General features: G+C 38.6%; 4 protein-coding genes and 1 long non-coding RNA gene across 7 annotated transcripts; 3 read left to right on the forward strand and 2 right to left on the reverse strand.

Annotated features, from left to right (window-relative positions):
• Positions 1 to 15701: 15701 nt before the first annotated feature.
• LOC143610438 (uncharacterized) lies at positions 15702 to 20085 on the reverse strand. Of its 3 annotated transcripts, none has more exons than XM_077084921.1 (13): positions 20002 to 20085; positions 19540 to 19775; positions 19333 to 19459; positions 18696 to 18823; positions 18544 to 18613; positions 18325 to 18427; positions 17547 to 17664; positions 17370 to 17451; positions 17238 to 17299; positions 17056 to 17128; positions 16886 to 16969; positions 16714 to 16794; positions 15702 to 16036 (listed from the first exon to the last, which is right to left on the reverse strand). In XM_077084921.1, the coding sequence occupies exons 2-13, from the start codon at positions 19746 to 19748 to the stop codon at positions 15863 to 15865; spliced, it is 1311 nt and encodes a 436-aa protein (XP_076941036.1). In that variant the 5' UTR covers positions 19749 to 19775; positions 20002 to 20085; the 3' UTR covers positions 15702 to 15862. The 3 variants fall into 3 exon arrangements, with proteins under 3 accessions (XP_076941036.1, XP_076941035.1, XP_076941034.1); XM_077084920.1 differs by having other exon boundaries at positions 15702 to 16026; positions 16701 to 16794; positions 20002 to 20068; XM_077084919.1 differs by lacking the exon at positions 20002 to 20085 and having other exon boundaries at positions 15702 to 16026; positions 16701 to 16794; positions 19540 to 19907.
• Positions 20086 to 27866: 7781 nt separating this feature from the next.
• Positions 27867 to 31508, forward strand: LOC143610444 (protein LATERAL BRANCHING OXIDOREDUCTASE 1-like). Its single transcript, XM_077084926.1, has 5 exons — positions 27867 to 27917; positions 28010 to 28351; positions 29535 to 29803; positions 30741 to 31065; positions 31142 to 31508. The coding sequence occupies exons 1-5, from the start codon at positions 27867 to 27869 to the stop codon at positions 31391 to 31393; spliced, it is 1239 nt and encodes a 412-aa protein (XP_076941041.1). The 3' UTR covers positions 31394 to 31508.
• A 7360-nt stretch (positions 31509 to 38868) lies between these two features.
• LOC143610437 (uncharacterized) lies at positions 38869 to 40504 on the forward strand. Its single transcript, XR_013149587.1, has 2 exons — positions 38869 to 38959; positions 40175 to 40504. It is a non-coding gene; the product is annotated as an uncharacterized LOC143610437 (long non-coding RNA).
• Positions 40505 to 40984: 480 nt separating this feature from the next.
• LOC143610450 (disease resistance protein RML1B-like) lies at positions 40985 to 45979 on the forward strand. The gene is made up of 5 exons (XM_077084933.1): positions 40985 to 41570; positions 42612 to 43746; positions 43970 to 44290; positions 44372 to 45250; positions 45335 to 45979. The coding sequence occupies exons 1-5, from the start codon at positions 41032 to 41034 to the stop codon at positions 45977 to 45979; spliced, it is 3519 nt and encodes a 1172-aa protein (XP_076941048.1). The 5' UTR covers positions 40985 to 41031.
• A 2733-nt stretch (positions 45980 to 48712) lies between these two features.
• Positions 48713 to 56889, reverse strand: LOC143610436 (DNA topoisomerase 2-like). Its single transcript, XM_077084918.1, has 17 exons — positions 56166 to 56889; positions 54900 to 55177; positions 54465 to 54531; positions 54104 to 54374; positions 53825 to 54021; positions 53310 to 53519; positions 53011 to 53238; positions 52757 to 52921; positions 52324 to 52665; positions 52114 to 52247; positions 51126 to 51477; positions 50857 to 51043; positions 50722 to 50771; positions 50152 to 50619; positions 49807 to 50076; positions 49550 to 49709; positions 48713 to 49458 (listed from the first exon to the last, which is right to left on the reverse strand). The coding sequence occupies exons 1-17, from the start codon at positions 56745 to 56747 to the stop codon at positions 48896 to 48898; spliced, it is 4524 nt and encodes a 1507-aa protein (XP_076941033.1). The 5' UTR covers positions 56748 to 56889; the 3' UTR covers positions 48713 to 48895.
• Between the last annotated feature and the right edge of the window lie 15200 nt (positions 56890 to 72089).

Here is a 72089-nt window from a genome sequence, read left to right on the forward strand (position 1 = left end):
CCCATGTGCTACCACGTGATTATAACCAATGAGAAAGCACCAGGTGTCCCAGAGGACACGTGGCGCAGAGCAATTGGAGGAGGCCAACAAGGCTGAGCCCAATCAGTGGAAACCCTAGCACTATAAATACAGCATCAACTCCACAAGGAGAAGGATCATCTTATCACATTCACTCATTCATTCACATTCAATCATATTCAATTACATTCAATCAGACAGTTACATCCAGTAACACTATCACACAGAGTATTCAGCTATTAAGCAATACTCTTCAGATTTCCTTAATCTGACATTATTATCTTCTTCCACAAAATACTTATTCTCACACCGGAGGGTTACCCCAAAGAGGACCCCTCTGTCCCTTTCTGAGGGGTAAGTTTACGGTGCTGTTCGTTTTGTAGGTGGAAGAACCCAGATCCAAGAGAAACCATCGGTGGAATAGCATAATCACACCCGAGGAAAGTAAATCGTCTACCAGTGAGTCGATCCACGTTTCTTCATTGGCGCCATCCACTGTTACAACGGCAACAAGATCTACTCAGATCTATATAAAAACCAATTTTCACCATGGTTTCTGGCGTTCGTAACGTTGATCAAGCTCTGGAGGATATTGAACGTGAGGATGTTAATGAGGGACAACAGTTTCTGAGGGCGCAGCGTGATTCTACGCGCGCCACCAGTAACCGTCCTTTCATCACAACTCCTCATGGACAGACTGAAACTCCTCCAGACGATCTTACGTTACAAAATCTTGCCGGCGCGAAACAAAAAGGACCAATGGGTCCAGAAGATGAAACAAATGATCCTAAAGAATGGCTCATAAACGAGCAGCGGCGTTTAATGGACAAGTACAATGAGATGGTCAAACAGAAAAAGCTAGCCGACTTAACACAAAGGCAAGCGTTTGATAAGCAAACTGTTCATGGAACAAAAAGGCCGCGCGCGCCGGAAGAAGGACATTTTGTTCACACTGCACACACTGAGTTCAGTGATGAAGAAGTGCACAGCATGAGGAAGACGCGAGATACTCATGCAGGAGGCTCACAGCTCCGCGCGCCTGTGAACATGGCGCCTGGAGCCAGAGCCGATCTGGATCTGCACATACCGTACAGCCCACCAGTTAGAGGGCAAGTGGACGTAACCACACCGTACAGACCAGCCATCTTGGTGAAACATTCAAAGTTCACTGAGCGCATCGCGAAGGCTCCCATCCAGCACAAAACCAAGATGCCAAGTGGTTTGGGCAAATATGACGGCACAACAGATCCAGATGATTTCTTGCAAGGTTTTTACAACACGGGAAACCTAGAGAGCTGGACGATGCCAACATGGTGTCACATGTTTCCTCGCTGCCTCACGGGCGCGGCGCGTGTCTGGTTCGAGAGCTTGCCGACTGGGCAAATCGATGGGTTCGAGGAACTATTGGAAAAGTTCCAAGCCCACTTCGTACAGCAGCGCAGACACACGCGCGACCCTGATGACATCATGCACTGCGTGCGCAGGAATGATGAAACGATTGAAGACTACATCACTCGTTTCAATCAGGAGTCTCTGGCAATCGGAGGTATAACTGAGCAACTCCTGCGCGTGGCCTTTATACAAGGCGCGCGCAGTGATCAACTCCGCCGAGCTCTCGTAAGCAGAGATGGCATGCCCACCACGTGGGCCAAGTTAATGGAAGCATCGCGAGTCTTCGCGAGAAATGAAAAACAAATTGCCCAAGATAGGGCAAGAGAAAGAGCGCATCAAGCTGAGTCACCGCGCAGCAAAGAAAAAAGGGGCAAACAGAACTCTGTATGGTCCAGGTTGCAACCAACCAGTTTTTCTTCCGCAGAAAAGCAGGCGCAACCAAGCTCACCCCAGCCCCAAAAAGATGTTCGTAATCGCGGGGAGGGTGACAAGAGGGAAGGCGGCAGAGATCCTAGCAGACCTCTGCCAAGAATATGGACTCCCCTCACTAAAACGCCTTCACAGGTGTTAAGCTCTGAGAATGTCCAGTTCAAAAGCCCCAAGCCACTCCACTACAAGGGACCATCAGACAGTGGCAAGTACTGTGAGTTTCACAAGTCTACAGGACATAACACTGATGCATGCCACCACTTGAAGGATGCAATTGAAAAGGATGTGAAATCAGGCAAGCTGGCTCACCTGGTAAAAAACTCAAGACCAGAAAACGAACAACCAGGAGCCTCAGCCACCAAAAAGTACAAAAGAATTTGTGTAGCCGAGGGAGGAAGGCAAGGGCAAGTATCAAGAAAGAGAAGCGCGCAAATCCAAGGAGATTGGCGCGAGCAACAAGTCATCTTCCCAAGAATCAGGGGAGGCCCTTCCATCAGCATTCCTCTGGTCATCACTACACACATTGCTCATTATGAAGTGTCAAAAGTCCTGGTGGACACTGGCAGCGAATCAGACATCATGTATGAGCAATGTTTCAGGAAACTGGATCCGGCAGACCAAGCAAGGCTTGAAATTGTGAATGCACCGATCTCTGGTGTTTCCAATGAAATCATTCATCCCCTAGGTCAAATACAATTTGAACTAACCATGGGGGATGAAAAACACAAGCGAGCCGAAGTTGTCAACTTCTTGGTCTTGCCCACCACTTCATGCCACAATATGATCTTGGGTAGGGAAACGATTGCCCAATTCAACGCCATACCGTCGCCAGCGCACAGCGCATTGGGGTTCCCAACACCAACAGGTGTAACTTTTGTATACCGAGATCATTTGTGCGCAGTGACAAGTACTCCGCGGGAGGGGAGAATGAAACTTCCAATGGCAGACAACGCGCCAGAGGAATGGATTCTCAACCCGAAATTCCAGGAGCAAAAAATCACAATTGGCGCAACAATATCAGACGACACAAGGTTGAGAATGAAAAGACTGCTCACAGCATATATGTCGGTCTTCGCGTGGCAGCACTCTGATATGACTGGGGTTCCGCGAGACCTGACGCAGCATTCTCTCAACACCTTCAAGTCTGTAGAGCCAATTGCTCAAAAGAAGAGAGTCATGGGGGATGAAAAGGCGAGGGCCATGAATGAGCAGGTTGAGGATCTATTGTTCGCAAACATCATCCGACCGATACGATACCAGACATGGGTAGCCAATCCTGTGATGGTAAAGAAAAGTAACGGGTCGTGGAGGAAGTGCATTGACTTCAAGGACCTCAACAAAGCGTGCCCAAAGGATTGTTACCCCCTCCCAAACATCGACGCAAAGGTGGACTCCGTGGCGCCATTCAAACTTAAATGTTTCCTGGATGCCTACAAGGGCTATCACCAGATTCAAATGGCACCACAAGATGAGGACAAGACCGCCTTCAGAACCGACAAGGGTGTTTTTTGTTACACAAAAATGCCCTTTGGTTTGAAGAATGCGGGCGCAACCTACCAAAGACTTATGGATGCCGTTTTCAACGAGCAAATCGGAAGAAACCTAGAAGTCTATGTGGATGATTTGGTGATCAAGAGCAGGGAGGAAAACCAAATGCTCAAAGACATCGAAGAAACCCTTGGGCGCCTAAAGGAAGTTAACATGAAGCTCAATCCGAGTAAATGTACTTTCGGCGTACTAGAGGGAAAATTTCTAGGTGTAATGGTCACCAAGGATGGTTTCAAGGTGAACCTTGAGAAGGTGGAGGCCATCCTTGACATGCCCTCGCCATCCACCATGAAAGAAGTCCAGAAGCTGAATGGTAGATTGGTTTCAATCAACAGGTTCCTAGCGAACCATGCAAGCAAATCTACCCCATTTGTCAACACATTGAGGAATTGCTTAAAGAAAAGCCAATTCAAATGGACTCCTGAGGCCGAGCAGGCTTTCAGTGAGATAAAAGAAAGTTTGATAAATTTGCCCGCGCTCACAGCTCCACTTCCTGGTGAAACTTTGACATTGTACCTATCAGCAGGAGAGCGCGCCATCGGCGCAGTATTATTGGTGGATCGCAAGGGAATCCAAACGCCAATATACTATGTGAGTCGGGTGCTGACAGATCCTGAGACGCGCTACTCCATCATGGAAAAGTTAGTTTTGTCACTAACACACGCGTCGCGCAAGCTTCATAGATATTTCAATGGTCATCCCATTGAAGTTCTGACTGGTTACAACATCCAGCAAGTCTTGCGCCGTCCCGCGCTATCAGGAAGGCTGACAAAGTGGGCGCTGGAGTTAGGAGAGCACACGATCTCCTATAAGCCCCGTCCAGCAATAAAGGGACAAGTCTTGGCTGATTTCATTGCCGAGGTCCCCGAAGGAAAAATTGAAGAGGCTCAGCGCGAGGTAGACCCTCCGCGAGCCAATGATGAAGAAAATGTGTGGAGATTATTCACCGACGGAGCTTCAAACAACGAAGGATCCGGCGCATGCCTCAAGCTGGTGGATCCAGAGAATCAGGAATATACTTACGCCATCAGGTTGGACTTCAAAAGCACCAACAATGAGGCTGAGTATGAAGCCCTGCTGGCTGGCCTGCGCATCGCGCAAAAATTCGGAGTTAAAAATCTAGAGGCCCATGTTGATTCATACTTGGTAGCAGCACAGGTCAATGGCCTTTATGATGCCAAGGAGAACACCATGCCTCTGTATCTAGAGCAGGCGAAAAAGCTCATCGAGCAATTTGACTGCTTCAGAATCATTCATATTCCGCGCAGTGAAAACAAATCTGCAGACGCGCTGAGTAAGATGGCATCAACCAGTTTCGATCACTTTGGCAAAGATGTCAGGGTAGAAGTAATGAGCAACCCGTCGGTGGGAGCGAAGTCTGTCCTTGTAACTCATACAACCCCTTCATCATGGATAACTCCAATAATGGAATTCTTGAAGGAGGGAAAAGTACCGGACAATCGCGCACAGGCGAGGAAGATAAGACACAAGTCGCAGAACTATGAACTGCTTGATGGTACATTATATCGACGCTCTTATCTGGGACCGCTCATGAAATGCCTAGATGCTGAGGAAGCAAGCTATGTGATCAGAGAGATACACGAAGGAATCTGTGGAATACATGCTGGCCCGCGCATGGTGGTTGCCAAGGCAATGAGCGCAGGTTACTATTGGCCAGGCATGTACTTGGACGCTCTAAAGGAGATCCAAAAATGCAAAGCATGTCAGAGCTATGCGCCAAACACCATGCGGCCAAAGAACAACTTGATTCCAGTAACCTCAGCATGGCCTTTCCACAAATGGGCAATCGACATTGTGGGTCCCCTACCGCAAGCGCCTGGGCGAGTAAAATTTTTGGTAGTGGCAGTAGATTATTTTACAAAATGGGTTGAAGCCAAGCCACTAGCAAAAATAACAGCCGAAGCGATGAAGCAGTTTATCTGGAGCCACATCATATGCCGTTTTGGCTTGCCCATGGAAATTGTGAGCGATAATGGCAAGCAATTCACTGACAAGAAGATATCCAGCTGGCTCAAGGAATTGCGCATCAACCAAATTTTCACTTCAGTTTATCACCCTCAGGGGAATGGACAAGTGGAACGCGCGAACCAAAGCTTGTTAAATGGGCTGAAGAAAAGGCTGGAGGGAGAATCCCATTCTTGGGTCGAAGAGCTACCTAATGTCTTGTGGGCACACAGGACATTAAGCAAAACCAGCAATGGCGAATCCCCGTTCAGCCTAACCTATGGAACAGAGGCAATGATTCCAACAGAAGTTGGATGCCCATCCCATAGAGTGCTCATGATGAGCAAGATTGATAACGAGCGCGAAAGAAGGTTGGATCTCAACTTACTTGAAGGGCGCAGAGAGGCGGCTATCATCAGTGAAGCCAAGTACAAGAAAAAGCTGGAAAAATATTACAACCAGCGCGTGAAAGAATGCCACTTTAAGAAAAATGATTTTGTCCTTCGAAACAATGAAGCTAGCCGCGCGATACCCCCGGGAAAAATGTCCCCCAATTGGGAGGGACCTTATCAAGTCTCGGAAGAATTGGGAAAAGGCGCATACGCTTTAAAAGATTTGAATGGAAAGAAGATCCCGCGCGCATGGAACGCGGCACAGCTTAGAAATGTTTCATGTAAAAATGTCAAGTTTGTAATCAAGGCTTTTTAAGCCATTATGAATAATGATACGCGCTATCTTCTCTTAATGTGGATTCTATTACCTTTTGCATACATGTTTCACACTTCCCTTTATTAGTTTTGAGCAATATGACAACATTGTATTGACATCAAAACGAAATAAAAACGAAGTAAAACATACATGCGCGAGCTTCAAGCTCAAACGCGTTAACGAGTCTTAACTCTAAAACGTCAGGGCCTTAGCCCAATTCTATTACCTTATGCATACATGTTTCACACTTCCCTTTATTAATTTTGAGCAATATGACAACATTGTATTGACATCAAAACGAAATAAAACGAAGTAAAACATACATGCGCGAGCTTCAAGCTCAAACGCGTTAACGAGTCTTAACTCTAAAACGCCAGGGCCTTAGCCCAATAATGTGAGCCTTAGCTCAAATCACTCACAACATCCATCCTACATACTGCGCAGCCTGACCATAAAACACCTAAACACAACTAAGGCAAAGCAAACGCCAAAACATAGTTGTTAAGGTCTCAGGTTGGGGTCGCGCATGAAATTGTAGTGGATATCTGAGTAACACATTGACGCGTAAAGGCTAAAAAACTCATAATTCAATAAACGCGCGATAACGTCGCGCAAAAGAGGAATAATGAAAGCGCCAACACACGTGTCAACATAATTAAGATATGGCAAAATCACTTACAATATGACAAGGGTTAAGTATAATAAATTCCTTACAACCTTGTTCTTATTCCAACGTGCAACCATATCTTCTATTCAACAAGCAAACATTCAATATAAAGAGATGAATGGGGAATGCGCAAGATGCGAAGAAGGGAAAAACATAATTTCATTCCAAAGCATTGAAATTTACAAGTTTACAAGATGAGATACAAACTACAAATAAAAATAAAAAACATGAAGGGCTTCTCAAGTCTCCACGTTGACATCAGCCTCTTCATCATCCTCATCACCGCCCTCAGCATCTGGCGCAGCCTGCTCCTCGTCATCTCCAAACTGACCATAGTCAAGTTCTTCATCTTGAATGGAGTCTTCTATCACAGTAGTGTCAGGAGCGGATCCTTTGGCCACGCCAGAGCCGCTAGCAACGCCAGCATTCCCCGCGCCATCAGCGCCGCCACCAGCCCCTTCGCACTCGTCAAGTAATTTCTTTAGCGCGCCGAGGTCGGGCTGGTCAGCAAGCGCGGATATCTGCAAATCAAAAGCAAAAATATGAGTACAAAAAGACTTAGAAAATAAGTCAAGGTAATCTCATTAAGGTTAAAAGACCTGCGCAAGGATGGGAATGGGAGTATTCATATACTTCTCCCCCATCGCGGCCATCTCCGCGCAGGCAGCGTCGCTCTGATAAGGGTACTCGGATGGGTTCTTCTTCAACATGCCATATTCATAGCCATCCGTAAACCCTTCAGCTCGACCAACCAAGCGCGCGGCAGCGTTGCAGTCCATCACAAGGGCCTGAAACTCGTCTGAGTATTTCATCGCGAAAGCGCAACGAGTCATGCCCTGTGAGATTAGCCATTGGCGATCCTGCGCGAGGCCAGCAACAGACGTCTCGAGGGCAGGAACCTGAGAGTTTAATAACTCAACAGTTTCCTTGGTCTTTTTCAACTCCTCTTTGTCGGACGCTGCTGCCGCCAAGATTTCTTCTTTTTCCGCCTGCGCAGCATCAAGTGCTTCCTGGCTAGACGCTGCCGTCGCCAAGGCTTCATCTTTATCGGCCTGCGCGGCCGCCAACTCCTTCTTCAGGCGCGCAACCTCACTCTCCAGTGATGATTTTTCAGTGATAGACTGGACAAGAGCTTAGTCACGCGCCTCCGCCTCCAGCTCCAAGTCGCGCGCTCTGCGCGCAAACTTGGCCGCGTCCGCCTCCGCCGCCTGCAGCTTCTCCCGCGCCGCCTGAAGCTCATGCCCGCGCTTCACGAAGGCGCTGTTGGCACTGGCTCTGTTCTCACTGAGCTCGGCTTGGAGCTTTTCAGCTCTCTCGCGAGCATCAGAAAGATGCCAAGTAGACACCTTAGCCTCTTGCTTGGCTTCCGCAAGAGCATCACGTACTTTTACGTAATCAGAGCGAAGGTCTTGGGAGGCAGCAATGAAGGCCGACCCAGCAAACATATGATCATTGAGCAGGTCGTCGCGAGCGCGGTCCTCCTGGAACCTCCTTTCAGATGGAGGCACAGCATGAGCCCAGAATTCCGCACACACCCCCATGGACTGAAATGTGCTGTCTTCAGTAATATTCCATCTCGGGCGGTAAGTGTGATCGGCTTCCTGCAAAAACAAAGAAATTATCTAAGTCATCAAAACATTAAGATGGAAGTCCGCGCAGCGGAGCAAAAAAAGAACCTATACCTGCGGGGATGAAGCAGAAAAGTCAGCGCCAGCCCCACGAGAAGGCTCCGCCGCGAAACCTCGTGGCGCTGCAGGGCTGGCGCGGGCGCCGTCGGAGTCTTCAGCATGAACCTCCTCATCCTCCTCTGAAATAGGCCTCTTCTCCTGTGACCTAGAATCAAAATCAGTCTCGCGAGGAGGGCTGTGCGCAGGAGGAGGTGAGGGAGGTCTCGACGCCGCCAGGTCGGCGCGCAAAACGGCCTCCTGCTCCTTAGTAATCCCAATGAGGGGAGATTCATCGCTTGCAGGAGCAGGAGCAGAGCCAACGGCGCTGGCGCCGGCGCCAGGAGTGCCGCCAGAAGCTTGTACGCCAGCTACGGCTTCTATGAAAAAATCAACAACAAGAACTGGTTTATGACTTGATCTAAAAGAAAGTCAGAAAAAAAAAAAAAAAAGAGCGCAATACGTACCTTGGCGCAACTCCGTTCGCGAAGCAAACATCGCCATGAAGTCCATTCTACCCTTCTTTGAGGGTAAAACAGGGGACTTCGAAGCGACCTCCGGCGCAGCCTCGGCATCTTGTTGCGCTGTCGCCGGCTCTACAAACATTTGAGTGAGCAAAGATTCATTAGTAATTCTATCAGAATCGCGCTCATAGAACCATAAAAGATAAGCAAAGGATAAGCAAAGTATACCTGTCGAAGGCGCAATGCCACTTCCCTTTTCCGTAGCGCGAAGGGAGGAGGTAGCGCCACCATACCTCAAGTGGACAGGAGGTCTGCCCACTTTTTGAGGCAGGGAAGACAAGGAAACCTTAGTGGTAAACCCCTGGGTTTTCCCAAATCCCCCCGCCTGGGTAGGAGGATCCTGAACAACAGGGGCATCATCCTTCTTCTGTTTCTTACTGGCCCCTGCGCCAGTTTTCCCCTTAGCTTTACGCTTTAGTTGGGGCGGCTCCTCTTCCTCCTCCTCTTCCGCGAGCTACATCTCGTAGTTTTCGAGCGCATCTACAATACATGCAACAGAAGTGTTAGCAAAATTTGGTATTATAAAGGAAAATGCATAAGTACAAAGGCTTACCAGGCGCATCGCTGTCGAAGACAAATCCCAGATCAACAGGGATGAACATGTCATCAAAGCGATCAGGGAAACCAACCTCCCCAGCGCCGAGCGCGACGGAGCCACCCTCCATATGCTCATCATATGCGGCGTGGATATACTCCTTGGTGACTGCACAAAACAAGTCAAATGATATCAGCAAAAATAATTTTATTCGCGCAGAAGTAAAGCAATGAGATAAACTTACACAAGCCGTCGACTTGGATAACGGGCTCAGACGCGCTGTCCGCCCACCTCCTGCTCATACCAACCCCCACCAGCGCCTCCTCACAAATGTTCTTGGCGGGGGATGGTTCAGCGGTCAACTTTCTAACCCAGGCGCCAGTTGGGTTCTTGAGGACACCCACATCCGCAGGCGCAGAAGAAATCGCGCGCATGGTCATGCGGATGGGGATCACACCAGCCCTTATATAGAAAAACCTCTCAGACCAGTCATGAAGGCTCTTGAATGAAACAGTGGAGCACTTCACCTTCTGACTGCGAGGAATAAATGAGAACCAAGAATCTTGGATCTTGGGCTTGTAAAAAAACTGAAAGCGCCGAGGTGTGGGCTCCTCGCGCTGGGATTTGCACATGAACTCAAAGTGAGTCATGCGCACAAGTCCAAACGGATGGACTTGGGATATATGAATCCCATAAAACTTAAGCAGCGCACCCACAAACCTTGTCATCGGGAGACGAAGGTTGCAGTGGGTGAAAAAGTGGCTATAAAGGGATATATAGCCGGTGGGCGGGTCCGCCGCCGTTTGCCCGGCCACAGGCAACATGCAGCCAAACAGAGGGGGAAAACCCTGAGAGGCGATGAGGCTGTCAAGATCGGCCTGCCTCAATTTGCAGGGGATTTCATTCCACCTCTTCACGGCCTTGGTCCTCCCTACCTCCTCCGATGAGACCTCAGCAGCCTTCTTCCCCTTGCCGGTCTTCTTCAATGTAGACATTACTAACGATTTTCTACGGCAATGGATGGGGGAGATTGTGTTGTCTGAGCTATCAGACATACAACTGTGACAACGAGCAAAGGATGATCTGAAGAACAGAGACCTGGAAGCAGAAGACAAGTAATCGGAAAGAAAGAAAGAAAAGAGATCAGAAGAATAAACAAGAAGATGAAGGATAAAAAAACTCTAAGGGCTGGCTTTTATAGGCCCAGGAGAGAGAAATATTGGTGCTGATCGGACTTCACGCGCCCCCACTCGCAGGTGTAAGCCAACGCGAGCGCGACACGTGTCCCAGACACTGTGTGAGGGGACACGAAAAGAAACTTTACAGCTGCTGCCAGAGCTCACGCGCCACCACTCGCAGGAACGGACCAACGCGAGCGCGACACGTGTCCCTGACAGCATGTGAGGGGACACGAAAGGCAACTGTAGCACCTCGAGCACACGAAAGGTCTGACACGTCAAAATCACTGACCCACGTCAGCAACAACCAACCACGTACAGAGACGATTCGTTTGCAACAAAAAGGATAGAATTTCGCGCAACGATGAATAATATGAAGAAAAAGACAAACCCCTACTAAAAGAGCAAACTGTTAAGTCTAATATCTATCTTGCCTCGCTCGCGCGAGACAAGACACACATTAGACTGGGGGGGCTTGAAGAGGTATGTACCCGCCTCAACATCGAGCAAGGCGGGTCAACCCACAAGATATAGACAAGAGGTTTGAAATCAAGACATTAAAGCCAAAAACCTATGCGCATGGCGCATATCACATATGCTCATGCATCACATGCTCAGGCATCATATGCCCAGGCACCACACATGCTCAGGCATCATATGCCCAGGCACCACACATGCTCAGGCATCATATGCCCAGGCACACATATGCTCGCGCATCACATATGCGCGCGGCGCATCAGCGCGCGGCGCATATCACATGCTCGTGCATATCACATCTGCGCATGAAACATCTGCGCGTGAGAATAAAGAGAAGACCTCGCGCATCCTCAGGATTGGCGCATATCACACATGCACATAATCAACCTCGTCCTTATCCAAATCAGGATTAGGGCAACCTTGATTGTGCACGTCAGACAACCTTCCAGAAGGTATCTTTTTAAGGAATAAGAATATGCTGATGTTGACAGCTGCCAAATGAAAGGTGGACAACTCAGCATAACCCATGTGCTACCACGTGATTATAACCAATGAGAAAGCACCAGGTGTCCCAGAGGACACGTGGCGCAGAGCAATTGGAGGAGGCCAACAAGGCTGAGCCCAATCAGTGGAAACCCTAGCACTATAAATACAGCATCAACTCCACAAGGAGAAGGATCATCTTATCACATTCACTCATTCATTCACATTCAATCATATTCAATTACATTCAATCAGACAGTTACATCCAGTAACACTATCACACAGAGTATTCAGCTATTAAGCAATACTCTTCAGATTTCCTTAATCTGACATTATTATCTTCTTCCACAAAATACTTATTCTCACACCGGAGGGTTACCCCAAAGAGGACCCCTCTGTCCCTTTCTGAGGGGTAAGTTTACGGTGCTGTTCGTTTTGTAGGTGGAAGAACCCAGATCCAAGAGAAACCATCGGTGGAATAGCATAATCACACCCGAGGAAAGTAGATCGTCTACCAGTGAGTCGATCCATGTTTCTTCAGAAATTATATAATCAAAACTATTGTGTGTACATTATGTAGAGTTTGTACAATATTACTGTCATTGAAGGTTAATCTCTACTAGTGGGGCCTTGCCTAGTTTGACACCCTATCAATGTCAACAGGGTGTGTTTAATTTGTTAGAGGATGTAGTTCTATTTTGATCAAAAAGAAAATGATGTAAAAGCAAATTCTATTTTATATAATCTAAAGTGGGAAGCCTTGTCATCCCAAATCATCCACTTAAAATTACAATGATTTTTTCTAATTCCACTATAATAGGAAGAAACTTCTTGTTTGTTGACCATTGACCAAAAGAAAACCATATCGTTATTTGCCCTTACTAAATCTCATATTTTCGTATTAGCAAAATATTCAAGACATAAAACTATAAAAAGTTTCGTGTTAGAATTTATATAACTTCATGGGACGGATTGCTTGCCCTCAAATCTTCTATGCCGGGTATTTGGGTTATGAAGGGAGACTTCAATGTTGTTAGAACCGATGTTGAAAGATTAAATTCAATTTTCATCCCCACAACTTGTTCTTCCAACTTCAATTACTTACTTGTCTCTTTATTGTAATTCGATACTTTTATTGATGTTAATAAAATTTGAACATTTCACGACTTCATTTATAATGCTTATTTTCATGAGTATACGATAGGCGAAAGTAAATTCACTTATATCAAAACTATGTGAAGAAAACGTAGCAAGATTGATTAGTTCTTTGTTGACAAAGAGTTGCTAGAAAAATGTCGGACTCATAGTCACTTCACATAAATTTATCGAATCACTGTCCCCTTCTTTTGAGTACGATAACGAAGAACATTGAGCCACCTACATTTCGGCATTTTAATTTGTGGCTCGAAATTAATAGTTACCCAAAAATCAATGGGGACATGAATATTGGCTTTGGATTTGTGGTCTTCCTGACATGAATGTAACTGTCAAATAAATTGAAAATTTTTTAAAGGCAAAACGTATAAAAAAAAAGAAAGAAAACATTGAGGCCCTTGATCGCAGACTGGAACTTGCCGTGCTTATCGATGAATAAAATCAACGAGATTGGATGCTAGGATGATCGAAGGTACTTGAATGCGAAATAAGAATAGCCAATTAATGATCTTAAAGTACAACATGCAAGAATAAAATGGAAAATTGAGGGTGATGATAACACCTCGTTTTTCCATGTAGTGATAAAGTTAATTGAATGGGGTCATGCATCTATTAACTTCAGACACATAATTAACATATTGGAGAACCAAAGCATCCTTAACGATCATCTAATAGTTAACAAATCATCTCGTGGTAATTAAGTCCAACTCCAAGGGTATGATTTTAAAATTGACTTCAAAATCGTGTTTGACTCTCTAAATTGGTCATTCCTCGACTCTACGCGCTCTCAAATGAACTTTCAGGTGTGTTGGAAATCTTGGATGTCTAGTTAAACCACAACACACAGTCTTATAATAATATTACAACACCAAAGTTTAAAGCGTTCCATGTATAATCCTATGTATTCGTATATAAGTGCCTATATCTTTTTCATTGTAATCATGAGGTAAATTAATACAAACCATTCTCAATTCTTTGTAAAGTTTTTTGATCCAATACTAAAATTTATGACATTCTGAGTCACATAATTGCAACAAAAACACTCAGTTACACATAAAATTCATGGCATTTTATGCCTTATAGGCACGATCTTTACCTCACTTGTTGATACTAGACGGGTGCCCGCGCGATGCAGCGAGTGTTTGAACCTGTCAATCACGTACAAATATAAGTGTTTATGGTTCGGTTAAAACCTTGAAATCGTTTAAATCGGTCATTGGTTTGACTTCTTTTTTCTTTTTTATTTTTACTTTCGGTTTGTTGGTCAGTTTCAAAATATTCAAAACGTAGTGAACGGTTGGTTCGCGGTTTATATCGGCAACCGGCCATATGAAACCAGAAAAGACTGTAAATTAACCTAATTGCAATATGATTCCTTTTGTAATCTTTGTTGTTATTATTTCATGTCGTAGATCTTCCATTAATATTTACCATTTATGTGGCTAAAATTATCATTTTTCATTTATGATCATCTCAAGTATCATATTATGTTGGTTTTTAGTTAAAATTGATGGTACATTTAAATTATTAATTATTTTAAACTAAATTTATTATTAAAGTTTAAATTGTGAAACCAAACTGAAACCAGGCCGTTAGTAACGATTCGGTTTCAACTTTCAATGGTTGAGTTTGGTTTTGGACGACAAAAAATCAGTATTAACGGTTGGACTCACAAGTTTAACTTAAAAACCATCAAAACCGACACTGAACACCTCTACGTAACATATTAATTTATTTAAAATGAAAAAAATTATAACAATATCATATCTAAATTAAAGAGAATAAAATGCTCGTTTTTATGGTGTAATTTTTTTATTAAAATATTAACGTTTGAAAATGCTATAGTCGTTTAAAATTCATGGGTGGGAAGTTAGTTTACAACTTAAATTAAAAACATAATATGGTTAAAGATGAGGGACCAAACTTGTAAGTTGAATGAATTGTGTTTAAAAGACAAGTTTACCCTTATTAACACATATACCTCATGCTTTAAGTGTTGTAAATTACCTAAAAATGGGTGTCTTAATTTGCCCTTATTTAGTGTATTATATGTAGTATAGATATATTCAAACAGTTGTCTAGTGAGAAGCAGACAGTGAACGGTATGTGGGTATGGAGGTTTGATGATGCATTGGATTCAGCATTCTTCAGTTAGGACTTTGGACAGAGGTAACAAAGTTTAAGGTATAAACTTGTGGAAACTGATAAATTTTAACAAGTTACATTTAATCATTCATAAATATTCTTCCTTTTATATATATATAAATATCAGTCATGAGAATATTGTTTTGACTATATATGTAATGGACCTTTTGTTTTATAACTGCTCAGCCTTATTATATGGCTTTTGCTAAGCATGGGTCACAACATGTCTCATTTCAATGTGTGTTATTTTAGATCATCTTGTTTACAAATTAAAACGGTTTTAACATTTTTGATACTTGACATCTACTTCAGCATCAAGTCATCATCTTTTAACATTTACATTTTGATAAAAACACAATATTTTAAAACCATTTTGATATTATAAGCTCACCAATATCTTAGATGGGTCACAACCTGCTACTACCAAACTCTGATTTGATTTCGTCATTGTATAAGTCGGATATACAAGTATTGTTGACTGATTTTGAGTTTCTTTTTGTGGAGACGAAAGGCTCTATAGCACAGTTGTGAGAAAACGAGAAGTAAAGAAATACATATGTTAGATGCTTCTGGTGAGAAAACGAGAGCTAAAGGATTGCACTATTGTCCCCGCCTTTTATTTCTTACCTAAGCGCGCACAAGTGAATTATGCGATTCTCGCAATTCTCAACATAGTATTGATTTCTAAACTGATGTCCTTTGCATACACAAACCCGTGTACTTGTATATGTTTTCAGGGAGTGTGTTCCAAAACAAACAAAAACAAAACAATATGTATATGTTTGCATACACAAACCCATTGTCTCTATGATCGATTAACATTCAACAAACAAAATAATTGTCAATGAATGTCAATTTTCTTTTAACTTGCAGGATCTATTTCCCAAAGAATGTCACCTAGGGAGAGCACAAAACATGATACCAAGTATACTAGTAATAATTAACCGGTCAAAAGTTTTTACTATGCTCACAAACTAAGCATACAACAGCTGTTCTTCTTGTTCTTCCTTCACTATATAAGGCGACGGTAACAGATTCTTTGAATCGGCAAATTTATCGATGCAAGTAGTCGAATACGCATGAACCGGGGTGGAATCCAGAACCGAATCAGGCATTGCTGTTATTGTCTCCATCAATTCTTTGAACGTCTGCAAACATAACAGACCACATAAATAAATAAATACGGATGATTTCCAAAATGGGTAAAACTGAAATGAAAAGATCATAAAGATCTTCTAAATAATTTATAAATAAAAAGGTAGATTATTATTGTTAACGGCTATTTGATGTATACCCTGGAAACTTGCATAAGGAGCCTCATTATATTTATCAAGCCAGACTTCAAATTTCATACCGATTAGGCATGGCCAATTTGACCCATTAGGGTTATTATGGGTTTAAGTATTACTTATCCACTTTATTGAATACAATTTGTAATATGACCATTATACCCTTTCCTTCTCACTACATTCCAAACTCCCGTATCCTAATATAAGTTTCAAAGGAAGGGAAGGGTATAACTGTCATAAAATTGAAAATAGGTATGCTTGATATTGTGATTTGTCAATGCCTGAATATGATATTATACTAAGTTTTAAGGGTTATGACAATTTAACCCATTGTAAATACTAATTTTTCAGTTATAACCAAATCGAATTCTGAATTCAGATTCGGCTTTTTGGATTATAGATACAATTTAGTTTACGGTTTTTTTTTTCAGTTTTCGGTTTTCTTGCACACCCCTAGTTTATGCAACCATACGTAACACGTTAATTGTTAAACTTGATAAAAGACCGAATCAATCGAGCTTACTAAATTTTATTACCTTGCAATGATGGAAAGCTGAATCAGCCTTTCGTTTCCACACTCCATTTCCATGCTCACCCCAAAACAGACCATATAAAGGCTGGATCATAACAAGAATAATATGCAAATAAGATATTAAAAACTGCAAATTACAAAATATAAAGAAAAAATGTAACAAATGATGCTTGTACCTTAACCAAATCACGAAGACTTGGTTTATTATTCCCATATATTCCTATGACTGAATCAGCATACACCTGGTACTTTTCCAACACCTACAAGAAGTTAATGAAACCAGATTTAAAAGCAAATACTTGAAAACCAAAGTTTTATATAATTCAAAAATCATATTGCAATAAACCTGACGACGTGTCACACAGCTAGGTGGTGCACCATAAATTGCAGTATCAACATTTCCTAACAAGGCCCATGAACTGTCAAAAGAGTTGTTAAGAACTTTAGTAAACGGAAACTAACAGCAAGTATACGTAAACATACATAAATAGATTCGATATATAAATAGAAAGAGCCAAATTTTCATACTTGTTATAGGCAGCACGACCAACCATAACACCGTGAGCTCCTTCGTTTTGTGCTGCACGCACCTAGTAATTCAATATCAACAAAAGTAAGATTACAACTTAACATGAAAAGAAAAACAGTGTGGATGCTGACCTCATCAATGCTATTAATGCCTCCGTTAATTGTAAACCGGAGATCGGGAAAGTCACGAAGGAGAGCGTAATAGAATTCGTATCTGTGCAATATACAACCAAAAACTCATTAACAATTATGAAAAAAATAAAGAAAAAATATCAGCAACTTAAGATTATCAATTGACAAATTACATACTTTAAGGGAGGAATTTTTCTATTATCAGCAGGGCTTATTCCATTCAACAAAGCCTTTCTTGAATGTATTATAAAATGTCTAGTTGGCGATTGAGATGAAACTTTATATATGAAATCACCTGCGAACAAAAGTAAAGAGATCACTTTCAAAGTTGGATTAATTGTTTAATATATAAAATCTCTTAAAACATTTTACTTGCAAAGCTAGATCATTATTGAAACTGTAAAAGACGTAAATCATCATATTTGGCATACTAGTTATTTATTGAAGAGTTTAAAAAATTTGAACAAAAAAGTGTTGCAATTAGGCTTGTAAACGAACCGAATAAACACGAATAAAGCATGTTCGTCTTAGTTTGTGTAAGTTTAACCGAACAACCACTCGAGCACAAACAATTAAACTACAAGGCTTTCCTGTTTGTGTTCATTCATTAAAAAAATGAACGTGCTTGTTGATGTCTGTTTGCTAATAGTTTAGATCGATTCACAGAAGTAAAAGAGCGAAACATAACTGGATTAGAACCAATTAAAAGTAATGAGAAAAAAATATATGTTGGGCCTAAAAAGTCATTAAAACGACTAAATGGTAATGTGCCTATAAAATTTAAACACATGCTAACGAATGAAAACAAACAAACTTAAACTAACGTAAACTTACAAACAGAAATGACCAAAAAGAAAGAAACTCCAAATAACAATCGTAAGCAAGCGCTTACAAACATAAATGTAGAAAAAATCTTACTCATGCTCGTTCGTTTAATATATAATATATAACTTACAGAGTTCATTGTATGAATCATGATCATCAACGCCAATACGACATTTAACACTAACGGGAACATCCGTGTTAGCAGCAATGACATTCATAGCCTCAGCAACAAACTTCCCTTGCAAATATTAACATAATTAAAAATAACATTTTTGTCGCACACATATGTGTTCTTCATTAATTATAAAACCGTGTAATGTAAATCAGAAACACAGATCAAACTTCAAACCATTGGGTCAACCATAAGACGCACACCAAAACACCCGTGTCCAGCTACTTTTGGGCTAGGACATCCACAACTGCCAGAAGAAGAAATTTGCCCACAAATGGATTAAGAACATGGTATTATAAATAAAAAATTTTAAAACTAATTAATCGTACTTCAAGTTAATCTCGTCATAGCCATAACTGTTTGCAAGCTGTGTTGCTTTTGCCAGATTTTCCAAGTTATTTCCACCAATTTGAAGTACAATAGGATGCTGGTCTGGTGAAAAGGCTAAAAATCTGTCCTGATCAATCAAAAAGAAAATAAAGTCAAAAGTCTGCAAATATTTAGATTCAACCAGAACAAATCATGAACAATTGAAAGGTGAAAATCGCCACAATTACTTAAAAATAGATTAAACCAGAAGAGTAAAACAGTCAAAAGTCAAACAAAGTATACTTTATGATGAATACAACTACTATTCAAAAATAAGACTTACTAAAGCAATTTCGTTTTGGGATCAAATTTGACAGACTAGCTTTTCTTAAATTTTAAAAAAATTAAAAGAGCACATTGTGTGTGAACCAAACTCGACCCGTTTCCAAGATGTACCATAAAGTACAATTACAAATACCCTAAGTAATCACTCTTCACGTTTAAGTGTTTAACAATATCATATGCACACAAAATTATGTACACATACATATATATGTATGTATATGTTTTATGTCAATATAATCTCCATTCACCATATCATCAGCATTTGCACAACCACACAAAACACACGCACAACCAACTAAATCACTCGCGTACCAAATTCTTCTCCTGGTAAACAATCGTCTCTGCAGCCAGCATTTCTGTATACAACCACGCATGTTTCGATATAAGGCGAGCCATTGTCCTGTAATGATTGTCCGTCCACTCCATCATCGGAGCAACGCTATCAAGAAATCAAAAATACTTCAAAACATAAACTTCCAACTCGTAAAACTATAAAATATTCTTATTATTAGTATATACCTGAACCAAGGAGGTAAATACTGTTCCACAACCATGTCAAAATTCGAAAGGCGCAGCTGATGCTTCTGATTGTGTGTGTTCAAGTTCCTTGATTTAGCAGTTAAAATTCCACAAATTAAGTTTGACGGCAATCTGCGACAGGTTTTTGTGGGAAAAGAATAATAAGGAGGTTTAAAAGAAGAAAGCAAAGCATGTCCTGCAGACTTCATGATGGTAGCACCACTTTCATGAACAACCTATCACCAATTGGATAATGAAACTACAATTAACAACTGTCTAAACCCTAACCTAACATAAGTGCTGCTTAAACCTAACTAATTGTCCCCAATTTCTGCTGTTAGATGCAAATAATAACATCTACTTGAAGCTAATGCTAATTATCTACTTGAAAAATGATAATAATTTGTAAACATGGAATAATTATTGAGTAAAATGAAGATAATAAAGGAATTAGGGTTTTACGTGCAGCAAGCAAATCTGTGGCTGATTTGAGCTCTCGATGGAGAGAAGAAAGATTGGCCGCAAAAGTCGTTTTGAAGGTTGGATTTGGGGTTTTATAAGTGAGATGATATCCGTATAAATACGTATCGATCCCTGTATATTATTAGGGTGTATCGTTATGGCCCCTTTTATCCTTTAGATCATGTGAATTGAAGCGTTGAGGCGGCTTAGACTTGATCTGCGAAGGGACTCTAACGCCCATGCCGGTTACCTTGTCATATATATGAAAGGAGCCGACAGTAACTCTGTTGGTATAATTTTGTTTCGTTACAAACTGTCAAAAAAAGAAAAGTTATGTGGCCGAAGTTGAAATGCTAAAAGTATTTGTGTTAAAAGTGTAAACGTGTAACATTTTGATTACTAAAAGTTTGAAGGACAAATAGCTTTGATGACCAAAGTTAAAAGTTTAAAAGAACTTTTTACATTTCTCTTTAACTTTGATGATCGAGTTTGTCAAACAGTCTCTAATTATGTTTGGTAAAGCACTACAAACACCACACAAGTCGGTTATGAGAATTCAAGTGTTTTACTGGAGCCGAAAAAATGCCCATGCAGTTTGTATCCCTATATCTATCTCCCTCCAAATTCTAATTCTTATGCATAATAAATAACATTACCTAATTGTATTAGAAACAATCCACAATCATTGCAAACTATAGTTAGCATAAGTTGCATACATGTATGATCAGAAATAGTGAAATTGATTAAGAGAAAAAACAATAGTCAACGAAAAAACTTCATTAACAAAAACACTTACTCAACAAAAAACATTAATACACTTCATTGTTAGATATAATTAGGCGCCGATACTTTACTAAACTTCCACACCACCTACTTGATCTTATCCTCCACGTCTCCTCGTTCATATTGGATGTCACATCTTAGGTTAGGCCAAAATTTCAACACCATAAATAAGTGCAACGAAAGGTGCTTAGGGTTGATTCCAGCTAATTAATTACATTTAGTTTTACTGCCACAATATGTGTTTCAACGTTGGCTTTTAGCGACAACAGAATTATGAAGGGTGGGAAGGCAATGGGTGTAGGAGGCGGTGGGATACGAGTGGTGGAGAAGGCGATGAGTTATGACGGGTGGTGGAGGTGGTGTGCTACGGTCGGTGGAGGGACAATGTGTTACAATCGATGAGATGCATGTACAGAGGTGCGATGGAGGCAGAAATAAAAGTGGAGGTGGCAAAGATGCATAGGGGCACAAATGGTTTGGTTGCAGAAAATACCAAGGTTCACATGGTTAGGGTTTTCACGGATAGGGTGAAAAGCCTCAAACGCCCCCATTATGTTAAATTACTTACGAGACATATGGACATCGTTATAGGAATGGACGCAAACTATTTCTGCCCAACAACCACAGGAACACAAACTACTCATTTTTAAAAAGAAAAAACGTAAGTAGTTTCGGCCCACAAACCATAATTAACTTTTTTTTTTCAACCAGACAATAAAAAACAATTTTCTTTTAAACATATTTTTCCCTAATTGGATGCCAAATTAGGGGGTGTTTGGGATTGCTTATTTTCATCAGCTTATAACTTATAAACTTTTTGAGAAGTAATAAGGTGTTTGGGATTGCTTATATTGTGAGAAAAAAAGTTCCATAAGTTTCACTTTTGTAACTTATTAACTTAATAAAAAGTTATAAGAGCATTCATATTCCATATATTTTTCCTTATAATTTAGCTAAAAAAACGTCATTCCATAAATTTATCTATTCTTTTTCAATATTCTTTCACATTCTATTCCATATTCATATCCATAAATTAATTATTTATTATTTTTTTTCTCTTTTGTCTTATTATATAGTAAATGGTGATTGGGAGATATGTGATATATTATATGGTATGGATCAAAAATGAGTCATTATATTTAGGGATTTACTTTAGTTGCCATATAACTCATGGGAATGGATTGGAGATGTGATTTTGATGGTTTTCTTAAACTTTATGTTAAATTATATTATATGGGTTTGAGAAGTTTAGAGAATGAGCAGAGAGCAAAATAAGAATATCACACACCCCCTTACACTCTCCTTCCTTCTATTCTACCTTTGAAACCCTAGACCTCTTTCTCACTTGTTAACCGGTAAGCGTTCTCCCTCTCTCTCTCTCTCTCTCAAATCATCGATCAACCATTGCATTACAGAAACCCTAGGCTACTGTTATTCGTTTTCTTAATCAGCTGCTCGTTTTCTTTACAAGGAACATGAAGAAACACTAGGTGACCCCGGCAGACTACGGATAATCTGGGGGTTAAATAGATGTTTCCCACGAGGGTTAGGTCCGGCAAAGATGGTTGTTCTTCAGATGACCTGCAAAACAGACACCGTGAGCTCGTCACTGAGAAGGGGGGGGTACCTCCTTGTGACCACCCTCCGGCGTGAGAATCAGACTAGATTGCTCTTGAATATAAGTGTATATTAAGAGAAATGACTAGAGCAGATATATGAGAAGATATGATAATAAGATATGATACCGTTCCAAGGTGTTGGAGTATTTATAGCCGAAGGTAGGTGTCCAAGCAGGTACAGCCAGCTGTATAATATTCCTTTTCTACCAATTGTGGGCTACGCATGTGCCATGCTGGTGGTTGGTGGGTAGGCAGCGGCTGATAGTGACCAGGCCGGCTATATACTATTCCTTTTCCACCAACTGCAGGCTATGTACGTGCCACGACAGGGGTTGGTGAGTAGGCAGCGGCTGATAGTGACATTAAGTACTAGAGCGTGCTCCTCGTCGTACTGTTGTCAGTGAGCTGTCGCTGCTTTGATCATATTTTTTGTCCATACCTTGGCAGGTACAGTACAAAAGATCCTCCAGTAGCGTACGGACTGGCTCATTTGGGCGGGAGTATTCCCGGCTTTGGGCGGGAGTATTCCCGGCTTGCTCATTCCTTCTTCAGGTGACATCACTGAATTATTTGAGAGTTAGTGCCTTGTGCGTGTAGCCTTGCTGTTAGTGCGGGTAGCCTTCCCTGATGGCTAGTATCCGCAGCTGCCGGAACAGGCGGAGTACGTCACCATTGGGAGGCTTTTCCTGCGGGAACAGCTTGCGTACTGCGCGTAAGGACGTCATCTCTATGAGCATGGTGGGTCCTGCGGATCCAGTTGGTCTTTGCGCAGACGTCCCTCTTTAAGGTGAGTCTTGCGGGTTCAACTGCGCAGACGTCTCTCTTCGAGGTGAGTCTTGCGGGTTCAACTGCGCAGACGTCCCTCTTCGAGGTGAGTCTTGCGGGTCCAACTGGGCTCTGCTGGGACCTACCTCTTCAGTTAATGTTATGGACACACAAAAAATGTTATTAACATACTTGGATGAAGATGAAATGTTAAATAGAACTTCTACATAGATGCGTGTGTACATGTATGTATGTAGGTCGAATATATGTATGTACTATACGATGAATATTTTAAAAAGTGGGTAATGATTGAGAATCTTTGTCTAGCTTGCAAAATCACAAAAAAGTTGATAATGGTAATTGTTGGTGATCATAAAATCAGCCGGTTTTGCGGAAACGGTGATTTCAGGTATGTAAAAATGGTTTTTGCAGAAACGGTGATTTCGGATATGTGAAAATGTGTTTACGTGAGATTTAAAAAATCTGGAAAGATATACATTTAAGGATGATAATTTACTAGAAAAACAACTATTTTTACATGAAAAATCTGGAAAGATATACATTTAAGGATGATAATTGGACGACTTTATAAATAAGTTTTATGCCCAAAACGAAGGTCCAAAACGAAATATTCTTGCTTTTAAAATCAAGGTTTTGCACAAGTCTTGCAGTATGGTGGAAATGGGAGGTATAATTTTGCAGTTTTCAAACTCAATACATGGTAAAGGTATGTCGTTTTATCCACTTACTGCTTTGGTTGCTGAGACCAAGGCGTGTGGGGCTCTAGCCACCCTCACATTAGCCTCTAATATCACGTCATGTGACGCTTACTGGACATGGTCAATTTTGTTACTCACTAGAGCCCCCAATAGCTTGAAGGTGGTGTGTGGTCTTAGCCGTTAGCCCCCCTAATAGCTTATATAAACACTAAATATGGTTGCTCACTCTCGCTAGCCACTCATTTAAGACCTAGCGCCCCCAATAGCTTGAAAGTGGTGTGGTGTTCGTGATTGAGTGAATGGCTCACGCCCACGTTAGAGCCCCCACTGTGACATCTGCCCTGATCCGACCCGACCCAGGTACCCGTTTCTCTGATCCGATCTCTTTCTTTTATGATTTAATATTTATTTATACTTATACTTTATTTTTAATAATAATAATATATTTTCCTTCCCGCCTCTTTCTCTCTCTTTCTTTCCGCCGTCCCGTCCCTCTCCTTCTCTCTTTCCGCCTTCTTTTCCCTCTTGTCGCCGTCCCGCCCTTACGCCTTGTTTCCCTCTTTTTCTTCTAACTCTTTGCTTGTCCTTTGTTCCTTCCCGCCTAAGGTTGTCTGCGCAGCTCCACGCGCCAGACCCCTTACAAGGAATCCTGCGTGAAGACCACCTGTTTCAGCGATACGCGAGACGAACTCTTCTCGCAGCGCGCTAAGAATTGTAGTTCTTCTCGCAGCGCGCTAAGAACGGTAGTTCTTCCCGCGACGCGCTAAGGATTGTAGTTCTTCTCGCAGCGCGCTAAGAATCGTAGTTCATCCCTCGACGCGCGAAGAATTATAGTTCTTCCCGCGGCGCGCTAGGAATTATAGTTCCTCCCGCGGCGCGCTAAGAAATGTGATTCTTCCCGCGGCGCGCTTAGAAATGTAGTTCTTTCCGCGACGCGTTAAGGTTGTTTCTGTCTGCCTTCGCGCTCGCGCTCTCTTGACCTTCTGTGTCTGCCTTCGCGCTCGAGCCTTCTCGCGCTGAACCCTTTGAGTTTTCTTCTGTTGAATCTAGCCGTTTGCTTTTGTGTTGTCTTATCTTTTGAGCTGTTGACCTAATCTGCTTTATGTCTGAAAAGTTACTTTCGGCGCAGCATGCGCACCAACCCCATTGGTTGGCAGATAAAGTGACTGACATTATCTTTTGAGATCTGCTTTTGCCATGCTTGACCAGTACCTTTATCTGACCCGCCCATGCTTTTTACTGATTCCCTGTCAGCTTTATCTTGCCTCTGCAGCTGCCATATCTTTCCATATCTTTTGCTTTTGGATTCTTATGCTTTTTGATATCTTTTGCTTGATCCTGTTAAAGATCCTTTCCCCTTTTCTAGGGATTATGTCTCCTAGGGTTTCTCTATAAATAATAGTAATATTTTCATAACACTACACACACAAAACACTTAATCTCTCCTGTTCTCTTGCCCCTTGCTCTCTCTGCCGTCTTCCTCTCTGCCTCCGTCTTCCTCCCTGTTCTGCCCTGCTTTTCCGGTAATATATATATATATTATATATAATAATTTACTTATTAATTATGCTAACTTATAATCAAGACTTAAAACAAATCGTTAAAACAATAATCTTTAATTATAGGTTAACTTGTGCTTGTTTAAAGTTAGTTCTTGCTTTATCTTACACCGCATCGTTTATCATGTGAGTAATCTCGTACCTAATCCCTTTTTATTTTTAATGTTTTGGGATGTTCATGTGTTCGTACAAACTTGAGTCTTAAACTTGTTTATGAACTTTAGTCGCGCAGTATCCCATGTGTTGAGGACGTTTACTTGGCTGTTTATTTGTATGTGTGTATCATTAACCGCTTTGTTCGGCCTATTCCGAAGTTTTCATGGATCCATTAGATGAACACGGGAGACCTATCGTTTACGGTTTTCTTTGTTTACACTTGCACAGATGTTTTCTCGTTTTTGTGCTCAATTGGGAGCACGGATTGAACTATGAGCTATGATCTAATTAGGCTTGATCACAATCTGATTGCACCCTTGTTAAACACTAGACATACACGTATTGCGCGCAGATTTATTGTTATCTATGTAATGTATTAAACTTGATTTCTCACCAACACGCAAGTGTTTGACGTTTATTTTAACACATGTTCAGGTTTGCAGTAGCTGTTTTGGAGCTTGTGGACACATAGGAAGTTTTCTTTATTTTGGACCTAGATTAAAATGTATCAAGACAAGTTATTTGTTGTTCTAATATTTTGCCTTATAATATGTTGATTTATGTTATCTTGTGTTTACTTTGCGCGTGCGCGAATGAATGTATTTATTAAATATTGACACCCAATAGTGTCACGAGTAATGAAACAATATGTGGCGCCCCGATGTATAATCCGCCTTTGGTCGGGGTGTTACACCCACTCACACCACTATACCCCTTAGAGGAAGAAACAGGTTGCGTTAGTAGCATGCCAAGTTTAATAAAAGGTCTCCTAGAGGGTGCACTCTTCCTTCTGGAAATCCTTTTTAGACCTTCACCTCGCCACCTCCACGGGCAGGAAAAAAAAATTTCGCCGTGAGCGCAAATGACTAAAATTCGGTTCTAGTTTTCTTTTTAATTCTTGAAAATATATATCCGTACTAATTATCATGTGATTTGTTTCATTTTTAACAACAAAACCCCTCACTACCTATTATGTGAGGTTATATTTACTAACTCTCCTAAATTTATGTTAAATATAAACAGAAGATCACATGGGATCGTCATCCCCAAATCGATCTGCACTTTCAACTTGTTTCCGCAAATTTTTTCACCGGTATCTCAAAGTATAGCTTTATTTTGTGGGTTTTTTTTCAGCGATCAAAGTACAGATTCTTGAAAACAAGGTTCACGAAGAATCCGCACTTTGATCGCTTAAAAACCCACAAAAATAAAGCTATACTTTGAAAGATCGGTGAAAAAATGTGCAAATCAGTTTGTATTTGGGTAAGATGGGGAGATGGTCGCATCTGGTCTTCTATCTATATTTAACACAAATTTGGAGACTTATTAAAATACCTTCATGTGATAGGCACGTGAAGGATTTTGCTGTAAAAAGTTAACGCCGTTAAGGCTTAAACCCTAATGGTGTTATAAAAATTAAACCTTAAGTCCCAAACATATTATATGAAACTATTAGACTGCAAACCTGTTACTCTTTGTAAATCACGGTACTACTAAGGGTGGTGGCAATGGTTAGATGTGTGGTATACATACTCACACTCACACATAATCAGATAATGACACCTCATACCCTTCAAACTACCTTCACAAACTACATACACAAACTACCCACACTAGTGTCATCACTCACTCAAACTACCCACACAACCCATACCCCATAATTTTGACCTTTACACACACAACCCACAACTACCCGCCCAACTACCACTACCCACTTGCTTACCCGTTCTCCACGTACCTGTGGGTACCCGCAAGGTGACGGTGGTATATCTGCATGGGTATCGAAACCCAGCCTCTTTACCAGCTTCCATTATCATCACCCTAATCATGTAGTTAACTCAATTTTTTATTAATAAATATATAATATTATATTTATCCAAGCCTTGTGTTATACATTATATATGAAATTTATAAAATTATAATTGATGAAACATATCTAGTTAATGGTAGAGTCCTTATTACTTTCTAAACGATTTATGGAATATAATATAATATTATAAGTACAATATATGTTTAAGAAATTCTAGTGATAAGTGTAATTATATTATAAGAAATCCACAGAGATATAAACTTATCTCTTCTTCTAAACCCTATATATTATTATTATTATTATGTTACCTTTTCGTAATAGAATACAAGTTAGGTTGCTTTATATACAAGGAAGTCACTATTTGTTTTTTTAATTGATTCATCAAGTTTGGTAAATTGAAGCACACGATCGAGTTTTTTAGATTGTCAAATTTTAGGGTTACAATAAGTTATCAATGGCGATCCTCCCGATGGTCACTCGGCTAATCCGTCGACCATCCGCAACAGTAAGTGATATATCCCTTAATTTGCTAATTAACTAACTTGAAAAACTTATTTTGATCTTGATTTGTCTTCGTGTGTCTGTCGTTTGTTTCAGATGACAGCATTAAAGAGGATGTTTGAGGGACGTGGTACTGCACCTGCCAATACTCATCAGAAGTTGACTCATAAACGAGAGATCATAGTGACTCGTGAGGTAAGAGCTTGTTTTAAAGGTTTTACAGCCTCCGAGTTAGAAACTCTAGTTCCTTCGGCGCAAGAACAAGTGAAGAATGATGTTAACCGGGGTCACTCAACTGTTGATTACAAGACTGTGAAACAAAAAGACGATCACACCGTAACCGTTGACCGTGAAGAGGAAACGAAAGTTGTGAATGAAGAACAAGCTGGGGGAGTCCACGTAACCGGCTACGCTAAGGTTGCTACCATAGTTGTAAAGGTTTTCGAATAATATAATTAGGCTGCATATATCTTTGGTTTAGTATTTAATATCTAGTCTAATTTACGTATTGTTTTCATAATCTGTTGGTGACACTAGAAACATCTAGCTAGCTAGTTTGGGACAATTAATAGTTTTGTACGTACCAACTATTAATAATAATAATAATTTTAATTTCTGAAAATAGCCAAATGTAAGAGGACTTTGAACATTGTGTAACACTTGTAATTTTATCGTTATATAATCGTCACGAAATCGTTATGAAATCGTTACCATGAAATTTTCTAGTAAGTTCGTTACATTCGTTATCTACCGCCTACCTCCACCACACGTCACCACCGACATCGCCTTCTCCACCATCACCACCTCCCTCCACCGTCCACAACCACACCACCTCTATCCACCATTATTTTTTTTAATTATTATCATTAGTCTTATTACTATTTCAAATAATACGGGGTAATAACCTAGTTTTAGTATATAATGTCATATCACTTTCAAATTCAAACAATAAATAATGTACGAAAGCTTCAAAGCCAGACATGTTGATAAATATAAGGAGAAAAAACTTGTCTGAAATAAATAAAAGTGAGTGTGAATGGATAACGGTTTTATTGTATTATATATCAATCAATCATGCCTAGTAAAATCCCGTCAAATAGCATTGCTTGTGACAGGGTCTGGGGAGGGTGTGATGCCAAAGCACTATCCTAAAGGACAGATGGGCTGTATCCCGAGAGACCCTCACCCTCCGTTCTATATTACATATGTATATATTTATTAAACGACAGTCTTTATTTATCATCCTTTAAAACGTGTGTAACCATTAACCCATAACCTTTTATTTGTAAGAGTCTTTCGTACAACTCTCTGAATCCTAACTCCAAACAACACAAAGTTGGTGCACCTAAAACTTGTCACGCGAGAAGTAAATTAAAAGAGCCGAGCTCGAGCTCGATTTTTCAGCTCGATAAGAAAACGAGCCGAGCTCGAGCCAGCTCGATTAAGTTCGAGCTCGAGCTCGAGCACAATCTGGCTCGACTCGACTCTGCTCGCTTACAGCCCTAACTGAACCAACCATGCACACCCTTAATGTGCTCGATCAAACGATTCTTAACATAACTTAAGCACGTTTACTAATAATTTCTTTTATCGTAAGCTACTACATGAATTTGAACTATGATGTGATAATGTGATAATCTCTTGCTTGCAGTTAATAGGTCATGAAGTTTGTGATGAGTCTGTAAAAAGTATGCACAGCAAAATTCAAGAGTTCTTCGATTTGTCCTCTGAGGAGAAGAAGGTCTATGCTCAACAACCTGGAAGTCTAGAAGGCTATGGTCAAGCATTTGTGATCTCTGAGGATCAAAAGCTGGAATGGTGTGATATGATCTTCCTCAAGGCTATTCCGACTCATGCCCGAAAGTTGAAGTTTTGGCCTCATCATTTCAGGTAACTAGGGGCGTGCATGGGTTAGTTTCGGTCGGTTTAGGAGTCAAACCAAAAACTGTAAATTTGGTTTTTTGGTTTTCACAGTGGGTTTGGTTTTACCATTTGGGCCTATTTTTTAGTGGCTAAAGGGTATAAAAGTTTTCGGCCAAAAAAAAAAATACTCAAAATAATGAATTTGGACCTGATATCTTGGGCCTATTTTATGTTAATTAATGATTGATTGCTTATTACGCGTTTGGAACTAAAAATTTTGGGGCTACACCAGTTATTATTACTAAAAATCGGGTTTTTTTGAGTCTTTTTAGGGCTGTAAATGAACCGAATGTTTAGTGAACAATTTGTGAAACTTTGGCAAGAAGTTTGTTTATGTTTGTTTATCAAACGAACGAACACGGAAACTTTTTTCTTCTGTTCGTTAGTTAAAGTTTGTTTAAGCTCATCCGTTTACGTTCGTTAATGTATTCATTTAATTTTCTTTGGCCCATTACAACTTAGTTTAATTTTAACAACTTTTTAGTCTCAAGTCTCAACACATTGTTTAACGAATGAACACAAACATGTTCGTTTTCTTAACGAACGAACATGAACAAAGAAACCCCGTTCATTTAATTGTTCGTGCTCGATTGTTAGTTCGGTTAAAGTTAAGCAAGGAACACGAACATGCTCCGTTCATGTCCGTTCGGTTTAAACTAGTCTTTTTGGTTGTTCGATTCAGTTTTTTTTTTTTAGTTTTGTTAATAGCAAAACCGAAACATAACCAAAAAATCGGTTTTTAAAAAAACATAAAATCAAATGTCGGTTTTTATTGGGTTTGGTTATGTCAAATATCCCGGTTACAATTCAGTTATATCGGTAACAGTATTCTATCTTAAAGCTCAACCAGTCACCTTTTATGTCGTTTTTGACAATTATTAACTTTTGGGTTGTTTTAAATCAGGGAAGAATTAGATACATACTCGAATCACATGAAGAACATCGCGGTTTCAATAATCGGGTTCATAGCAATGGCTTTAGGACTCGATGCAAACCGTTTCCGTGAATCTTTTGAAGTCGGAAGCTATGATGTGAGGATGAACTGCTACCCGCCTTGTCCCGGGCCTAAAAAAGTTATCGGTATATCATCTCATGCAGATATATCAGCGATCTCACTCTTGACTGATTGTGGTTGCATCCCAGGCTTGCAAGTTTTGAAAGAAGATCAATGGGTGTTTGTTCAGCCTATGACCAATGGCGTCGTCGTAAACATTGGCATCATAATGGAGGTAGTAACATTATACTTTACTTTCACTTAGAATGTTATGTTTTAACTTTTAAGTTAAATTTTATATAAATTGGTAGGTTGTGAGTAATGGGATATATAAAGCTCCTTATCATAGAGCATTGGTAAATAATAAGAAAGATAGGTTTTCAGTGGTGACATTTTGTTATCCTGGTAAAGAGTTTGAAGTCAAGCCGGATGAACAGCTGATAAACTCAGACTCGGTGGCTCTATACAAATCGTTTACGTATGATGGTTATATGCAAAGCTTCTATGACCGCGATAAACTCAGTGATGACGGAGTTCCGTTCGTTGATACCTTGAAAATATGAGTTTAAAGAAAGACTTCAATTCCTGTAAGTTGGTCTTATATTGTAACTTTATGTTTCTGCAATACACAATCTATGAATCAAATGTGGAGCTAAAGTACAAAATAAAAGAATATTCTTCATAAGAAAATTAATATATTATTGAATGAGTCTATATATGAGTCTGCTAACTCCGTATCATAATTAGTGCTCTATGAAAATTTTGTTCTTCGATCGATTATAATATGCAGCCCGTGTAAAACTATTTGTGGAAATTTTGTTCTTAATTTCAACTCACATCAGCCAATAAAACCAGTAATCAACCTAAAAGGTTATCAACCATACGCGTCACAACTCAAAACGCAACAACCAAAAGCAATTACGATAACAAATCCGATACTAACTAAAATGCAGCCCATCCAGGAGGCAGGGCCACCTCCGCCTTGAAATCTTCAGGAAACGCCTGCCATGAGTTCTGATCCGGGCTTGAACAACTCTTGTTGACCAATCCCTGTGCCCATTTTACATTTGACCCGTTAGATATGAACCATAAACCTAACCAAACCGACCCGTTACAATATTTATATATGACTACCTGTGGTTGGATTCCAGGTGTTGTGCTAGAAGCAAGAGCTTTGTTTAATCCCCTGTAGTTGTTGTCTTTGTGATCTGCATATTGTGGTTAACTTTTCATACTCGGAATTCATTTCGCTTTTCTCCAAATTAGCCTTCTTTAGCTCTTCTTTTAACCGTTTTGACAATTATTAACTTTTGGGTTGTTTTAACCGTTACACATCAGGTATCCAGTTATCACCAATTCTTGGCTCTTTGTATCTTAAATGTTGACTTTTAAAGTCAAAACTGATCATGTTTAAATGCCAAATTAATATGGATTGTATTTCAAAATTGACATTAACATGTTTCCATTCACAGATTTTTTAAATAAGATCAATCTAAGTGGTAATTTTTTTATAAACTTCAAGAAATTCATATCAAATTTGAGTCTTGAAATTCATAAAGTTGACCCGACAGTCAAAACAGTTAATCTTATCACAAAGATATCCATGCAAATGAAAGAAACTCTACAATCGAATCATCGTTTATTAAAGAATTCATCCACATCCAAGATTACACATCGTGCTAACTATATTGAAGATTACACGATTACACATCCACTTCCAAACACAAACAATTGCTTCATTCGCCATCAACCTCTTTCAACAATTCAGCAAGCCTCTTCATGGCGGCTCCGCCATGCTCCTAGATCCACTGGATAGCAGGTGGACCATGCTTCTTCGCAGCATCAACCACTAGCCAGAAGCCGGCTTTACCCGCTTCCTTCCAAAAAGCGCGCTCTGTCTCTTCAAACCCGTTTACCTCCTTCTTGGGATCAACAATGTGAGGAGCTTCAGGATCAGTTGGGGTCTCAGTTTTGGGGGTTTCAGTCGTGGAATGAGTTTCAGAATCAGTCCGGTTCTCGGGTTTGGGGGTTTCAGTGGTGGAATTATCATCAACAACCGGGGCTTGGGGGGTTCAGGAGTAGTGGTTGAAGTTTCAGGGGTTACACATTCATCATCAACAACTGGGTTTGGAACTTTTGGGGGATCAGAAGTTGGGTTCTTGTTTTCTGGGGGGTTTGAATCGATGGTTAACGCAGCAGCTTCTTCTTCCATGGGTTTCTTGGAGTTTGAATCAATTTCTATCTTCTTCTTCTTAATAACTTCTTGGATTTTGCTCCTCAATCTCACCCACTTCGACGACATTATGATTGATTACGGTGGTATGCGGTGGTAGTATATGCGGTGGTGATGAATTGGTTGTTGTGATTAGTTTGAATTTCTGTTACAAACAAATTTTGCTCCTTTATATAATGGTTACTAACAGATACGTACAAAATTAGTTTGACAGTCCCTTTTCTTCTTTTCTTCCCCCCCCCCCCCCCTAATATATCACCGTTATTTGTACCCCGCAATGTGAGATAACACTGATAATGTTGTTCGATCCCAAATGGTTTCCAAGAATCTTACACACATTTTAGGCACGAAAAATGTAAAAATTATCCACGTCAAATTTAAATACACTAAACAACGATGTTTTTACCAAGTTCAAAAACACCGTAAACAAAAACGTTTGTTATTATGATGCAGTTCTTTTTTTTTAAATAATAACGTATGAAAAAGTTATGGATGTTTAAAATATTAAGGGGAATGACATAGAAAATTATATTAGTTTTCTAAAATATCGAGAGAGAAAAGGTTAGAAAATCAAATTAAATGTGGTGCTGACACGTACAATTTTAAGATCTAAAATTGCTGATGTTCTAGAGTTTCTTGGTTATGTGCTCATGTATGTCTTGAAAGGAGGTTCAGTATTATATATCCTAATTTAAAAATAAAAGAAAAAATATCATCGGGTATGTTTTTGGGTAACCGGCCGGTATCGCTTAATCCAATACCCGTCCCAAACTTGTTTAAAAGTTAAAAACTAATCTCATACCCAAACATGGGTGGACAATAGTGAGGGCCCGTGGTGGCCCCAGCCCCGACTGTTTTTCTGTTAGTGGTATAGATTTCGAGATTTTTGGCCAAATTTTTTACATTTACATATTGAGCCGGCCCCATCAGATTTTTTTAAGCCAGTCCCCCAGATTTTTCGCAAAACATTTTTAGTTCCCTCGGTTTTTCTATCCCTAAAATTTAAGTTCAAATGTTCGGTGATAAGTTATGAGAATGAAATTAAAAATAGATATGCTAAACTTGCATAAAACATATATCGTTTCACTAAATGTGAAATAGTAAGTTCTGGGGAGAAATGAAAATTTAATTTTTTATGTTTTTTTTTCTAAACCTAAAACTTAAGTAAAACCTCCAATTTAATTGAATAAAAAACTTTTTTTTTATCTAAACCTAAAACTCAAATAAAAACACCAACGCACGGTCCGAACTCCGAGTCTTCAACGGTCTGCCCCCTTCCGTTCCGGCTCAGCCGCCGGCCAAGCGCCCAGCCTCCACCCTCCAATCGTCAGTCTCCACCACCCCACTCCTCTGGGTGTGATGAATTTAAAGATCTCGAGGTCGATGGGCTGAGTTGTAATTCATCCATGTACGTTTTTTTATGGTTTTTTATGCGTACGAAAATTTGAATATTTAGAGTTATTATTGTTTATTTCTTTGACAAGACCCGAATTAAATCACCGACTCGAGCATATAGCCAGAAACATAGCGATAAGGAAAAAATTTACAAGAACCTTTGACTTTTTTTTTTCTTTCAAAATCAGTCACTGTACTGTACTCGACCATTACCGTCAGACTTCGAGTATACTCGTGCTAAATGTTTTGACTTTTAGTTATTCCATCGGGCTTGATTTTATTTTACCATCCCAATCTCTAATTTACAGCCAAAATGCCCCACCCCCACATCCCAACAAGATCTTGAGAGACATGTCTTCTTCTTGGTTCCATAAACATACAATATATGCAAAACACATCTAATCACACACTCCAACTCCTCTTTTTCTCCTTCTCCAAGCCTTGAGCACCACCACCCATTTCCGTCATCTCACTTTTGCTTACTATAGTTAAGAATCCAAATGCAAATCATTCCCCATTTGAAGAATTAATGTTCAATGAAGCTTGTTGTGGAGATTTCACTAAGGATCGCTCAAATCCTCTCATCTTTCAAGTGCCTACTAGGTATGGATCACTAATTTTACTTCTTTTCTATGTTTGCATGGATGATCAGAGCCATGTTCTTGAGTTGTTCACCAAAAGTCAAGTGGGTTTTTGTTTTAATTAGAGATGAAACTTATTTTTTGAAGAAAATGGAAAGTTGAAAAGATGAAAACGATGGTTGTGTAAGTTTGTGTGAGTGTGAGTGTAAGTGTAAGTGTACGTGGATTTATATGTGTATTAGATGTTTTGTGTTGTTTTATGTTTATTAAAATTTTGTCCATGAATGATACACACAAAATCACATTCATAATGGATGATGAGAAAATACAAAATATAATTTAAAACCAAAAGAAACATGTATCTGTATGCATATGTGTGTTGTCGTATATACGTATGTATTAGGGTGAATATGTTTGATTCTCATAGGCGGGGACGAACCCGATGGAGCCGGCCTCTTCACGCCGGTCACTGTCGTCGCACTGGGCTGCCCGGAGGTGACAGCTGTCTCAACCTCCGGAACAGTGGTCTCACCACCACCAGGGTTTCCCGCCGCCTCCTCGCTCTCGGTCTCCGAGTCAGACCGGTTCTCCTGATAGGCGGTGGAGGCAACCTTCGCCTTGCCCTTCCCGCCAGCAGCCTTCTTCTTCCTCGCGAAGAAAGGTCCATCTGCGGATTCCTCATCAGAAGATGACAAAATTAGAGGAATTCCAGCAGAGGTTTGAGCATTGAGAGGGCGAGGGTTAAATAATCCCTTACCTGGCCGCGTGGCGCTCAGAATCTCGTGGCCCGGCGGGTAGACCTCCACAAACCGATCCGCCGTTTGCTCAAGGATGGGCAACTCGTTCTCATCAAGAGCACGAGTACCCATCCGAGCGGGACCACCGCTCTCCCGCGGCTGCAGAAGAGACTGCAAGTTGTTTCCCTCTGAAAATAAAAAGAAAGGAACGGTTAGAACAAAAACCCTAAATTAGCTAATAATATGAAGCATACCGTAAGGGATAGAGTTCAAACCGTATTCGAGGACGATGAGAGTCTGTGGCGCCTCTGCCCAGCATCCTTCCACACCCGGCTCATACCGAGCATCACCATCCCAGACTCCGCAAAGCGGTAAACCGGAGTCTGGATCCGTGAGATCTTGGCGAACCATTCCGCCTCCTGGTAGTTGGAGGCGTGAAGGTTGGGGAGTGCTCTCCCGTTCTTGAATGCTATCGCAATAGGGACGACACGGACAGAGATATAGAAGAACTCCCGCTTCCAAGACCGAAGACTGCGCTCGGTAGCACAGATCTTCAAACCCTTGATCCGAGTGACCAAGGTGTACCAGCCTTGATGCACCTCCAGGAGTAGAAGGTCATCAGGCGGTCGACATGGGGCTCCGCGCCCAGAATAAGGCACACCCATTCAAAATGGCGGATCTTGGCGATCGCCATTGGGTGTACCTCCGTCAGGTGCACACCGTGTCTCTCCAAAACACGGTATACAAACTTCGTCAATGGGAACCTGAGATTCCCATAGACGAAGAATGCAGCATATACCCCTATTTTGCCCTTGGGGGCATCGTACACCGTCTGGTGAGGCTCAGGAAACTCAGGCTCGAAAGGCTCAAGCATGAACTTCCTGACGATGTACTGATAAAGGTCGACGGGAAGAGCACACTGGCACTCGCCAGCAGTACTCTTATCGTCCTTATCAGAAGTGGACGTCGGGTTCTCGGAATACACGTCGGATTCTTCAGCAATAACTTCAGGATCGTGAACGGAAGACATGTTTTAGATGTAAAGAAGGAACGATTTCAGGAGAATGCTCGACAAAAGTTAGAGTATTCGCCGGAAATCGCTTAGAAGAAGAAGGAAGTGAAACTGTGAGTTGAGATGCATCCTCTCCTCCCTTTATATACTCATCGCAATGAATGCGATGAATTTAATGCGGAAGAGAGAGGAAAACGCTGGTGCAATGAAACTATGACACGTGGAAAAAGCAAGCTGTCGACAGGACGCGCGCCGTAAACTTCACGGCCACGCGCCCGAAAACTCGCGCCCACGCGCCTGAAAAAGCGTCTGGAATGACCATATATTGTCACGTCGCCATAACTTCCTGCACGTCCTGAAACTGTCAGAAGAAACCGTCGGACGACGCAACCGTCCCTTCAACAGTTTGGACTGTTCTTATCCTTTCACCAACTCTTCGAATTTCAAAAAGATTCAAAAAGATTCAAAAGTAAGCGGGACTATACCCCCTTACCTTGGTAACCAAGTAACCGTAAGACAGGTGCGGGTACAGTGTCAAGGAAAAACCCTTCACATACTTAGCACCCGCAGGGAATTGAAGCCAAGAATACCTTGGCAACCAAGTAACTATAAGACAGGTGCGGGTACAGTGTCAAGGCAAAACCCTTCACATACTTAGCACCTGCAGGGAATTGAAGCCAAGAATACCTTGGAAGTAAAGTAACTATAAGACGAGTGCGGGTACAGTGTCAAGTCGAAACCCTTCACATACTTAGCACTCGCAGGGAATTGAAACCAAGAAGGATCTTCTGGGCCGTGCTTGCGGAAAGGAAATAACATCCCCGCATAGCGGGAACGTTGAGAACTAGATTGTTGGAAGCTCCAAGATGGAATTGGTTGTTTAACATAATTGATCACTATGTTTAAAACTACCAAAACCCCGTTGAGAATCTACACAAGTGAAACTCAACGCTCCCGACTTGCGAGGAGGTTACACACCTACCCGCATTATACCCAAAGATCAAGCAGAACAGTGGGAAATTCTGCACGTGACATTAGGAAACCCGCGGGAAGAATCCCCGCGGAGAACCTTAAAACTAAACCCTTTTCAAAACCCCTTGCTTAAGTCCAAAAGTTCACCTCACTTATTAACAATTCATGAGAAGAACATTGGACTGGGGGACTTGAAGAGGTAGGTCCCAGCAGAGCCCAGTTGGACCCGCTAGACTCACCTCGAAGAGGGACGTCTGTAGTTGAACCCGCAAGACTCACCTCGAAGAGAGACGTCTGCGCAGTTGAACCCGCAAGACTCACCTTAAAGAGGGACGTCTGCGCAAAGACCAACTGGATCCGCAGGACTCACCATGCTTAGAGAGATGACGTCCTTACGCGCAGTACGCAAGTTGTTCCCGCAGGAAAAGCCTCCCAATGGTGACGTACTCCGCCTGTTCCCGCAGCTGCGGATACTAGCCATCAGGGAAGGCTACCCGCACTAACAGCAAGGCTACACGTACAAGGCACTAACTCTCAAATAATTCAGTGATGTCACCTGAAGAAGGAATGAGCAAGCCGGGAATACTCCCGCCCAAAGCCGGGAATACTCCCGCCCAAATGAGCCAGTCCGTACGCTACTGGAGGATCTTATGTACTGTACCTGCCAAGGTATGGACAAAAGATCTGACCAAAGCAGCGACAGCTCACTGACAACAGTACGACGAGGAGCACGCTCTAGTACTTAATGTCACTATCAGCCGCTGCCTACTCACCAACCCCTGTCGTGGCACGTACATAGCCTGCAGTTGGTGGAAAAGGAATAGTATACAGCCGGCCTGGTCACTATCAGCCGCTGCCTACCCACCAACCACCAGCATGGCACATGCGTAGCCCACAGTTGGTAGAAAAGGAATATTATACAGTTGGCTGTACCTGCTTGGACACCTACCTTCGGCTATAAATACTCCAACACCTTGGAACGGTATCATATCTTATTATCATATCTTCTCATATATCTGCTCTAGTCATTTCTCTTAATGCATTTGATACACTGTATAACTTTGTCTTGTTCGGGTAAGCTTTAATGGGCGTTACTTTGACAGGTCCATACAACGAGCCAGTCTTCTCCAATGCAGGCCTATAATCTGGCTATCAATGATTTGGACAAAGAGCTTGATCATCTGAAAAATGTGTTCGAGGTATGTCTTTTGTTCTATTATATTCTGTCTTTTACATGTAACTTGAAACAAGAAGCATGTGGTTAAATGATCTGTAGTTCATATTAGTGGAAACAACGAGAGTTTGTTTAAGTTGTGCAGTAAAGATGGATTAAAAACTATAATCAGAATTATTCAGCTGCTGAATTTGTTGATTAGATTATTAGAAACAAGTGACCACTGGATTTTGTCTGTTAAGGGGTTGTTTGGGATTCCTTATTTTTACCTCCTTATGACTTATTCATAAGTCATAAGTTACAACCTTGTGACTTTTGGAACTTTTCCACTCACACATTAAGCAGTTCCAAACACATTTTTAGCGTTTCAATAAGTTATAAGTTAAAAGGAGGCAAAAATAAGAAATCCCAAACACCCCCTAAGAAACAAGCAACTAAAAAGATTTACCATTCTTATTATTTTGTCTGTTGGACTAGGATTTGATGTTTAGTTAGAAGTTTCCTTGTCTGCATTAGCTTATAATCACTCTCACTGGTTAATTTGATGTTGCCTGATTGATTAGTATTATAGGATGTATATGATTTGTGTTTTTCTGTTGGATTAATAATATACTATTAGTCTGCAATTGCTGTTTTAATGACTGTTAGCATATCAGATATATTGATATATGTTTCATTATAGCCACTAGTATCAATCTAGGATTGCTGTTTTGATTTTAACCACTGTTAACTCCTGTTCATTACTTCCCTGTTTAACACATCCTATGTTTTATGTTAAATCAGCACTTATATTCAACTTTTCTAGATTTCTGTTTGATCAGCACTAATTGATTTATATTTTCTGTTTAATCAGCACTTTTATTGAATTATATTTGTCTGTTTAATCAGCATTTATATCAAATTATTTTTTCTGTTTAATCATGTATTGAATCCAATCTTGGCTATGATGATGATTAGAGCCTGTTTTCTGGTCACTTGCATATATAATTTATAAGTATTCGTTAAGATCAAGTATACACAATGTAGAAATTGTAATGTATGATTACTCTAGTAGTTTTTTTAGTACCAAACGACTCGCGTATGTGACACTAGTAGGAGCTAACTGCTTCGGAGTGCTTCATGTCTTTTAGAACTCATTATTCGAGAATCAATCATTGAAATTCTGTTACTTTTTCCTTTTCAATATTTTCAGTGACGTGTCTTTTCTGCTTCTCATACCTGCTACATTCTGTATTTGCAGGCTGAGGTTGCAAGGGTTTCTGGGGAGTACTAAACATGATTATTATTATTATTAGGTGTAAGTGTAATGTTAGAAGGTCTGGTCACAAATTATGAACTATTTCATTTTGGTATTTTATGTTGATGTTGACCCCTGCAACCAAAGTCTTGTTTCTGTGGTTGATTCGCCTATCCGGGCTGCAAGTCAGAAACTGAAGTTTGAATAGTGAATGCCTTGTGTGCTTCCATTTTAAATGGTGACTTCGGTTAGTTTTGATGCGAGTTCTTATATTCTTTTCTTATAGTTCTCTTTCTAAATATTCAGTGTCGACTTTCATATACTTTTCAAAAATTATATATTTTTTTCTATAGATGAATTTTGGGTAAGTTTTGACTTTTTTTTATGAACTGCTTTTATTTTTATTTATATTTTGGTCATTTGTTCTCTTAAAAATAAAACGTAACTCGATTTGTACACTTAAATGAGTATTTAAATCGGTCAAGACAAAGAAAGTAAACATGTCTATGCATGTCCGTACTTTTTTTTCAACAGTTAAATGATACATTATGCAAGGATTGAACTTTTGACTGTGTGTCACGCTATTTGGAATTTAATGAGAATTAAGCATGGCCGTCCGCTTGACGTGGAAACCAATGACAGTAAATAAGAAATGTTAACAAAATGTATTGAATCATACAAGACAAAATGTTAACAAAATGTAATGAATCATAAAAGACAACCAGGTGAGTACTTAATTTACTAAAACTACCAAACAAAAGACAATTTGCCGGATTCGTTACGCTGATATATACACATATTAAACTCAATCTATCTCATCAATCTCTTCTCAAATCATTCATAACTTTCTATAATCCATAATGGTTGTTCTCACTGAGCTTCTACCAATATCCGCATCTTCGTCATCAACTCATGATCATGGTTATAGATATGATGTCTTTTTAAGCTTTAGAGGTGTTGACACTCGTAATAGCTTCACGGATCACCTCTACAATGCTCTAATGGATATCGGTCTTACCACGTTTTTAGACGAGGAGGAGATTGAAACTGGACAAAAGTTAAAACCAGAACTGGAGAGTGCTATTAAATCATCTTATTCGTCTATCATCGTGTTGTCTAAGAATTATGCTTCTTCCACATGGTGCCTCGATGAGCTCGTTTTAATCCTTGAGCAGCGTAGGAACTTCAACCAAATCTTTATTCCCATCTTCTATTATATTGAGCCCACCGACGTGAGGAAACTACAAGGCAGCTTCGGTGATGCAATGGAAAAACATGTCCAGAAGATGGATGCTGAAATAAATGACGAGAAAAAACGTCAATGGGCTGAGAAGATGGAGGTATGGAAGACTTCACTAGGAGAAGTTGTTGATCTAAAAGGGAAAGGCGCAAAGGGACGGTAAGTAAAAAATACATTTTACAGTTGTTCAATACCGGTTTTCATGCTTTGAAAACGATACATTACATCCATAATCGCAATTTTCAATATAACACATGCAAGAATCGTTCGTTAACAAACCAAAGTTGTTGGCTAACCCACTCCAACTGTTGTTGGTCAGCCTACTCGTGTGATCACACCTCGCAAAAAAAAGATAGAAACAAAGGATGATGGTTACTCTCACCACAAACCTACTCCAATCATCCCATGACACTCTTTAACATTTTTGATCTATTTTTCGCCTGCAAATAACTTAAAGCTTTTATGTTTCCTACAATACCATCCATTGTAGTTGGCATGTTCTTAAACACAATTTCCTTTCTCGCCTTCCACTGACACCAAATCGAGCTCACACACATGATATACTGCATGGAACGCCTTCGCCTTTTTGTACACGCTATGCTTCCATAATGTTGTACCACATGCCTTTTAGGTTGTACATGTAGGTAATTTATATGCTAAATCCTATGTAAAGCTTATTTATAGCTTAATATTAGGTAGAGGATGCTTAAAGTCTATGAGATATTTTTAAAATAACTATACAAAAACCTTACGCCTTGCGACTCACATACAAGAATCGGTGTGCTTCACTCTTCGATTTTAAGACCTTGTCACTTTTGGGTACTTCTCACTTTTTAAAACCAAGACGAGGGCACAACCGAAGTAATTTCCTATAATTTTTTTCTTAATATCGGTGTCAGGATCATAATGTTTGACCAAACAAAAGCAAGCAAATAATAAATTGAAGATCTACTATAACACATAGGCGAATTACTCGTGAACACTTGTGTTCACGAGTACATAAGGCACGCCCTCAAAACTTCAGGATGACTCGAGACCATGTAAGTACTTGCGCCTTAAATAGGTACTCCTGATTGTTTTAGGTACTCGGAGTAAGACTTAGGAAACTTCATTAACTCCCTACAAGTATCCGTGTGTATACCTTGTACTCAGAACCATCCTTAACCACTTCTTCAATCTTTGTCAAATACCAATTTTCAGGAAAGAAACGGAGCTTATCGAAGAAATTGTTACGGAACTGCATCGTAGATTAGGTGTAGCTTTAGTTAGTACTACTCCGCCACTCCTTATTGGGATGAAGCATGACATTAAATTCATTACTTCATGGTTAACCGATGGATCCTGTTATGTAGCCGATGTTCTCACAATCGTGGGCATGGGTGGGATTGGAAAGACATCTTTGGCTAAACATGTGTTCCAACTACACTCTAGAAAATTTGCCAAAAGCAGCTTCATTGAAGGCATTAGTAGAAATCATTCTGAACGATTTAGTGGATTATTTGAGTTTAAAAAGCAACTCGCTGAAGACATTTCGGAAAAAAGGCGGTCCAAAGTTAATGATATTTCTGTATACACGTCCAAGATTGAGAATGCCCTTGCTCATAAGAAGGTGTTACTAGTTCTCGACGATGTTAATTGTCTAGAGCAGTTGGATGCCTTACTTGGAGATAAAGCTTTTCATCTTGGAAGCAAGATCATCATAACAACCAAGGACTCGTCGTTAACAGAGAGTTGTGCACTATTTAACCCTCAAGTTCAACCCAAGCACACGATGATCTTGCTTAAAGGCTTAAGTGAGGTTTCATCATTAGAGCTTTTATGTCATCACGCGTTTAAGTGTAAGGATCATATCAAGGAAGGCTATGAAGACGTCTCGAAAAATCTAGTGAAGTATTGTGAAGGGTATCCGTTGGCTCTTGAAGTTTTAGGCAGGTCTTTATATAAGCGAGATGTAGCGTATTGGAAAGAATGCATACAAGGGTTAAAGAAAGAAACCGATTCTCGCATAAACAAGGTTTTGAAGATGAGCTTCGACTCTTTGCAAAACGAAAATGATAAGGAATTGTTTAAGCATCTTGCTTGTTTCTTTGTTGGAAAAGATAAAGATTTAACTGAGACTATATTAAATGCATGTGGTATGTCTGTAAGTTCCGGGCTTACCAATCTGATTGAGAGATGTCTTCTTAATATCCAATCGAATAATGAATTAACGTTGCATTCGTTGATTCAAGAGATGGGAAGAGATTTAATATGTCGTGAATCTCCTAAGAAACCATGGAAGCATAGTCGATTATGGAGTAATGAGGAGTCACACAAAGTATTGAAACAAAACAAGGTAAGATATATGCATGTTCTAAGGTACTATTTGATATGTAAGAATGAGAGACATAATGAAATAGAACATTTTATTCTTTAATTTGTCTTTTCTTGCCTACAAAATAACACAAACTAATGATTTATTAAATTCCCACATGGTAAACAAAGACTAAATAGAACTTAAGTCTTTTATATTTGTTTACACTATTCAATTCATTTTTCCTATCCTTTTTATTTCATAGGGGACAGATAAAACTATAGGACTTACACTTGACACGAGAATGCTTGAGAAAGACAAGCTACGTGGATCATTTGAGCTGAAAATAGATGCATTGAGTAAGATGGAAAATCTATTGCTACTACAACTCAACTATGTGCAAATGACCGGGTCCAATGACAACTTTCCAGAGGAACTAAGATGGTTGTGTATGCATGGATTCTCTTTAAAGTCCATACCCGCAGACTTACCGATGGAAAATTTGGTTGTTCTCGACATGTCATATAGCAATATTGAATCATTTGGCGTGTTTAATAGTAACCCACAATTAGTGAGTATACCAAAGGTATGAAAGTAAAAACATCCACTTTTTTTTTCTTTTTTTTTTGGTATTGTTATTTTTCCTAACTCATCTCTATTTCAATAGTTGGTAGGATCTTACTCACAAGATAAAAGGTTGCTTAGATCATCGAAGATTCTTGATCTGAGTTTCTGTGAACAACTTGCAAGTGTCACCGGTTTTTTCCATGTCCCTGTACTTGAGAGGTTAATAGTTAGAAAATGCATAAGTTTGCTTGATATTTGCGAATCGATTGAAGAATGCGGTAAACTTATTTTCATGGACACAAGTTATTGCCACAATCTTAAAAAGCTCCCAAGATCCTTAGGAAAGCTAAAGAACGTTGAGACACTAGTAGTAGACGGTTGTAACTTTGTTGAATCGCGAATAGAGGTGATGGAGATGGGCATAAACTCACAAGCATCTTCCTCTGCACTTGTGGTGGCTATACCTAGAGAGTTGAAGTCGGTGGCAATTTCTTTACCATGCTCGTTACTACGTTTGTCACTTAAAGGTACTAAGTTGTCCACCGAATCCTTTCCCACAGACTTTAGTACCCTATCAATGTTGAAGGATTTATATTTAGATGGTATTCCCATAGTTTCAATGCCTAGTTGTTTGAGAACACTTCCTAGGCTTGAGACACTTAGTATGTTCGACTGTAAAAGGCTAAAAACAATCGAATGTCCTCCTCGTACGCTAAGGGTTTTGTCACACAATTCTTATAGTAACGCCTCACAACGTTATCAACCTTCGTTACAGAAAGTTGTATTCGATCCTGAAATGTCGCAACTTCAGTTATTAGTAGATTTAGGCTTTTCAGCAAGTTCCTCAATTGAAATCCAAGGCATTGTCAAAATCCAACCTCTAGCCGATGTTGACGAAAATGTATTACGTAGTTTGGATTGGAGTGATATGGAATTTATCAGAGAAAGTTGCATCAAAAGTTATAATTCTCAAACTCAGGTTAATTTCCTCTAGCTAGTTAACTCTATGTTTTTGTGTGAACATTTTATAAGTTACATTGATTAAATTTGTATATTCTTGCAGATGTATTATGAATTTGGAATATTCAGCACATTTTATGAGGGGAAAGGGTTACCGGATTGGATTAGGCGTAGATTTATCGGGACATCAATATCATTTACCATCCCATCATCTTCCAAGAAGCTAAGAGGCTTAAACTTCGGTTACATGCAGACGTTGCAATCTCCTGATGGGACATTTCGATTGCCAGATAAATCGTTCTTCGTGTTGCCAGTGATCAAAGTTATTAATAAAACGAAGAACCACACATGGATATACAAGCATTGTATTGAAATAGTGTCTGTATTCGGAGCGCGGCTAATTTTTTTAAGCCATTGGATGTTTGGGGCGAATGAGATGGAAGTCGGTGACGAGATTACAATTATTGTCACAGAGGATCGTGGACAAACAACAAGGCAATGCGGGATTGGTTTTGTGTATGATGAAGGAAGCATAAAACGAGAAGACGACGCATTGGGTTATTACAAGTCATGGAATCACATAATTGGTGGAGATATATCTGCTTTTCAATTAACAACAGGAGAGTACGTCTTATACTTTAGGCATTTTGTGTTGGGTATGAACACAATACCTTCACATGTTTATCTCTCTAATTTGTTATCAGACAGCCCCACTTATTATAAAGGTACATGTCATTTTTTTTGCTAAATTTTTTTGTCTTGCCATCACACATATAGTTTACATGGGTTTGAAACCAGAGTTATTATGTTAACACCATAATAATTATTATTACACTATAATTTTTGAACTAGAGTAATTATTATTACACTAAATTATTTTTATAACATAATAACTCTAGTTTAAAACTGTAAAAAGTCTAGTTATTTGTAGTTTACTAATATCACATTTTATCTCTTTTTAATCAGAAGCAAATGTTCAATTTAGAGCTTTATCCCAGAGGAGGCCATAACTCTCTTCAATGATATTCTATGAATTACTTGGAGAACAAAAGGACTTGCTAGACCTTCCTTTTAAAAGAGATGAAGAAGATACCTCACTTTAAATAAATGGTTATTTCAAGGGAGATTGTTGGAACCTGAAAAGTGTTGACGTGCCAAAGACCAAAAAACAACTTATCATCAAAATCAGTTCTTCTTCACTTAAAATAATGAGTAAAAGATTGCACTCGCAATATACTAATCTAGAAGTGTTGATACAACAAACGACTATGTTCAAGAAATGCTAATGAAGAATGAAGACTTAAACGACTTATGTGTCATTCATCAGTTGTTTCATTCTTATCTATAGTTTAATTTCCTTTAATTTTGTATACGTTAACTCTCCCATTTAAGAATTAACAATAAAAAATGCATTCCATATCACTGTATAAAATCTTGTTTTTGTTGGCTAAACCCCTTGAAAAGTTCGAGAAGGGTTCAATGTCACGGGGTCTAATCCACCAGTGGTTTATTTCTTAAAATTTTATATGAGATGTTCTAACATAAGTACCCTTTGTATAGATTAATTAGTTTGGTAATTTATTTCTTAAGAATTTTCTCATACTCTCATTAAACATACCTTTTAAACAAGGTTGCAAAAGTCGTTATGCGGATCCTAGACGGCCGAGTAGGGAATTGGGTGTACTCGGGAGTACTCATAGAGTACTCGTACATGGTAAATATAATAAAATTTGATTTTTGGATACTATATATATGTCAAATATCATTAATTTAATAATATTTATAACAAAATATGTGAATATCAATATAAAAAAGAGAAACACATTTTTAAGTAATAAATTATTCTAAAAATTACTAATCATTAATGAAAAAAATGATATATGTTCTTTAATATTACAAAAATACGAATTATGTTTTATATTAATAAGTCAAAATCAGCTCAATCACCTTTGATTGACTTTTAGTAACTATACGGAGTTATAGAAACTCACGTTTACGACATACCTTGTAGGAAGTACTCGGGGAGTATTCAGCCTTATAAACCTACTTTTATAACATTGCTTTTAAATAGGACAAATGGTATGTTTGAATCTGATATTATTATTCATGTTTTGTTATATCTTTCACAACATAAAGTGAAAATAAAGATCCCAGATAATTTTACTTTTTAAACATCATTACTACACTTAACCAAAACAAATACAAATAAAACAACAAGACAACTTTAAGAGCTTGTAACTAAACAATTATATATATCGTGTGCATTAAACTTGTAACTTTTCTTAATGGATCTAAATTGGCTACCAATGGTGTTCAAACACATGCATCCAAGCACAATAAGCACATACAATCTTTTGAGATATATACACATAAATAGCAAATGATAAACTCATGAGTACCAAATCTTTCCAATCCCCTTTGCGTTTTGGGCTCAAGCTTTCTTTAAACACTCTCCCAAGCTTCTTTACACCCACAAAAACCTCCATTAAACTTTGCTTCTTATCCTTGTCCTCTTTCGCTTGATCGGTTGGTGGATTGAACGGAACCCGGGATTGGCAAGCCACAAAAGTGGGTCTAGTTCGATTGTTCATGAGGTTGGCCACATCTTGAGTTATGGTCTTTGATCTTAATGTGTGGAATGAGGGACTTATTGAGAAGGATGCCATATGGGTATGGAGTTAAAGGTTTTGTGTATTTGATTGCATCATTTTATGATATTTGAGAGGGGTGGGGTAGGATGGGTGGATGGAAGGTGTTTTGAGTTGGCATTTTGAAGAGAAAAGTGGATAATAAAACAATGACTTAAATGTGACATGTTACTTGTTGAAAGAAAATATCTAGGAAAGTGGATGTTATTTGCACCATAGGTTTTGTAGAGAGAAATAAATGGATAAGATGGTAAATGAATTCAACTAGTTTGCCTTGTAGAAATAGTTTCCTTTAGTTTAAGATTAAATTTGATGTCTGATCTATAAGTTGATTTAATTTAAATTTTGTTTTTAAGTATTCTTGAGGTTTTTAATCAGATTTTGATTTATCAATAATTCATTTAAAGTTGGATGAAAGATCTAGTAGATGAATTGTGATGCGAACGTGTTTTAAATTATGGAGTTTTCAACTAGCCACTAAAGTTTGGAAGATCAACTGGTAACAATATGATTCAAGCAACCACAACTCGAGTTTTCTAAACGCATTAGAAACCAAGTTCATATTCAACTCGCCTGATCTCCAACCAACTCTGATTATTTTTAGAAAATGCTCAAATAACAAGTTTCAACTTTTAAATAACAAACTAAGAGTTGGTGAATAATCCAATTTTTGCAACTATTATCAAGTTATTAACAAGCAAAATATAGACAAGTCACAAGATGAGCTTAAACTAGATTTAATTACTGACAAGTACTAAATTTTCATAATAATTAAATATCTATATAATTAAAAACTTATTTGTAAAAGTAAGAAAATATTGCAGAATTAGTGATTTACCATGACAAATTTAACAAAGTCATTCTAATAATAAAAGAAGATGCAATTGTTTGTGGTCCAAAAGCATTGGAACTACTGAGTTAACAACAAACTACTCACTACAAATGTTATCATGACAAGTTAAGGAAAACAAGTACAAATTTCCCACCACTTCAAACTCAAATTCAAACTCACAAGCCTACTCATCATCATCATCATCATCATCAAAATCAGAATCCTCAGACACTTCATCATCAACCTCCTCATCTTCATCATCATCACTAATCACATAAGTCATCTTCTTTCTGTTAGCCCTTTGTGGCCTAGCCTTTGCAGCCACTTCACCACTTGACTCTCCAACAACCATCTCCTCCTCGTCATCATCATCTTTCTTCTTCATCTTATCCAACACCGACCCGCTTTTCTTATTGAACGGCGACGGCCTCATCTTCCTAACCTTCTTCTCCGGTGATGCTTCCACAGCAGGCTTCAAAACCTCGGTTATCAACTTCTGCCCGGCTGTTTGCTTTGGCGCCTTGGAGGCGACTGCTCCTCTTTTCTTTGTGGCCGCCACTGGCGGCTTGGCAGCAGCTGCTGGTTTCCGGCCACCCTTCTTTTTCCCCTCAGATGGGGCTGCTACGACTTCAAAGTCTGAGTCATCACTCAAGTTTATTTCCTCTTCGGTTTCGTCATCAGAAATGACAGTGGCTTTCTTTTTGGCGGCTGCAGCTCTTTTTGCAGGTGCTTTCTTTTTGGGAACAACTGTTATTATTTGTTAATGTTAGTTACAACTTCGAATATTTGAATACTAATTACAGAAATGATTGAGTTCATTGATGATGTGCTTTCTTACCTTCTTGATCAGGAGATGATTCAATGTTGTGCCGGGCTAATTGATCTTCGAGTTCAACAATTTCATCATCATTCAGTGCAGGATGTATGTTCTGTTTGGCCATACGTTCCGCTAGTGAAGGGATTTCATCATCGTCTTCATCTACAAGAGTAGCTTTTCCCTGATCATAATATAACAGAAACGGTTTAATATAAATGTGTGTAATAAATCATATTACAACGATATCACGAAATTATGAATGTTATGATTATTCTTACTTTGCTCTTAGCCGGTGCTTTCTTTTGGGCTGCTGCTTTGCCTCTTGGTTTAGGGGCAGCAGGAACATTAGCTTTGCCTGTTTCCATGGCAGAATCAGCTGATGTGTCCATCAGTTCAATAACAACCGATGACGTGGCACTAGGCTTTTTAGCAATCGCCTTTCTTGGAGGTTTCCTTGCATTCTTACCACGTCCAGGACCCTTAGCCTTAGCCTTTTCTTGCTGCTTCCTTCTCTCAGCTTCATCTTTAGCATCTCTCTTATCTTGTTCCTAATCACACAAACAAAAACACTAAATCTGAACAAACCCAAAAATAAAAATCAAGTATTAAAAAAAAAAACTTACATCAAGTTGGTGACTAAGAGCATCAAGATCCCTCAACCACAAAGACTTTGAAGTCGTATTTGTGAGTTCATCAAACTCTGACTTCTTTGTATCCTTTTCATGCATCAACTGTCGCATCTTTTCAAAAGTCAAGGTTCCAATCGACATTGCGAGCAAGTAATCATACTCGGTTCCGGGAATGGTTTTGCTTGTGGTCCCTGCAGCAGGCTTTTCTTCAATAGCCACATCATCAGTTTCCTCTTCTTCAGTTTCTTCACTTCCTTCAACGTGGTCAACCGCCCCTGCAACTGATGCTTCTAAAACTGCTTCTTTTGGTATTGGTGTGTAGCCTTTGACTTTCAGTTCAGCAAGCAAATCGGCTTTCTTTCGGTTGCTTACAATCAGTGATCCTTCCACGACTTCACAGATAAACCGAACTTTGTTTGCCAGCATCACTGATGCTTTTTCAAGCTCGCGAAGCAGAGCTGTCTGTAATACATAGAAAAAGTATAGATGTTAAAAACTGACTTGTAAACAAGCCAGGCTCGAGCAGCTCAAACACTAATGTAGCATACAAAGTTATTAACTCACCTTCCTCTTCTCATAATATTCAAGACGAAGGTAAAAGAAATCCTCAAGAACTGCAATCATGAACAAAACAACCAAGTCAATAAACCAAAAAAGATTTTAAAAAAAAAACTTTTTATTTAATATTATCATACTCACTTTGTTCAGGAGTATCATACTTCTTAATCACACCATTTGCATCAAACAGATGCATGTTACTTGTGTTTAACGAAGTCGTTAGCTTAAACTTCTTCACCAATCCTTCTTGTTTTGCTTTATTCATTTGATCCTCAGTCATTATCACTTCAAAGTGGACAGTGGTATCGTCATTATGAGCATTGTATTCCTGCAAAATACAAACTTATCAATATCAACACAAAACACATAAATATAATAAACCATATTCATGATTTAAAACTTTTATCTACCTCAATGAAAGGCTCCTTATCTTTCCCTGACAGAGAAGCAACCTCCAAAAACTCCTTGTATTCTTGAGTCCACCTCCGTATTGGTAGCTCGGTTATACTAAGGGTATTATTGTCCTCATTTTCCTCATAAACTCCAACAGAGGTGTATCCAGTCTCCTTTGATGTGCTTTTCTGAATTGTTCCTTTGAACCATTTGTACCATGGATCCATTGGCACCACTTCTTCGCCGTTTAATAAACGTTTGAGGTTATCAATAATATCACGTGGATTATAATTTGGAATAAATGAACTCCATCCTGTCCCAATTCCTTCACTCCCATTCACTAGAACCATTGGTATGATTGGAATGTACCTGTTAAAAAAGATGATCAAAAATAATGATAAATACAAAAGTATGTTGTACTCGGTCAGACATAAAGATTCAACAAGTCAAGCCTGAGCTAGGCTTGTTTATTATTTTCTAAAACAGTAAATTACATTTTTATAAACTTTTAATTAAAAATTTTACACATAAAATAATGCATAATATTCAATTATTGTAATCATAATTTTTATGTATATTAATTAATTTTATAGAAATATAAATTTAATGTATTAGATAAAAATACACTCATTTAGGATTAGAACGTTTAGGATTAGAACGTGCATGTTAAGAAATACAATTAAAAATATTATAAACGTAGATATCTTAGATGATCCATGTGATTTTGCAGAAACTGTGGATTTCATCCCTGAGGTTCAAAAATTACATATATAGTCCAAGCCACTTAGTTTGCTTTCATGTCCACAGCGTCTATAGGGTTAGATTTAGATGTTAAATCAATAAAATATACCCCTTTACCCGTATATTTAAAAAACAATATAACAAGAATAAGTTGAAACTACCATTGAGACTCAATGGGTTGAATTACTGTAAAATTAGTTTTGAACGTTGAATTACTGTAAAATTACCCTTATTCTTATAAAACAAATCAAGATTAGAAGTTACCATGTAGGTTCGATAGACTGTCCATCTTCATTCAAGAAGTTAAGCAAAAGTTCATCCCCCTTATGAAAAAGATGGCGTGTAATCGGAGAAAGCTTCGTGTAAATATACCTGCCACTTGCATGATCCTTGCCACCCTGAAAAATAAAAACTTTAAAGTTTAGAACTTTATGTTTATACCAAACAAAGTTACAAAATATGTATGTATCTTACCATTTGGCGGGTACCAAATTGTCCACTGGGGTAAAGAAGGTTAATATTATTGCTGCCAATAAAATTTTGAGCCATCCCAATAATTGTGGTGACAAGACTCTGCTCACCATGATGATAAGCAGAGTGTTCAGACACATAACCACTAAATTGAGCAACTTTAACTTCCTGAAAAATAGGTTTCTTGAAAGCACAAAATAATATCTTTCGTTGGCCTGGTTTTAAACCATCCACCATTGATGGGATAGATCTTTGAAGATCAGCCATTGAAAACAAAATAAGTTCCTTGTTGATGAAGTCACGATACGGAATGTGTTTCTCCTTTGAATCAAAATAGGTACCAGCCTGCATGATGTTGAAAAAAAAAGGTATCAAATGCTGTAGGTTTTAACTGTTATGGATGGCAACACTGTTGTAAGTCATAAAATGTGTTAACCTGAAGAGCACGAAGCCAGTTCTTTCGGGCCTCAATTTTCTTTTTACTAAAAGCGAGTTCGATTGCATCACCATCTTCATCATCAGCCCAAACGAAATCCTTTTTGTGCTTTTCGATATCAGCAAAATACTCAGCACCTTCTTTACCACTACTTGTTCCCAGCCCCTAAAACATAATAAAAATTTTAGAATCAAGAAAGGCAAACTCTCCGTATTATTGTGTGCATGAAACCAAAATAACTTGAATAAACAAACCTTATAGTACTTTATTTTGTACTCTCTTGCTTTATGCCCAAGATTTTCCTTCCACGCTTCATATTCAGGCATTGTATAGAATGCTATAACATTCTTTGTCTTCTTATTAGTAGCCTTAACAATCGGTGTAATAAACTCCAAAACAAATTCTGGAACTTTGAGTAGAGATGGCCAGAAAGAGTGAAGAAAGTTGATTAATAACCCTTTGATGTGTGAACCATCATGATCCTACACAACATGATATGTTATATCAGCAAAATCATATTATCAAAACATAAAGTAATAATTTTGATGCACACCTGATCAGCCATGATCATTAGATGCCCGTATCGAAGAGACTTGACATTGTCATAGACTTTGCCATGCTGGAGCCCGAGAATCTTTTTGATGTTCTGAATCTCCGCATTGTCTTGCAGCTGTTTAGGACTTGCTTCCCTTACATTCAGCAACTTACCTCTTAATGGAAACACACCATAATAATCTTGGCCCACAACCGATAACCCAGACATCTGTAAACAAATGTTGTTTGTGTTATACAACCTTTATATGAACCAGCACAAACAATTATATGTTTAATAGGGCGCCATACCGTTTGACTAAACAGACTAGTTGTCTACCGTTTCACTAATAAAAATTAAAGAGATCAACTCAACACAACCCAATTAGTCAAACAGGCAAACCTGAACATTACCCATTTTAAAATAGCTAGGATATACCAACCCAATAACTGTTCAATGATGTGTCATGTTCAAGCCGTGTTTTCGGTCGTTAAGCGGGTTAAACACTGTTTATGAAAAAAATAAGATAAACTTACTGCAAGAGCTTTAGCTGAATCTCCTTCAGTCAAAATCAAGGTACAACTATCTGAATTACTTGTAGCAGCAAAATTAGCCTCTTCAAGTTTAGGAATATTAAGCTTCCCCTTTTTAGTACCATCAGTTTTCTTCATGTCATTATTTTGTTTAAACTGTACCCATGACATAACTCTTTTCACAATATCAGATTTTGCCACTGCAAAGACACAAAAAATAATATTTTTTAAAATATCACTTTCTTTAACACAATAAATCCAACGAAGTGCATTTATTATTACCTTTCTTCAAGAACTCTGGGGTCAGCTCACATGTTGACCCGAAACTGCTTTGTTTAATTGTCAAGGTCTCTTTTGTTTGTGAATCAAAGGCAGGGTTATCAATAAGAGCATTTACAAACACCCATAAGTAATTCTTTACATTGTGGGCTTTCAAATTAGCATGTTTGTTCTGTTTCTTGACAACAGCCACTAGATGGTTAGCAATCTGATTGGTTATGTAATCGACATGTGTCCCTCCTTTAATTGTCGCGATATTATTCACAAAACTGACCTGATTAGCACGAAAGTGAACAATATAAATAAGCATAAGATATAGATTGTACATAATATATTTAAAAACTCAGAAGAAGATGAAAGCAACCTGCTCAAAATGCCCATCAGCCATACTGACACAAATCTCCCACCTTTCATTGACTTTTTCGTAAATCCTATAAAATGACAGCTTTTAGTATTAAAGATAACACTTCTTAGGTGAATAACACAATATAAATCCTATAAACGATAACATTTAGTATTAAAGATAGCACTTCTCAGTTGAAAATTCATTATCTTTTTCATCAATCCAATAAAATGACAAACTGCTATTACTAAAGATAACACTTCTTAGTTGAATAAAAACTCTTTAAAAAATAAGTCCTTAAAATGACAAATTCTAGTATTAAGGATAACACTTCTTAGAATAAATTCACTAAGTTTTTCATAAATCATATAAAATGACATCTTTTTAGTATGAAAGACAACACTTCTTGGTTATCAATTTATTATTCGCTTACAATATTGAAAACATTTAAACTACCTTAGAGTATCGGTTGACGGTTGAAGATAAAGCTTCACATAGTCTTCAAATGTTTTAGGTGGGACCCGCTTTCCGTCCAGTTCTACTTTAACTGTCTTTCCAAGACAGCCTGCTAAGTCAACAACACGCTTCTTCATTAAAGCAACAACATCAGCTTCCAAACACTCCATCCCAAATTTTGCTAAGTCAGGCTTGAAAGTAACCATAGTCCAGTTTTCATTATTCTTGCACTTTGTTATTGTTGGTTCAGCTTTCTTTCCCATGTTGTTTGAAAACACCTAAACAACCAAATGTCACAATACTAGAAGCAAAAAAGTGTGAACTTTAACCTACAAATACAAGGTGTGTAAACAAGCCAGCCCAATCCTGGACTCAACTAGGCTTGAGCTTGGCTCATTTAACCTATGAGAACTCAAGCGAAGCTTGTTTCAAGCTAAGCTCATTTATTATTTCAGTTAACCAACTTAAATACAATTATAATTATTGGTTATTCAAATTACTATATAATTAATAAGCCTGTTTAATAATACATTTATGAGTAATGTTTATACATATTTTGATTATAATTTATAAACAACATATTACATAATTTAACTACTTTATAATCTTTATAATAAATTTATATGTATAACTTATTAACAATATATATATATAATATGCTTGTCGAATCTCGCAAGTCATCTCGAGCTCAACAAGTGAAACTCGGGCTTCGGTCCGTTTATTAAAAAAGCTTACTTTTAGGCAAAAGCTCAGGTTCGTTTAAGCTTCACACAATTCAAACTTTTAAAGAACCGATCTCAAGGCTAGGCTAGTTTACACTCTTACAAAAGAAAAAACCTAACCCTTGATCTAATTTGCTTTATGAAATAAGTAATATACTTCATAGATTTTGAAAAATTTTTGACCAATTTCAACCAATTTTGCCCAAAACTTGACCCATTTTGACCAGTTTTGACCAAAACTTAACCACTTTCAACCAGTTTTGAACAGTGTCACCCGATTATGTTAAATCAAATCTATATCCCGGTCTGACAAATTTAAACGCTACTTTATAAGTGTTAACTATCACTAAATCTACATTTTCCCAAGTACTTTTTTTGACCGATACTTCACCAATTTCTGCCCGTTTTGCCCAAAACTTGACCGAATTTTATCACACTATCAATATACATACAAAAACAGTCAAATCAAACTTTAAAAAACCACTAGATCTAGCAGCTGTACATTACTATCACTAATTTCACAATTAGCAGTTTGAAACAATACCTGCTTATATCTCCGATTACACTTCCCATCGGCCGTCTCGATAACAAACTCGGTCGAAAAGATATTCGCAAGCTTCGCACCGTACCCATTCCTCCCACCGGTGGTCTTCTTAATCGAATCATCATAATTACTACTAGTCAACAAATGCCCGAATATGAGTTCCGGAACATACACCTTCTCCTCCTGATGAATCTCCACCGGTATTCCATCCCCATTATTAAACACACTAATCTTATTCGCCTCGACATCGATATTCACCTTCACCGAGTCCATCTTCGGGTCCCGCTGCTTGTTATCGGCGGCATTGACTAGAATCTCATCGAAGATTTTGTATAGACCGGGTACGTAGGAGATCGGGCGTTTGATCATTTCATCGTTTTCCCAGACCCATAGGGTTTGTTCGTGTTTTTCGATGGAGCCGATGTATGTGTCGGGCCGAAGGAGGATGTGTTCGAGCTGGGTTTTCTTCTGGTAGGTTTCTTCGATGGTTCGGGAGGATGGTTTGGTGGGTTTGGTGGTGGGTTGGATGTTGTCGGTGGTGGTGGATTGCAGTGGTGGACGGTTGTTGGCGGTGGTTGCCATTGTTAGGGTTTGAGTGACACAGAGATGGTGTCTGGAAATGAGAATGAGAATGAATCGAAGGAGAGAGTGTGGATTTGAACTGTGGATTTGAGGGTTAGGGTTTTGAATTTTGAATTTGGGGGTTTTGAATTTGTGGGCGGGAAAGTGTGAATTTTTTGAATTATTGGGGATGGTGAGATTGGTGGTTGTATATTGTGCAGTGGTGGTTGTACGGTTTCCTTTTTATGTAATGTTTTATTGTTTTTGGAGCTATGTGTAAAATTCTGCATGCATGCATGTATGTTAACGGTCTTATAGGTTTTTTAGGCAAGTCATGTTTGAATTGAATAATGTTTTAAAAACCGGTTAAAATCGAATTTTGCACAGCAAACCGGTATTTTTTGCCGGTTTTTCTAAAATACCAGTTTTTATCGGCTAACCGGTTTAGCGTCTAATAACTTTTTTATATTTATAGCCCATGTTTTTTTAAAATTATTTTTAACTCAACAGTTAACAGCGGAGCTGATAATATTTGAAGGCATTTGTAAAAAATTCAAGCGCATTGTGACGGAAATGTTAAACATGGTAAAATTAGACGTAAGAACGTTGAATCACGTATGCGCGTTACAGCATGTTAAGTAGCAATTCAATTAGGTTTGAATTAACATAGTATATACTAATGATAATGGTTAAGGCTGCAAACGAGTGAGCACGAACAAGAACTTTTCCATGTTCGTTTGTTAAGAAAATAATGTGTTCGCGAACACCTACCAAACGAGGTTTTATGTTCGTGTTCATTCATTAAGAAAATTAATGTGCTCAATGACACAAATAATATCGACAGAGCCGAAATATTGAGATCGGTGTATTCAATAATGTGAGAAATGGGACATGAACAATACAAAAACAATGTGAGAATATAATTTTCTATCTTATGTTATGAGTATGAATTAAATAATATAAAATGTTTATATTAAATAAACAAAAGTACAAATAGCTTTCATAAACAAAATATACAGACAAACATGAACAAATGTTCACATACACAATTGAATAAACGGGGGCTATGTTCATTTTCGCTTATTTAACTAATTATCTTTTGTATTTACACTAGTCACACGAGGGGGGTAAGTTGTTTCAAAACGTCGTATTCTGTGGCGAGCCTGATATTAAAATGGGGTGATCAAAAATTTTGGTACTATTTAAATAACCATGGCATGCATGATCAAGTTATATCAAGTGTATAGTTGGCTGATTTTGATGGAAGTTATATATTGTAATTATCACCTTATTGATCGTGGGCTAGTCACGACCCTAGTGTTCTGAAACCCACACGCTTCACCTATTTGGAGAAGCGACAATGACATTAGAATATATTAGTAATCTATGGGGTTTACGGGAAGATGATCCGATAGTTTCCGGAATAAAGGCACCAAAGAATCCCGACGAACAAAGACAAAGGGTACACAATTGTTAGGTATTTTCGTTCAAGATGCATCTAGTGACTTACAAGGTAATATGATTAAGTCAACCATTGTTTTCGAAAAAATAAAATATCACGTTTCTTAAAACCAAATTGTGGAGGAGTTAACATAACTTGCACGTTGTGACATCCTTAATTTACGTGGGTGTTCATTGTTTAGTGATACTTCCAACAACTTGATAAGTTTGTCTTTTTCTAATCAAAGCTATACTAAACATCATGCAAACCTTAATCAACGCTATAACGTTATTTCGATCGACGATATCAAAGCAAATAGTGTCCCTTTATCTTCGTTCACCAGGATTCCTTGGTGCCTCTGCATCGGAAACTACCGGACCCTCCACCCATGAACCCCATAGAGTATTAGCATATTCTGATGTCCTAGTCCCTTCACCGAGTGATAGGTGAAACGTGTGGGTTTCATAATACCGTCTTTCCACCAGGGTTGTGATTAATCCACGATCAAGAGGCCGGTAATTACAATCTCTTGTTCCACCACAACCGACCAACCGTACAAGGGATAGAACCTGATCATTCATGTTGTGCTTATTTAATATGACCAAAGTTTTTTATCATCCCTTTTAATATCAAGCTTGTCGCTATGATATTCAGCATTTTGAAACAAGCTATTTTCCTATTGTGATTGGCGTATATATAAAGATCATTAATGAGCCTAACATTGTTTAGGTGATACATTTTTAAATGAGAATGAAGGAGCGTGTTAAAGGTTTTTGGAAGATTAGATGAGAATAAATGTGATGTGGTAACTTGAGAAATATAGAAAACTTATGATATACATAAAGTGAGGTTGGATTATAATATACAGAAAAGAGCCTTGATGTTCTTTTGGGAATCAAAATTCATTGTATAAAGGATATACTCTCGTGAGTCGTGACTTACTTTGCATGAAAATAGTGAATATAATATATAAAAGATGTCACATGCCATCAACTTACACCGTATTATTTTATAATCATCTTTGCATCTTCAAATGAGTACACCCGTGAGTTTGCAAAATTGAAATTATGGAGTTCGACCCAACTATCTTGGATGGCGGCTTTCTTCTTACGTTGTCACGTGGCGGAACATTGTTAAACGGAATAAACTTGGATCCAGTCGTCTGAGATGGCGGATCCAATCACCACAAATATATGCATCGTCACTTACATGGAACATCATCATGAGAAATAAAACCCAATTATGCTATATCAGATAACTGCACACCTAATATCTATGTAGCCTATTGTCAGGGACCTATATATCGTATTTCTCTTAACCCAGTTTTGACATGTGTTGCTATATTACAAAATGCATTTCATAAGTATTTTATATGTCAAAAATAAGGAGCGTATTTTAATTATTTAAAATTCAAATATGAAAACTGCATGGCAGTTATCATTGACCCTAGCAACCATTGCTTGATCATACGATGAAACTTCATGGTTCACAAAAGTCTCTCAATTCCATACTAGAATTCTTGCTCAAATCAATTTGAGTTTTATCCGATCAAAATAAATGGAAACCACAAATAGCTTTGATCTGAAACTGTGATCACGACTCTTATATTATTCAAGATAACCCGTTTTATGTGTAATTTCTTTAAACAACCTGCATCATCCTGACATCATAAAAAGACAAGCAACACGTTGGGCCTTCTGATCCACAAATGCAGCCTGATTCAGCTTCATAGCCCACCACTTATTCTAGTCCCAATCCCAAAGTTAATGAATTGAATTAACATAATTTAACAAATAGTAAAAAAATATCATATTTAGTTTTGGTACATTGATTTTTTTTAAAGAAAGTAGGTTCATCCATAATATATTGGGTGTCACAAGATAAATAAATAAGTATGTGAGATCTTATCTAATAGCATATCAAAACAAATACTAGATAGATGAGTATAATAATAGTTTATAACTTATAATAATAAAATAAGTCTAATAATTAGCCAACAAACGCCAGAGACATTATGAGCTTACTGTGTTGCAAATTTGCCAAACACATGTGAAGGAGCATCTTTTAAGAAAATGTTTTGCACAAGTGTACCATAACGATGTTTACGAGATTCGGACGTTTTTGACGAATACTTTGAGACGAACCATGAGCTATGAATTTGGGGGAGGACAAACCAAATCGACATATATCGATGAATAGCTCAAATAGAGTCACCGAAAAGTTGAATGATTCGGTTTTATGGTTTTGAATTGGTTTTGTTGTTTTTATATTCATAACAGTGTAACACTGGTTTGTATTAACACACTTAAAATGCTAAAGATGATTAATGATTATAATACACTTACGTAAAAAAAAACCTATAAAACTAATAAAGCAAAACAATCAGTTCGGTTTACATGATTTGTTCGAAGATCTAAACTGGATTAATTCATTAACTGACAAAACCATTAAAATTAGGGATGTGCATTGATTAAACTGAGAAACACATTGGTAGCTGAAAATAGGGCTGTGTAACGGTTCAGAACCGCGATAACTGAACCGGAACCGAAAATGAGTGAAAAATAGAACCTAAACCGTAACCTATTATAGTAAACCGGTTCGGTTCCAGGACCGCTAAAGCCGGTTCTCGCTAAGCAGTTCTGGCTAGAACCGGTTCGATCATTTATTTATCAAATGAGTTATGCAAACTTTGCAAATTGCAAAAAAATTTATACAATTGTATGTCTTCTTTCACGGTAAAACTAATTTAGATTACAACATGAACATCCGTTATCAAAACCTAAGTGTTGAGGTTAAATAAATCATTAACAACGATAGATTAATGGAAGATCATATCACTTTATATTAAATTACCTTGATAGTTTAAATCAAAATTGATCATGGTTGCTAGTTCTTGAACGTAAAGAAAGAAGATTTGAATTAAAAAATGATTGAATGGATGTCGGTTTATAAGTTACTCTATAAAAAATAGGGATTGGTAAATTTATTTAAAACGTTTTGAATGTTCCAGTTTTTCGGTTCCAAGTCTAGAACCGCCGGTTTTACCCGGAACCGAACCGGGAACCGTTTAACGCAAATTCTGAGAACCGAGAACCGAACCGGTACACACATTAGCGGTTCTAAGGCACCGGTTCGGTTCCGGTTCCTCAGTTCTGATAGTTCCGAACCGTTTTTGCTCACCCCTGGCTGAAAAAACTGAACTAAAACAAAAGCTGATGATTTGGTTTTATGTTTTTGTTAAAACCGAATTTTCGATTCGGTTTCAGATTTGCATCTAACTAAAACCGAGAGAGCAATCATAACTAAATTTAAGGTTTTTTATTTTTAACTTTGAATGTTAAATAGTTTATAGGAATTTAAAATATGGGTAAAGTTAAAATACAAAGGACAACAAAAATGAGAAGAGTGATAAAGAATATAATCCATTGATCTTAGATTTAGATGGTAAAGATTAATTTGAAAATAAAAATTGATGAAAAGGACATGAAGGTAATAACCCACTTATGATGACTCTCTTTCTCTCTCCACATGCAAGGCACATGTCAATTTCTCAATCGTTTTAAAACGTCTATAGCTTTTTCATACGACGTTGTTTTTATAAATTTTTTTACCATAAGAACGAGCGTTTTTTTATCTTTAATATGAATTATATTGTTATATATAAAAAAAATTGGTGGGTTTTTTTGTATTGTGTTATTTGGTTGTCCATTGTGTTTTTAATTAAGTTTTTCTATACATTGTGTTATATATTTTGGTCATTTTGTTTTTCAATTGATACTCAAATTACAGATAAAAATTAAAACAAATATTACATCATTGTGTATTTCGTTTGTCACTGTGTCTTTGTGCTCAACATTTGCTTTATGTTAATTGTGTATTACGTTCAAGCCATTGTGTAATATGTAGATTCCATTGTGTTTTATGTTTAAAGCCATTGTGTTATATGCATTTACCATTGTGTCTTACGTTTAAGATCATTGTGTTATATGTATTTACCATTGTGTCTTACGTTTAAGGTCAATGACGAAAAAAGACACAATGGTAAACAAAAAGACAAAATGATGTAAATTATTTTTTATTCTTATATAACAAGATTATACTCATATTAAAGGTAAAAAACGTTTGTTATTATAGTGAATTTTATTTTAAAAAAATATCATACGAAAAAGTTATAGACTTTTAAAAATTTGAGGAATTAACATGTGACTTGCATGTGTACTGTTATAAAGGGTATATAAGCGTTTTAAAAATAATACACATTTATGCCCTTTATAAAACGTTTATAAAAAAGTAATTGTACACATTTATGCCCTTTATAAAACGCTTGTTATTACTTTTATACTCTTTTTCCTTTGGTCTCTACTTGACACATGTCAGTTAGTTATGGCTTCCCATTTTTATTTCCCTTTGTAAAATAACTTTCCCTTTAAAATATAGCAACCCAAATACATTTTTTTAGCACAAACGCATACTAATTAATTAACCATTAATTAAAAAAAGTATACCAAAGTTCATTATTCATGCCACTTTTTTCGGCCTAAAACTTTGAAACCCATATGGTAAAATCAAGAACTTGAACAACATACCGAAAAGTAAATCAATCAATCAATCAATCATGCCCAGTAAAATCCCACCGACAGCAAAGCTATAAGTAGGGTCTGGGGAGGGTGGGATGTAGGCACATCGTACCTCTATCCAAAGGAATAAAGAGGTGGCTTCTAGAGAGACCCTCGGCTCTAAGTACATGTGTATGAAGCAAAATAAAGGAAATCAAAGTTTAACAGTTATATAAAAACTACTACTAATTATAATAATATTAATAATAAGATCACAGTTTAAAAGCTAATAATAATAATAATAATAATAATAATATATGTAAGGGAAATACCATTATGGTATGTGACCTAAATAAGTTAAGTCTAAGCCCTAAGGTATTCAATTATCTCTAAAAATTCTTAACATACCGAAAAGTAAAATATCTGAAAATAACGATTTTAAAAAACTCAAAAACAGAATTTTTATTTTTTATTATGTTTGAGATCAAAATCGACCCAAAATAATGCTTTATAAACACCCCAACCGAATATTGTCAACACTCAAAGCTAGGCTCACGTTTTGTTAAACATGTATATCACAACTAGGTAAACATTAGGTAGCATGTAATGTGAGGTAGACATTAGTTGTTTGATACGTAATTATTCTATGACAAATGAATTAACAGTTACAATGCTTTAAGGAATAATAATGGAGAAATAATAATTGCATAGGCATAATGAAGTGGTAATTTTATTCCAAGTGGTAACATTTGTGACAATTAGTAGATCTCTAGCACTAAACTATTGACATGAAATATTCTAACTAAAGTGTAAGTCTTGATCACTTTATTTCAGAGACGATCTTCTTTTTTTTTTAATGTCACACCTCGATCAAAGCGGCGAAACATGCCGAGGTGCAACGGATTGCCCATGAACACAAGACACTATTAAAGTGATAATATTTAACTAACTCATTAATTTCATTCAATCATAAAAGTTGCACATCTTGTTCATACAAATAAACACCAAATACAAGAAATAAATATTGTTCATTCTTCTAATAACCTAGCGGTATCAAATATAATGGCATCTTCAAACTCCAAGTCAGGTAATAATCAAACTTGTAACAATGCATAAAATAATATTTGTCAACACGTATGTTGGTGATCAATTTCATAGTTTTGAGTATATATAATATGAGCGAAATCCACAAACGTATATGAGATTATAAATAAAAGCATCAATCGTGGTATATAAAACATATGTAAATGAGGATCCTTTCTAATCGGTAACAACCGACATACTCAGATAATGATGCCCTATGCTACTTGCACAAGGCTAAGTAGTTAAGGGTGCGTATGAACATACTTATTGCATTCCACAACAACATAAAAATAAACACTCGTGCACGTAAAGCATACGAAACATATAACACACAATAGAGCAAGTATTCTAAGTATCATACACCATAGAGTTTGTGGTTTGAAGATAGAGTATTATAAATCGTTATTGTTTTGGATAAGTATGCATGTTACCCCAAAGTATAAAAGTGAAAACGGGGGATGAAATGTACTCACATGAAATAAGTAACTTGAAGGATAGTTTGCGATAAAACGGGGGAAGGGTAAGTTCAACGGGCAAGACCTAGATTGAAAAGGTCTTGAGTTAGTATATGGTTTTTAAAAGCTTTAAAGTAAAACAACTTGACAAGTAACATAAATAATTAAGGTTTGAAGGCTAAAATGTAAACGCATAAGGAATTAAAGTAATGATTTTTGAAAAGTAAGTTTACTCGAAGTCGGGTCTCGGTATTATATTTATTAGTTTCTACTTAACATTTGATAAGTAAATATTTTGGTATAATTGCAATATTGCAAAGTTAAATAGATACCAAAACGAGACTTTACGAGTGTTTGGATTTGCTGGTTCAAGTCTTAATAATTGATCAAGCTCGAAGCCGAGATTCCAAAATGTTATGAGATAACTCAATGAAATCAAAAGAAGCTTAACCAAGTGTGTAGTTCTATTAAGAAGAACCTCGACGTCCGTTAAGCGAGTGTTTGGTTTTGTCGGTCCAAACTTGTTATAAGATCAAGTTAGATCCAACATACCAAATGTTTTGAGAAAACAATTTAAAATTAGTTTTTAAAATAGTTTTAGAGAAAATACGAGATCCGGTGGCTCAAAATACACTAGTGTGTCTTAAGCGAGTGAACTCGATTTAGTTCGGTCTTGGTTCGGTCCTTGACTCGGAATAAGGCCGAGGATGGTTACCACATACCCAATACCGTGGAACTTTATTAAAATAACTTAGAAATGATAATACTCAAGTTTACATACAACATGTTAAAATAAAGTGTTTAAACAAGAGTTCGGTTTTGGTTCGGTCCTTGACTCGGAATAAAACCGAGGATGGTTGCCACATATCCAATACTATAGAACTCATTAAAATAAACTTAAAAATAATAATACTTAAATCTTTCATACAATATGTTAACAATAAAGTATTAAACAAAAGTTCGGTTTTGGTTCGGCTCTTGACTCGGGATGAAACCGAAAACGGTGGCCACATACCCAATACCATTGAACTATTAAAAATGATTTGGAAACTAAAAGTAATTAGAAACTAAACAACAACAATAAACTTGCATAAATTAAAGCATAAGTTAAAGTATATATCAAGAACTATAATAGTTCTCCATGTAGCCTTGCATTGTAGCACGACACTTCAACCGACCGCGACCGGAGAAACGGAAGCTGAAGGAAACAAGGGGTGTATATTATATATATGTTGCAACATCAAGCTTTAAGTAATAGGAATTAGTTAGAAACAAAGATTTGCTTTAGTTTGACCTTAGGTAGTCAAAATAATAAGAGATTGAAGATGAACACTTGGGTTGAGAGAAAGTTTGGAGAGAATACTTAGATCTAGATTGGGGAGAGTTTGAGGTGAATGAGAAAACCCAAATGGGATGCATTGGCCTTGTTTATATAGGAAAAATAGTGAATGGTTGACCATGGTGTTGCTTTTAAGAAGTTTCATGCGTGTGGATAGTTTAAGTTGGTCAAACAAGGTGTAAACAAACAAATATAAGTTAACCCAATATTTCATTAATAACGACGGATCCGAAAGATCAAAACGGGTCGGGTTTTTTATACAAATATAAATATAAGTTAAACCGAAAATGACGAAATACATTAAACCTCCAACGCAATTTAGCAATTAGGCTAAGATTAAACTTTTTTTTAAAGGGGTCGAACCCAAACGTTCTTTATCTTTTCGTAGCAACACTATGTCCCAACAAGCCCAATGATTTTTTTTTCCGAGCCCTCCCTATGAAAAATCTTTTTTCTCAAGATATCAGGTTTCTTGATAACCTTCTCCGGACCTTATACAAGAAGTTGTACACTCTAACTCGAGATAAGAGGGATTACCGTTACTCAAGCTTTCCAGTAATCACATTTTATATTGAGACGAAGAACAAAGTTCAACTCAAGATAAGATCGAATATTTTTAATAAGTTATGTTAAACCTTAGACAAGTGAATCACGAACACCAAACACGATTTTGCATAAAACGTTTATGCGACTCTTTTCATTAATAAGAAACAAGAACAAATACTTTCTACTTTACTTTCTACTCTTCTCTACTACCAACAAAAGAAAACTAATGTTGGGTTTATATAACACCCACAATTCTAATCCTACTCAAATTAGGAAACATAATCATACTAGACTTCTAACTTATTTAATAATAAATAAAAAGATAACTATGACACCAAGTTATTCAACTTGGTCTCTGAACTTTGGATCTCCACCAAACCGCCCCCTGAGATCTTCCGTACCACCCTTATACTTTCAGTATTAGTTATTCGGGTCCTTCAAGTTGGTGTTGCTCCAAGTTTTACACTCCCTCTCAATACCAACTTCCATTGTTCCTCCAAGATCCTTCACACCTTGTAAAGCTCGAACCTCTTTGAGCTTGATTATTGGATTTGACTTCATCACACTATCGTCAGGTTTCTTTTTCCTGGTTACAAACGAGCTAGTTTCGATATTAACATTGTTTAGAACTGCATCACCCGTTTTCAGATGGGAACCAACTTTTGCTTTCTCAACTCATGACCAACTATCATGGTACTCAAAGCAATTCTTCCATCCCCACTCGATGCATGCTCTCTCTCTCGAACTTAACTCCTTCATTGGTTCGTTCATTCGGACCACCCGAACTTTGCATGAACCTCATGCAAACTCCAACATCAACTTTGTTGGTTTGTTGATCTTCAACGCTTTCTATTCCACCATGACAACCCGTAACATGAGACGGAACTACCTCCTCGTGCACTTCATTCAACACGATTTCTTTCTCGTCATGTCCGGTTACTATCACTGTTACGTCTTGATCAACCTTACTTTCTTCTTCAACCACGGTTTCCTCATCATCTAGATTCAAAATAACAATAGATGATTCCAAGGTTACCTTCCATTGATTCGACTCTGGCACTGCTTCCAAACTTGTCCACCAACAGGAGCCTTCTTCAAACCATTCATCTACCAGATTCGGTTTGAATTAGATATCAACTGTGTATTTTCCTTGAACCTCGGCCATATTAGCCTCCACATCCCACGGTTCTTCTTCTCTAACAATAGCTGCATTACCTTCCTCCTTAGGTTCTCGACAGTATTTTGCCATATGCCATTTTTGTCCACATTTATGGCACCTAAAAGGAAACTGTTTTGGTTGGTACCTTGATTCCTTGTCTCGGTTCTCTTCATCCGATGAATCTTCTTCACTCTTTTCAACCCGACCCTTCCGGTTCCATTCTCTCTTCTTGATTCGGTCACGCTTCTCGTTCTCCCGATATTTACTCTTACCTTTCTCGCCATAACGATTATGATTTTTACTAAACCGATGCTTCTCCTTCCTTCCGACATACAAGGCTTCGCTCTCGGTTTTAATTGACACACCGGCTAACTGTTTTGCCAAGGCTTCTTGTCCTGCAAGAATATTCTCGAACTTGGTAATACTCGGTTGGGTCGCCCACCCTTGAATAGCGGTAACGAAGCTACGATACGCCGGTCTTAAACCGTGGATTAGTATCCGCTTCATACGAGCATCGCTAACCCGAGACTGGGGATCGAGTTCTCCAATCTCCCGGCACAAATTCTTCACTTTACGAAAATATTGTGAAATAGGAAGATCACCTTGAGAAATCGTCATCAACTCACCTTCGACTAGTTGCAATCGAGCATCGTTCTTCTTTGTAAATAAGATCTCCAGCGTATCCCACGCTTGCTTTGGGTATTCGAGATCTTGAATGTGATCAAGAACATCATCATCAACCGTTGTCTTGATGATAAACATCACCCGACCCGCTTTCACCTGCCACTTCCCGATACTACCGTTAATATCGTTTGCAGGTTGTCTCGTCTCGGTATCGTTCGTTACCTGCCAAATATCTTGACCTTGAAGATACGATTTGATGCATGTCGACCATTGTTTATAGTTGCTTTGATTCAGTTTCTTGATTCCCCCGACGACCTGAAATTCTGCCATGGTTTCGCCTAAATAAACAAAACTGTAGAACTATTTTTTTTTCCGACTTCTGGTTGTTTGTTCGTTTCCTTCTCCTTGACGCAAATCAACCAAAAATAGAAAAATCTTTTTCTTCCATTGAACGACGCTAACAATTTTTATAGCTCACAAAAGAAATTATAATTTCTGTTGAGTGTGACGCCAAGAAATCACAATGTGACTTTTGTCTTTTCTGTTGAACTTTGGGGTTTCACTTTTATAGACAGTGATGCTTTGGATTAACCTCCAACACACAAACAAAATACCACAATATATAATATTTCAGAATGTAAAAGAGATGACCACGATTTCTGGGTACAAACTCCAAGCTATCATCAAAACCCCAATCAGCCGAACTAATCTTTTGCACGCCTGTTCTTTAATTGGCAACTACGGATCTTTCCTCGTTTCTAGACACGTACTACGGATGACTCTCGATCAATTTTCAAATAGCCTCCGGTTGTCTCCTCGTAACGATCTTGAACCGTATCTTGCGTACGATCAGTTTCTTCTAACACCTTCGATCGGAACCTTAATAACGATAGGTTTCTTGGCCTCTTATGCCTTTGATTGGAACTACAACTGCAATCAAGACTTGCCGCCGATCGGATAACACGAGCCTGGATCGTTAGGATCTAATACCACTTGTTAAATCTTAGACAAGTGAATCAAAAACACAAAACACGATTTTGCATAAAACGTTTATGCGACTCTTTTCTATTAATAAGAAACAAGAATAAATACTTTCTACTTTACTTTCTGCTACCAACAAAAGAAAACTAATGTTGGGTTTATATAACACCCACAATTCTAATCCTACTCAAACTAGGAAACATAATCATACTAGACTTCTAACTTATTTAATAATAAATAAAAAGATAACTATGATACCAAGTTATTCAACTTGATCCATGAACTTTGGATCTCCACCAAACCGCCCTTTAAGATCTTCCGTACCACCCTTATACTTTCAGTATTAGTCATTCAGGTCCTTCAAATTGGTGTTGCTTCAAGTTTTACAAGTTATTCTATAGTTTCAAATAAGTAATCAGCCAAAGTGAAACCTGTGTGACATACTAAAAGTAGTGAATCATATTGAAATGAACATTTAAAAGTTATGCTTTAATTAGACGAGGACAACTAAAGGAAGGAATCACATTATACAAACCAAAAGTTCACAAGCACCACAGGAACCATTTCATTTACCAAAACAAGCTTACAAAATATTATTGTGGAAATTAAAGTAAACCTTTTTAACATAATGAAGAAACACTAACCGGACCCCGGGCAGATTACTGGTAACCTGGGGGTTGGAGAGATGTTTCCCACGAGGGGTTAGACCCTTGGAAGATGGTTCTTCTGATAACCTGCAAAACAGACACCGTGAGCTCGTCACTGAGAAGGGGGGGGGGGGGGTTCCTCCTTGTGACCACCCTCCGGCGTGAGAATCAGACTAGATTGCTCTTTAAATATAAAAGTATATTAAGAGATTGCTAGAGCAGATATCAGGTATAATATGATGATAATGTAGTAAGATATGTTGTGTTTAGATGATCATACCATTTGGGGTATTTATAGCCGGATGTAGGTTTCCAAGGAGGTATGGCCGGCTGCAACAGTGTTCCTGTTCATCAACAGTAGCCTACGCACGTGCCCTGCTGGTAGTTGTTGGGTAGGCAGCGGCTGATAGCGACCAGGCCTGCTGTATACTATTCCCTTTCCACCAACTGCCGGCTACGCACGTGGTATGACAGTAGTTGGTGAGTAGGCAGCGGCTTAATAGTGATACAGTACAGGAGCATGCTGCTCGCCATACTGTATCAGTGAGCTGTCGTATCCCTGATCAGATCTTTCGCCCATACCTCGTCAGGTACAGTAAAAGGTCCTTCAGTATACAGACTGGCTTATTTGGGCGGGAGTATTCCCCCTCCCGCCTCTGTGCGGGATTGCTCCCGGCTTTGCTCATTCCTTCAGGTGACACTGAATGATCGAGAGCTAAGTACCTAGTGCGTGTAGCCATGCTGCGCGGGTGGCCTTCCCTCATGGCTTGTATCCGAGGCTGCGGGAACAGGCGGAGTCCTTCACCATGGGAGGCATTTCCTGCGGGACCAGCTTGCATACTGCGCGTAAGGACGTCACGTCTCTGAGCATGGTTGGTCCTGCGGATCCAGTTGGTCTCTGCGCAGACGTCCCTGTTTAAGGTGAGTCTTGCGGGTCCAACTGGGCTCTGCTGGGACCTACCTCTTCAAGTCCCCCCAGTCCAATGTTCTTCTCATGCGTGTTTAATAAAGTGAGGTGAACTTTTGGACTTAAGCAAAGGGTTTTGTAAGGTTTTCCATGGGAAGTCCTTGTCACTTGCAGAAATGCCCGAGTTTCCTGCTTGGTCTTTGGGTATGATGCGGGTAGGTCTGTAACCTCCTCGCAAGTCAGGAGCATTGAGTCCTAGTTGTGTGGATTCTCCATGAGGTTTTGGTAGTTTTGAACATAGTGATCAATTATGTTAAAACCACCAATTCCATCCTGGAGCTTCAAACAACGTAGTTCTCAACGTTCCCGCTATGCGGGGATGTTATTTCCGTTTCCGCAAGCATTGCCCAGAAGATCCTTCCTGGTTTCAATTCCCAGCGGAGCGCTAGGTATGTGAAGGGTTTTGCCTTAACACTGTACCAGCGCTCGTCTTACGGTTACTTTACTTCCAAGGTATTCCTAGCGTCAATTCCCTGCAGGTGCTAGGTACGTGAAGGGTTTTGCCTTTACACTGTACCCGCGCCTGTCTTATAGTTACTTGGTTGCCGAGGAATATTTGGCTTCAATTCCCTGCGGGTGCTAGGTATGTGAAGGGTTTTGCCTTTACACTGTACCCGCATCCGTCTAACGGTTACTTGTTCGCCAAGGTTTACTTGGCTTCAATTCCCTGCGGGTGCTAGGTATGTGAAGGGTTTTGCCTTTACACTGTACCCGCATCCGTCTAACGGTTACTTGTTCGCCAAGGTTTACTTGGCTTCAATTCCCTGCGGGTGCTAGGTATGTGAAGGGTTTTGCCTTTACACTGTACCCGCATCCGTCTGACGGTTACTTGTTCGCCAAGGGGTAAGGGGTATTTTCCCGCTTACTTTTTAATATTTTTGAATTTTAAATTTTGAAATTCGAAGAGTTGGTGGAAAGATAAGAACAGTCCAAACCTCTGAAACGTCGTGCGACGGTTTCTTCTGACTGTGTCAGGACGTGCAGGAAGTTATGGTGACGTGACAGAACATGGTCATTCCAGACGCTTTTCCTGGCGCGTGGGCACGATTTTTCGGGCGCGTGGCCGCGAAATTACTGGCACGCGTCCTGTCAACAGCTGTTGCCAGCCTGCTTTTTGCCACGTGCCATAGTTTCATTGCACCTTCGATTTCTCTCTCCGCATTAAATTCACCGCATTAATTGCGATTAGTATATAAAGGGGGAGAGGCCCCTTTGTAATCCACACTTTCACCTCTCTTCTTCTTAGTGATTTCCGGCAAATACTCCCCTTTTTCAGGCAAGCATTTTCCCGAAATCACTCTTCTTTCTGCAAAAATGTCTTCTCATGATGCTGAAGCTGTAGCCGACGATAGGAGTACTGCTGGCGAGTGCCAGTGTGCTCTACCTCTCGATCAGTACCAGTACATAGTCAGGAAGTTCATGCTCGAGTCTCTCGAGCCTGAGTTTCCTGAATCCCACCAGACTGTGTACGATGCCCCCAGTGGCAAGATCGGGGTATATGCTGCATTCTTTGTTTATGGGAACCTTAGGTTTCCATTGACAAAGTTTATGTATCGTGTCCTGGA

Source organism: Bidens hawaiensis, unplaced genomic scaffold (assembly GCF_021521415.1).
Source record: "Bidens hawaiensis isolate Kalapana, Puna unplaced genomic scaffold, B.hawaiensis_p1.1 tig00026342_1, whole genome shotgun sequence".
NCBI lineage: Eukaryota > Viridiplantae > Streptophyta > Magnoliopsida > Asterales > Asteraceae > Bidens > Bidens hawaiensis.

What these genes read in the sequence shown, in the direction of transcription:
- LOC143610450 (XM_077084933.1), top strand. Translation starts at nt 41,032, where the DNA reads ATGGTTGTTCTCACTGAGCTTCTACCAATATCCGCATCTTCGTCATCA. An exon ending in GGGAAAGGCGCAAAGGGACG is followed by an intron (nt 41,571 to 42,611) that starts GTAAGTAAAAAA and finishes ACCAATTTTCAG; the next exon opens with GAAAGAAACGGAGCTTATCG. An exon ending in AAGTATTGAAACAAAACAAG is followed by an intron (nt 43,747 to 43,969) that starts GTAAGATATATG and finishes TTTATTTCATAG; the next exon opens with GGGACAGATAAAACTATAGG.
- LOC143610438 (XM_077084920.1), bottom strand. Translation starts at nt 19,748, where the DNA reads ATGAAGTCTGCAGGACATGCTTTGCTTTCTTCTTTTAAACCTCCTTAT. An exon ending in AGAAAAATTCCTCCCTTAAA is followed by an intron (nt 17,452 to 17,546) that starts GTATGTAATTTG and finishes TATATTGCACAG; the next exon opens with ATACGAATTCTATTACGCTC. An exon ending in GCATTAATAGCATTGATGAG is followed by an intron (nt 17,300 to 17,369) that starts GTCAGCATCCAC and finishes TTGAATTACTAG; the next exon opens with GTGCGTGCAGCACAAAACGA.
- LOC143610436 (XM_077084918.1), bottom strand. Translation starts at nt 56,747, where the DNA reads ATGGCAACCACCGCCAACAACCGTCCACCACTGCAATCCACCACCACC. An exon ending in ATTCAGCTAAAGCTCTTGCA is followed by an intron (nt 53,520 to 53,824) that starts GTAAGTTTATCT and finishes ATTTGTTTACAG; the next exon opens with ATGTCTGGGTTATCGGTTGT. An exon ending in GTATGATACTCCTGAACAAA is followed by an intron (nt 50,772 to 50,856) that starts GTGAGTATGATA and finishes TCATGATTGCAG; the next exon opens with TTCTTGAGGATTTCTTTTAC.
- LOC143610444 (XM_077084926.1), top strand. Translation starts at nt 27,867, where the DNA reads ATGGCGATCCTCCCGATGGTCACTCGGCTAATCCGTCGACCATCCGCA. An exon ending in TCCGTCGACCATCCGCAACA is followed by an intron (nt 27,918 to 28,009) that starts GTAAGTGATATA and finishes CGTTTGTTTCAG; the next exon opens with ATGACAGCATTAAAGAGGAT. An exon ending in TTTTGGCCTCATCATTTCAG is followed by an intron (nt 29,804 to 30,740) that starts GTAACTAGGGGC and finishes GTTTTAAATCAG; the next exon opens with GGAAGAATTAGATACATACT.